Here is a 72,089-nt window from a genome sequence, read left to right as displayed (position 1 = left end):
TATTTACAACTTGTAATTTAAATAACTTAACTTTGTAATTTAAAAAAAATAAGTAAAAATAAGGATAAAACAATGACACAAATGACAAATTTAAAAAAATATCAATCCAATTTATTTAAATTTGTATTACAAATTACAATTTACAACTATTAGTAGAGTGCATAATTTACGCAGCCACCTTCTAGGAAGGGTTCTGTTTCAATTAAGCCTCGACTGTAATACTAATAGTTGTATAGTCCCGTAAAGCCTTTCTCTAACTCAGCTATAGTCCCATAAAGGGTTCTGGTTTAATATATAAATTTTGATAAATTCATTCAACTAAAGTTTTTGCACCATATTCCTTATATTCAGGGTTGAAAAGAATTGCAGTTAAATAAATTTGAGGGATAGGAAAAAATATTTCTTAAATTTTGTAATCATAACTTCAATAGCACTAGTAAATAATTTATTTGTTTATATTCAGAAAAGAGAGATGAAATCTCACATATATGTATTAAAATTTAGGAAATAGTAGGATAATACATTCCAGAATTTTTTTTAGTAGCATCATAAAATGATTTCGAAAATATTCTAAGTTCATTTACTTCATCCCAATAACTATCATTAAGTTTTAATTCAGGATAAACATTATGACTATTAAATTGCATAGTAGTAGGTTCTCTATATGTATAAGCAACTTCAAGCATATCATTAAAGGAATTCCATCTAGTTTTTACATATTTCGGAAGTTTACATGCATTACAAAACTCTTTAAATTGATTAATTCTACTACTACTATGCATATGAAAAATATAAAAACAAGCATTATCAACTTTATCACAACTATTTTCAAATAATTTCACACCGTCACTAACAACCAAATTTAATACATGCGCAACACATCTAACATGAAAAACATATTTACTAATAGGACAAATTCTAGGTTCTAGCATATTAATATCATTTAAATTAGCAGAAGCATTATCTAAAGTAATACTAATGACTTTAACACAAAGACCAAAAAAATCTAAAATTTTCAACACAGTAGTAACAATATACATTCCAGTTTTTTTCTGCTGACAAATATTATAACCGATAATTCTTTTTTGTAAATTCCAATTATAATCAATCCAATGCGCAGTAACAGTTAAATAATCAAAACCATTAGGACTACGACCCATATCAGTGGTAATAGCAACTCTACAATCCATTATTTTAAAATAGACACGCAAATATTGACAATGTTTTTCTTGAAATTCAAAAATATCTCTTTTTACCATTCTTCTTGATAAACCTTTAAAACTAGGATTATATGTATCACGAATATATGCAATAAAACCCGGATGTTCTCCAAAACTAAAAGGTAAACCACAAACAACAACCATTATAGTAAAATTTTCACGATCAAGATCCTTATTATAAGTTCGATGTGTAAGAGCACCACTTGGGTTCGAAGTATTTAATTCACCTTGAACCATATTTGACCCTCTAGCCAATGCTACAACGCTAGAATCTTCACAAACGTCAAGAGAAGATATATATGCAAACCACTCTTTACTATGATTTTTAATCAAATATTTTTTTAATCCCCCCGTTGAACCTCCACTCCCACCAAATTTATATTTAAAATGTTGTTTACAAATATTACATATACTAGAAGTTTTTTCTTCATTCAAATAACAAAATTTCCACACATTTGATTTTAAAGTACGTTGTACCTTGGTCTTACCTCTAGTTGGAACAATAGGGGGACGACTAGTTCTAACCGGAGGATTGTCCTCCTGAGATGGAACTTCAGTACTATTGAGGTCGGGACTAGTCGGTGTATCATCTAAATCTACTTCTTCATCAATTTCTACTTCTTCATTTTCTTGATAATTACCATAATGTCTTTCATAAACCTCTTCAGAAATTATAGGAGTATCTGAATTAATTTCTATAGGACCGGGACGGGAAAAACTAGTTTCATTCACATGCGTAAATTCATCCGTATTCATTCTAATAAGAGGAAATTTAGATTTAGAAGAACTAGAACCTTTATTATTTTTTGTAACCATATTTTTTACTGTTTTTACCTCCACTGTTTTTAGAAGACTCCATCATATAAAATTATAAATTATAAAATACTTAATTTAACAAGAACAAATAATATATAATAAAAACAACTTACAAATAACAAATACAAAAAATAAATATAAGATTAGAGAGTGGAACGAAGTTACCAAACATTTGTGTAAAGAACAAACGATTATAACCGTAAATTAAAACATTGATGTCGAAACTTGAAGTTTGAAGAAGATTCCTCCTCCAAAATTCACCAAATGATTTTTAAAATCTTCACAATTACAAAATAATATGATTGAAATTTAGAACTTGAAACTTTGAGAAAGATTGAAAATTGAGAAAAAATTAATATTTGTTATTGTAAATCTGTAGTTAAAAATATAAAGAGAGGGAGTATTTATAGGATTTATATTTTAGAAATAAAAGGGGAGTAAGGAATTTGAGAATTTTTTTTTCTTTCACCCTACCGTGTGGAAATATCAACGGTTGAAATATTAACGTTTGGAATTATTAACATTTGAAAAAAAAGACTGTTGGGACTTGAGGCATTGGGGGTCGGGAAGGCTGGCAAAGTGGCATACTTTTGACTAAGTCATTTACCTTTTCAAGACAGCCCCTACCAATGGCAGGCGGCGGCAGGCACAAATACACACTGTCCTATTATATAGGGCCTCAATATATTATATATTTAATAAATTAAAAAAATATCGAAATTGGAACGGAACCGCAATGAACTGGAATGAACCGGTACTGGAATACTAGTATCAAATCGTGATACCGTTCCGTTTTGAGTACCGGTTCAAAATATCCCATCCCGTCTCAAAGATGACCGGACCGGAACAGACCGGAATGGACCAAAACGGTACCGGACCGGTATCGTTACGACCCGGTCCGACGCTCAACCTTACATAAAATATGTTTACTATAATTGTCTATCTTTATGTTTCAATTAACTAGATCTAATACAATTATAAAGGTCTAAGTTTAAGGAGGTTAGTAACTAATGTACAACCGCATTACGTTTCACACTCAAATTGATTGATGTTTCATTTATCTTTGTATTTTGAATTTGTGATTGTACAATCGAGAGTTTTTTAATGTAATCACAATTAATTTTAATAGTAATAACTGAAAATAGCATGTAGGCTTTGGAGAAATTGAAGAAATATGGCATATAAATAGGAAAAGGATCTTATGATGTTGGTATGATTTTGTAGAAAAAAATATAGGACAACGAAACTGTTGATGGTGAGAAGAGGGATGAATTTATTCAAGAAGAAAAAACTAAAGCATGGGAGAAGAAGAAGGGAGTTGTATGGTCAAAAGTTCTTTAAAGTATTATCCTATTGTAGTAAAACATATTAAACTTCAACAAAATTTGAAAAAGAAGGGTTAGTCTGTTTTAGAGCTTTACGTAGTTAATGTTGTTTTTGTTAGAAGAATGTGCATCATGAAGAAAAAATAAAATTTGATGTTGAAAGCTACTACTATGGATTATAAGGTTGGTAATTTCTCCGTTGCTTGAAGTTATGTTGTGTCCTTTGAAAACTATTATACATTAACTTCAGCCCAAATGTCATCTTAGAGTCCAAAATAAAATTATCGTCCCTTCCTGAGATCTCTAATTTCTTCAGCAACAACGTCATTCCTTCAAATACAAGGATGAAATTTTCTATTCTAGAAAAAATCCTCTGAGATTTAGGGTGTGTTTGATATGAAGGAAAATGTTTTCCTAGAAAACAAGTAGATTTTTGACTTATTTTCTCATATTTGGTTGGTGAGTAAAAAATATTTTTCGAAAAATATTTTTAGTGTTTAATTTATGAATGAAAAATATTTTTGAGAAAATATCTTTTATTTTTACTAAAGAGTAGAAAATAATTATTGAAATTGAAATTGAAAATATTTTTTAAAAATAAACTTAAATTATTTTTGGAGGGGTGGGGGGCTGATGGGGGGGGGGGCATCGCGGGTAGGCATGGTGTGGGGTGAAAAAATAAAAATTTATTTTTTCAACAAAAAAAATTTAATATGAAGTTGGAGGAGAGTTTTAGAAAAAAGTTTCCTTAATTTTTGAAGGGAAGTCATTCTCCTTAAATTTGAGGAAAATGAGTTGATTTGGAAAATATTTCCCAAAACATTTTACCCAACCAAACATGAGATTATTGGAAAATATTTTCCTTCATACCAAACACACCCTTAATTACTTTGCATGTCCATATTTTTATTTTTATTTTTAAATAATCCTTGTTTATTTGTACTAAATTTAATCTCTGCATATGTCACGCCCCAGATTCAAGGGGCACAATTGGCTCCTAATGCCAAAACTGAGGCTCAAGCCGACCTTGCTAAACCCTTTGCTACTAGCGCATGTCAGCCACACGTAATCAAGAAAACAAACAAGTATATCTCGGCTTAAAATTAAGCCCTAGGCAGGCAAGGCCCCTGCCAACAGATCTATAAAAGAAACAGCTACTCCCAAGAGTTCATATAAAGAAATAGCCAACTAGCACAGAAGTCCTGATTGGGCCGTCGAGGCCACCATGATCTCTATACCGAAACTAAAAACAGGTATATATCAAGACAATACATCAAACAACTAACAAGCTTCAACAAACAAACAAACTAGGCCATCATGGCCATAACATATCTATAAACCACACACACTAGTCTTCAAGCCTCTAAGAGTAGTAAAGATTGGTGGGACAGGGCCCCAACATACCCATAAAAATATATACAACAAAAGCTAACAAACCTCCCAACTCTGGCAGCTCTGGAGGAAAGGGTCTAGCCAATCGGATAGAAGTCAATCCTGCTGCTGAGGAGGTCTACTGGGTCGTTTGTTGGGACCTGCATGTATGAATGCAGTACCCCCAGACAATGGGGCATCAGTACGAAATAATATACCGAGTATGAAAGGCAATAGACTATGAGCAGGTATTATAATATACTGGGAGTAATCCAATAAATAAATCAAGGATAAGATAAGTGTACTGACTTGCTCCTAAATCTAAACATATCAAAAATAATAAAACAACAACCTAACCAAGGCCCCATAAGCTCGGCAGGTACAAACATCACACAAGACCACCTACTAGGGCCCCATAAACCCAGAAGGTGCCAATCAGTCTATATACCCCAATCGGTAGTCCCCTAGCCCCGTAGGCAGTCACATAGCCCTCTTAGGCAATAATATAGCCTCGTAGGCAGCACATAACTCTCTTAGGCCTCAATATAGCTTCTAGACAACTCATAGCCCTCTTAGGCAACAACATGACCTTGTAGGCAACACATAGCCTTCTTAGGCCTCAATATATCCCCGTAGGCTCCTCATAGCCCTTCTAGGCATCAATATAGCCCCGTAGGCAACTTATAGCCCTTCTAGTCATCGATATAGCCCCATGGGCAGAACATAGACCTTCTAGGCATAGATCACATTCCTGCAGCTAACCACAATAGCCCCAAGGGAAATAATAACAATCCAATAGGCTAAAAGTATGCAATTTTAGCTATAAGCAATCTATGTGAATAACCTCTAAGTCGTGTCCAACGTAGGGACGCTTCTAACTGAATAAGAATCCCGACAAGGGAGGATTATATCCACTCAAGCAGCCAACAATCAACAATAATGCCGACACGTATAACAATGATAACAACCCAATTGCATTGCTCCTAAGCTTTAAGGAAACATGATGTAAGAAGGGAATAACCTTAACATACCTTTTCCACTGAATTCACGTGGCCTAATGACTTTTACTCTTAAACCCTTCGATACTACAACAGGGCAGGACCATAATCAACACACAAAAAAAGAAGATACCACAATAATCCGATAAAAGATATGTATTTCCGTCGCAAATTGCTATTTGCGGCTTATCAAAGCTAGAGTCCATGAAAGAAAGGTCTTACCTTGATCTTAAGTTCGTAATACACCTCAAAACCTTAAATTATGCCCAAACCCTTACTGTCCTAACACCAAAATATGATATGCTACGAAATTGATAAAACAAATTATATTATGATGACGAGCTCAACGCGTAGAATAACTTCCGTCAAGGACTCAAGTCCAGAAAATCTATAATTTGGTTGATTCTAGAAGTGGGTTTTCTATGTTATCTAGTTCTTCACTAAGAAAAATGGAGAAAAGTTGAAGAAGATGATATATAAAAAGTTCCACCGACCTAGGGCCCACATCACGTGCCTGCTTGCGCAGTCTCGTGAAAACGTAAATATCTCTCTATTCTGAAGTCGTATGAATGAACAATTTGATGTGTTGAAATCTAGACTCGTAGTCCTTCGATTTGATAGATCGTGGGCCCCATAACTCTTTATAGATCGGGAGAAAACCTCCGAGACATTTGATCCAAATTTCAGAGAAATCTTTAAAAAGGAACTTACGATAACTTTTGCCAACTTTTATTTTGCCACTTACCTAACTTCAAAACTTGAGATACAATCCTTGAAAACTTAAAATATGACATACCACATCATTCTTTATTTATTACCTACCCTCCTTGTCTTTCCACGAAGATACCAGTTAATTTAGAAGTTTCAAAAAGTCGGGGTGTTACAACATATTATGAGTACTTTAAAGATTGAAAGTTGATTAAAGTGCTAGTCAATTTTTGAGGTATCTTATTTCAAAACATAGAAACTTTTTTTGTTAGAATGATTTGTTATCATCGTTGGATATCTCATAGTTTACTCCTTTAATGCATGTTTTTTGCTATTTTGTTTTCTCCTTAAAATTGTATTGATGTAACGACATGTTCCCGTCGTTATAAAAAGCCAATGGGGAAAGAATTTGGGCCAGAAAACTTTTGATTAGTGACTTGGAAAATTGTAGCCTAGTCCAGAGTTGGACGAATTCTGAGTCAGGTGAGGCTAGGGAAATCTGGTAATGAATGAAGGATCTAATTATGAATTTGAGCACATGAGTGGATAGCTAAGACGTCAAGGAGCCCATATGACTTAACATAATCGAATTCGAGCAAGTAGAACTCCTGAAACTGATCTTGGTGTGAAAGGGTAGTTTATGAGCGTTAAGGGTTGAATGTGTGTTGTAAAATGAGATCTTAGAACTCAAATTCCAAGTTTTTGTCTCCGTGCAAGCCGCCAAGGCGGGATTATTCCCCTAGGGCGGGGCTGTTGTGGCGGATTGGGTCCCACTGTGGTGGGCAAGTCGCGACTTAAGTCATGGAAAAACCCCAAAATCGTTATTTTCTGCAAAACTTCATTCTTAAGAGCTAGGAGACGACCTGGGGTGATTTCTTGACAGTCTTCCATGACTTTTGGTGCTAAAGGTAAGGAATTTACTCCCCTAATCCATTTTTTGATTCGTAGAACTTAGATTATTAGGTAATTATCGTCGAGGGGGAGGGGGTTTGGCCTGAAGTTAATGGTGGGAAAAAGTCCTAGGTGCACATTAGGATCATGAGTCTGGTCTTGGGTTTGTTATAATCCAGGTAAATTAGACCTTAGCTATTGATCCTTGCATTAAATTACTCGTTTGTAGACCAAGAACAAGCGGAAAAAAGCTAGAAAGGAGAGGCTCAAGTGTCTTAGGAGGATTCAAGCTTGGTTTCGAGGTAGGCGATGGTTTGATTTCCTGTTTGTGTGAAATATGCTGGTTGATTGCTACATTTTATGCATGCGTGTATGTGAATAGGGAAATGTGAATCGAACCTAATGAAATGATTAAGTGCGAACAATACATGCCATAAACCTATTACTTGATTGTTTGATTTAAGTATTGTTAATTATTGGTGATATTGTGATTGTGGTTGTGCTGATTGGATTAGGTTTTACGTTCTGACACATACATTGGATTAAGTGTCACGTTCCGACACATATATTGGATCCGGTGTCACGTTTCAACACATACATTGGATCGGGTGTCACGTGACAACACACTAACAGTTTGGGTGTGGGTTCCATGAGAGAACCATTATGATTGTTATGTTTATGTCTACTTGTCATTGATAATAGACGACGGTATGTTGCTCTAAAATGATGACTGAAATGTATTATGTATATGTATGGTTATTGTGTTGCAATTGCTTGTGTGTATTGTTCTTATGGGAGTGGCTGTGTGATCCTACTAGTACACTGTGGTTGTGTATTGATATTGCACTTGCTCTATCTTTATTGAGTACATGACATCTTCAGGCGGCTATTGACAGACCTCAACTAGGTGACTATTGAGCGTGACCGGATTCAAGGGTGAGCCAATTCTTTCAAGCTACCATGGATCTTTCTTATTTAAGTCCACTCTTTTCGGACTCAGACTATTTGTTTAGGGTGTTTTGTTTAGTTTTCGGGGTTGCGCCCCTTTTTATTAGACTAGTTAGTTAATCAGAGTTTTGGTACAATGACTTTCAGTTTCTAGGGGTTGTTTTCCGCAAATATTTTAGTAGTTGTTTTGTTAAACTCATGGAGTTTATGGGAACTCCATATTTTCTTAGACATTTAAACTTGCTTTCGTATTTTAAAATGTGCTAGTTTCCGTTAAGTTGCTTAGTTGGGTTGTAGTAATGGTTCTCCCACCAGATGGTTAGTGTGGGTGTCAATCACAACGATTTGGATCGTGAAAAAGTTGGTATCAGAGCCCTAGGTTCGTTGATCTTATTGAACCAAAATGAGTCTAGTAGAGTCTTGCAGAACGGTACGAAGACGTTTGCATTTTTCTTCGAGAGGCTATAAGACTTTAGGAAATCTCTCTGTCATTTATTTTCTCCTTTCGTGTTATGACTTGATTCCAATTGGTATCTGGTGATCCAAATTGGTATTTTATTTCCTTCACTCTTCTGTCCACAGATGGTTAACACTAAATTCAATGGCATCAGGCCCGTAGCCCCCACTAATGAGCCAGTAGAGGAGTCCGCAGCCAGAGGCCATGGTCGAGGCAGGGGTAGGGTAAGAGCAAGGGGAAAGGCAGAGAAAAAGTAGCACCCCCCAGGGGTGGAGCCCTAGCTGAGAATGTTTCAAGGGAAGAGGCCCTTCCTACACCTCAAGAAGAGGTAGAAGCAAATGTGAAGATTGAGGAAGAGGGGGATGTTGGATAGGAAAAGGATGCACCAGCTAGGAATATTGGCATTCCTCCCTTAGACCCAGTGTTAGCTAAGCAAATTATCTCTTTTCTGAAGGAGTTGTTTGACCCTAGAGTCCTTCCCATAATGCAAGTTGTTTAATCTCCGATCAACCGCCCTGTTACTGCTACTATTCCCAGGGCGGATGGAGCATTAGGCACTGATTCTTTCTTCTGTCCCTTGTTGGGTCCCGTGATTACTAGTAATGAACATGAGATGTTGACTAAGTTTTTGATGTTGAAGTCGCCTGTGTTCCATGGTTCTGAAAGTGAGGACGCCTATGAGTTCATTTTGGATTGTTATGAGAGGCTTCATAAGTTGGGTATTGTACATCAACATGGAGTAGAGTTTGTGACCTTTCAGCTTCAAAGTGAGGCTAAGTAGTGGTGGAGGGCCTATGTGGAATGCAGATCGTCAATTTTTCCCCCACTCACTTAGATGCAGTTCCGTGCTCTGTTTCTGGAAAAGTATGTGCCCCGGACTTTGTGGGATCATAAGAAGGATAAGTTTATGGCTTTGGAGAAGGGTGGTATGATTGTAGCTGCCCATGAGGCAAAGTTCCATGTCTTGTCTAGATATGCTACTCAGTTGGTAACTTTAGAGAAGGAGAGGATTCGTCTATTCGTCAAGGGATTAAACTTTGAGATATAGGTATTGTTTGTTCACATGACCTCTACAGGTAAAAGTTTTAATGAAGTGACTGACTTTGTGAAGAAAGTAAAAGGAGTTAGACGTGATGGCAAGGCCAAGGCCTTGGCTAAGAAGCCCAAGAGCACAGGTAACTTTCATGGTTCTTACTCCAGAGGTTCAGGTAGGCAGACACTTGCAGCTCGGCCAATTCAGTCAGCCTTACCTACTTCTACAGGTAGTTACTCAGGAATTCCACAACAAAATTTTATTCAGGATAGCCAGAAAGTCGCACCTTCGGTGGGCAGCAAGTCATCTTTTGACCGCACTTGTTATAATTGTGGGTAACCTGGGCATATGAGAAGAGATTGTCCCTATTCGCGCATGTCTGACCCCATACAACATCAGACTAGAGTAGTGGTACCAGTGGTTAGTGGTAATATGGTAGAGGACGTCTACAAGGTGGGCGAAAAGGAAATCAACGAGGCTGTAGAGGCCGGGGAAATGGTAATGCAGGTAGATGACCAGTGCAACCAAATAAGGAGGTCACCCATCATGATGACAGGGCTTAGTGTTATGCCTTTCCGGGCAAGACCGAAGCTGAGACGTCTGATGTAGTGATCACATGTACTATTCTTGTCTGTGACTGCATGGCTATTGTCTTGTTTGATCCGGGTTCTACTTATTCATATGTGTCAGTTCAGTTTGCCTTGGGATTTGATATGGTTTGTAATGTACTTGATGCCCCCATCTATGTTTCTACCCCAATTGGAGAGTCAGTTATAGTCACCCATGTGTATCGCTCTTGTCCTATCTTATTTATGGGTTTTTAGACTTGGGTTGATCTGGTTATTTTGGATGTGATTGACTTTGATATAAATCTTAGGCATGACTTGGTTTTCCCCCTATTATGTTGTGCTTAATGGTAATGCTAAGTCTGTCCCGGGTAGGGAAAAGTTAGAGTGAGAAGGGATGTACAAGCCTAAGGTCATATCCTCCATTCGGGCTAGGAAACTGTAAGGCAGGGGTGTTTGGCATATTTGGCTCATATTCGGGATGTTGAGGTTGAGTCTCCTACTATTGAGTCTATTTCTGTAGTGTCTGAATTTACGGAAGTGTTCCTTACCAATTTGCCTGGTATGCCTCCGGATAGAGACATAGATTTCTAGATTGACTTGGAACCGGGCACACGCCATGTTTCCATCCTTCCATATCGCATGGTTCCGGTAGAATTGAGAGAGCTTAAGGCTCAAATCCAGGAGCTTATTGATAAAGGGTTCATTCGTCCTAGTGCTTCCCTGTGGGGTGCTCCTGTCTTGTTTGTTAAGAAAAATGATGGTAGTATGAGGATGTACATAGACTATCGGCAATTGAATAGGGTCATTATTCGAAAGAAGTATTCGTTGCCTCGGATAGATGATCTTTTTGACCAGTTACAAGGTGCGTCAGTTTTCTCTAAGATTGATCTAAGGTCTGGTTACCATAAGTTAAAGATTAGGCTTGACGATGTACCCAAAACGGCATTCAGGACCCGCTGTGGGCACTATGAGTTTTTAGTGATGTCGTTTGGATTGCCAATGCGCCTGCAACTTTCATGAGTTTGATGAATGATGTGTTCAAACTATTTTTGGATTATTTTGTTATTGTCTTCATTGATGACATTTTGGTGTATTCAAAGAGTAAGGAAGAGCATGCTGGCCATCTTCGCATTGTTTTGGGTGTCCTTGGGAAACAAAAGTTCTATGCCAAATTTTCCATGTGTGAGTTCTTGTTGGATTGGCCTTTTTGGGGCATGTAGTTTCAAGGGAAGGGGTAATGGTAGATCCCAAAATATTAAAGCGATTAAGAATTGGGTCGAGCCTACCTCTTTGACTGAAGTTAGGAGTTTTATGGGGCTCGCTAGCTACTATTGTTGGTTTGTGAAAAACTTTGCTTCTATTGACACACATTTTGTCAAGGCTGACCAAAAAGGAGGTGCCTTTCAAATGTACTGAAAAATGTGAAGAGTGCTTTCAAAAGCTCAAGACTCTCTTGACCACATCACCTATTCTGGCACTACTGGTGGAAGGTAACGATTTCTCTGTTTATTGTGATGCTACACATTCAGGTTTGGGTGTTGTATTGATGCAAGATAAGAATGTCATAAATAATACATCGCGGCAGTTGAAGGTGCATGAGAGAAACTACCTAACGCATGATTTGGAGTTGGCAGCGGTAGTGTTTACTCTTAAGATCTGGAGGCATTACCTTTATGGTGTTAAGTGTGAGGTGTTTACTGATCATCGTAGTCTGCATCATGTATTTACCCAAAAGGACCTAAACCTGAGACATCAAAGGTGGATGGAATTACTTAAGGATTATGATGTCACCATCCAATATCATCCGGTAAGGCTAATGTGGTGGCAGACGCTTTGAGCCGAAAGGCGGTAAATATGGGTAGTTTATCTTTTTTGGCTGTATCCAAGCGACCTCTGGCCAAGGAGATTCAAACCTTGGAGTCTAAGTTCATGCAATTGGGCATCTAAGAGAAAGGTGGGGTGTTAGCTAGCGTTGAGGTTAGACCCACATTCATTGAGGAGATCAAGGCCAAACAGTTTGAGGATGAGAATTTGAATGAGTTGAGAAAGAAGACAGTGTCTGGCAAGGCACAAGGTGCGACTCTTGATACGGGGGGGAGGGGGTGCTTAGTTTTAAAGAGAAATTTTGTGTTCCCCGAGTAGATGACTTGATTCAGAAAATATTGACAGAATCCCATGGTTCACGGTATTCCATTCATCCGGGTGTGACCAAGATGTACCGAGATTTGAAACGCCTTTATTTGTGGCCTAATATGAAGAAAGATATAGTTGAGTTTGTGGCTAAGTGCTAAAATTGTCAGCATGTTAAGTATGAGCATCGAAGGCCTACATGTTTGATTCAGCAAATGCCAATTCCAAAATGGAAGGGGGAGAGGATAGATATGGATTTCGTAGTTGGTCTTCCTAAGACCTTGGGAAAGTTTGATTCCATATGGGTAGTGGTTGACCGACTGACTAAGTCAGCCTATTTTATTCTAGTTAGAGTAGACTATAATGCTAATCAGTTGGCTAAAGTTTATGTGAAAGAGGTAGTGAGACTGCATGGGGTGCCTCTTTCTATCATCTCAGACCGTGGTACGCAGTTCACATCCAAGTTTTGGGGAAAATTACATGATGAGTTGGGCACTCAACTCACTTTTAGAACAACCTTCGATCCACAGACGGACGGGAAGTCAGAGAGGACTATTCAAGTGTTAGAGGACATGTTGAGGGCATGCGTGATTGACTTAAGAGGGCATTGGGATAAGTTCCTACCTTTATCTAAGTTCTCCTATAATAACAGTTACCACCCCAACATTGACATGGCACCGTTCGAGGCACTTTATGGGAGGGGATGTAGATCACCCATATAGTGGTTTGAGACTGGAGATGTGAAACCTTTGGGGGTTGATTTAGTGAAAGATTCTCAAGATAAGGTAAGAATCATTCAAGCTAAGCTTCTAGCAGACCAGAGTAGACAGAAAATGTATGTGGACCGCAAGGTAAGGGACATGACATTTCAGACTGGTAAGCAAGTCCTTCTAAAAGTGTCACCCATGAAAGGGGTGATGAGATTTGGCAAGAAGGGTAAGCTTAGTCCTCAATACATTGGACCATTTGAGATCCTTGACTGTGTAGGGCCAATGGCTTATAGATTGGCCTTTCCCCTAGCTTATCTAGAGTTCATTCAGTGTTTCATGTGTCCATGTTGAAGAAGTATTATGGCGACGAAGATTACATCATCAAGTGGGATTCAATTCTATTAGAAATGACCTTCAGTATAAGGAGGAACTGGTTGCAATTCTTGATCGCGATGACCAGAAGCTGAGGACCAAGGAGATAAATTATGTGAAATTTCAATGGAAGCATCGTCCGGTTGAGGAAGCTACTTGGGAAACCGAGAATGACATGCGAGACAAATATCCCAGTTATTCGACGATTTAGGTACTACTCTACCCTTACTTTAGCCAATTTTTCCTAGTTTATCACTCGGGGATGAGTGATGGGTAAATTGTTATCTATTGTTACGACATGTTTCCGTCGTTATAGAAAATCCAATGGGGAAAGAATTTGGGCCAGAAAACTTTTGAGTAATGACTTGGAAAATTGTAGCCTAGTCATGATTTGGATGAATTCTGAGTCAGGTGAGGTCTAGGGAAATCTGGTAATAAATGGGGGATCTAATTGTGAATTTGATCACATGAGTTGATAGCTAAGACGTTAAGGAGCCCGTACGACCTAACATAATCGAATTTAGGTGAGTAGAACTGCCGAAATTGATCTTGGCGTGAAATGGTAGTTTCTGAACGTCAAGGGTTGAAGGTGTGTTATGAAATGGGAGCTTGGAACTCAAATTCCGTGCTTCTGTCTCCGTGTAAGCTGCCGGTGTAGGATAATTCCCGCCAGGGTGGGGCCGCTGTGCCGGATTGGGTCTCGCTATAGCAGGCCAATCGCGACTTAAGTTGGGGAAAAACCCCAAAATCATTATTTTCTGTAGAACTTTGTTCTTAAGAGCTAGGATATGACCCATGGCAATATCTTGACAGTTTTCCATGACTTTTAGTGCTAAAGGTAAGGATTTTACTCCCCTAATCCATTTTTTGATCTGTAAAACTTAGATTCTTGGGTAATTATCGTTGGGGAGGGTTTTGGCCTGAAGTTAATGGTGGGAAAAAGCTCTAGCTTCACATTAGGATCATGGATATGGTCTTGGGTTATTGGGTTTGTTATAATCCGGGTAAATTAGACCTTAATTATTGATCCTTGCGTTAAATTACTCGTTTGTATACCAAGAACAAGCAGAAAGAATCTGGAAAGGAAAGGTTCAAGTGTCTTAGGAGGATTCAAGCTTTGTTTCAAGGTAGGTGATGGTTTGATTTCTTGTTTGTGTGAGATATGCCAGTTGATTGCTACATTGTATGCATGTGTGTATGTGAATAGGGAAATGTGAATCGAACCTAATGAAATGATTATGTGTGAACAATACATGCTGTGAACCTATTACTTGATTGTATGATTTGAGTATTGTTCATTATGGGTGTGATTGTGGTTGTTGTTGTGCTGATTGGATCGGGTGTCACGTTCCGACACATATATTGGATTGAGTCTCACGTTTCAACACATACATTGGATTGGGTGTCACGTTCTGACACATATATTGGATCGGGTGTCACGTTCCGACACATACATTAGATCGGGTGTCACATTCGGACACACTAACAGTTAGGGTGTTGGTTCCTTGAGACCATTATGATTGTTATGTTTATGTCTACTCGTCATTGAAAATGGAAGACGGTATGTTGCTCTAAAATGATGACTAAACTGTATTCTCTATATGCATGCTTATTGTGTTGTAATTGCTTGTGTGTATTGTGCTTATGGGAGTGGCCGCGTGATCCTACCAGTACACTGTGGTTGTGTATTAATACTACACTTGCTCTATATTTGTTGAGTACAAGACATCTTCAGGCGGCTATTGACGGACCTCAGTTAGGTGACTATTGAGCGTGACCGAATTCAAGGGTGAGCCAGTTCTTTTAGGCTACCATGGATCTTTCTTGCTTAAGTCCACTCTTTTCGGACTCAGACTATTTGTTTAGGGTGTTTTGTTTACCTTTCGGGGTTGCACCCCCTTTTTTAGACTTGTTAGTTAATCAGTGTTTTGGTACAATGACTTTCAGTTTCTAGGGGTTGTTTTCCGCAAATGTTTTGGTAGTTGTTTTATTAAACTTTCGGAGTTTATGGAAACTCCATATTTTCTTAGACATTTAAACCTGCTTCCGTATTTTTAAATGTACTAGTTTCCATTAAGTTGCTTAGTTGGGCTGTAGTAATTGATAGAGAGAAGCAGCATGAAGAAGGACTCCATCGACAACAACACACCAATCCTAAACCCGTAGGAATTATAGTTTAACTTAACTTAGGATTTAGGTAGTTTGATATATTTAGAATTAGGAAAAGTATGAATCCTATTCCAATTAGATTAGTGCAGTAGGTCTATATTTAGACCCTCTGCATATGCGTATGATTCATCAGGAAAATTATACAAATAGAGCATCTTTTCTTGCAAACTCTGCTCTCTAATTCTCTTCATGGTATTAGGGCTTTGGGTTTAAACTAAGTTATTTTGTATCCTGAATCATGTTCCACATTTTATAATGGCCAATTCATCTTCCTCCTCTCTATCTCTTTCACTTGCGTCTCTCCATCAATTCATAACTATATGTCCTGTAAAATTGAAATCCTCAAACTATCTTGTTTGGAAAACTCAACTAATTCAGTTAATGCAGACCTTAAAGATTGGTGACATTATTGTAAAAGAACCACCATCTATGGTTGTAGTAAACGAAAAGGATGAAGAAGTCATAAACCCCAAGTTCTTAGAATGGGAAGAAAAAGATGTCTTGGTGAGAAGTTGGCTAACAGGAACCATGACTAAAGAGTCAATGTTTCTTATCATTGGTTGCATTTTTTGCTAAACAGATTTGGGAGAATCTTAAGGATAATTACCTACAAGCTAGCAAAGATAAGGAATTTCAATTGAAGCAACAAATTCAGAGTATCAAGATGGGATCAAAATCTATAGACGAATACATTAAAGATTTCAAGGGAATTTGTGATAGTCTCACTGCTATACACAAACCTTTAGATGAAGATAGCAAGGTTATAAACTTTGCTAAAGGCTTAGGACACAAATACAAAACTTTCAGAACAGTTATGTTAGGCAAGCATCCATATCCAACCTTCACTCAGTTTGTTAATGGATTGAGAGGTTATGACATGAGAGAAGAAGATAGTGAAAAAGATCATGTTGATCAAGCCATGGCCTTTCAAGTTTAAAATACGCCTGGATCGTTTTGTAGAGGTAGAAGTAGAGGAAATTCTTTCCGAGGAAGAGGACAAGTACGAGGAAGATGACGGTTTGGACCTAATTCCAACACTTATACTACTGGTGGACAATCTGATTTTCAAAATAATCAAAAGAACTCTCAATCACAGGCAGGTCCATGTCAAATTTGTGGAAGAAACAATCACACCGTTATCTCTTGTTTTTATAGATGGGATTACTCCTATCAATCTCAACAGGATACTCCACAAGGTCTCTCTGCATTAACAATCAATGAGCAATCAGACAACAATCTTTACATGGACTCTGGAGCAACTCATCATATGGTTCATACAACAGGTAATCTCGATAATCCTACTCTGTTCAAAGGTTCAGATTCAGTCATGGTAGGTGATGGAAAACGACTCCAAATTACTCATGTTGGTAATAAGGAGATAGGTACAAATCTATGACTGAAAGATGTTTTAGTCGTACCTAAATTAAAGAAAAATTTGTTGTCTGTAAGCAAGCTAGCAAGTGATAATAAATGTCTTTTGGAATTTACTGACTCTGAGTTTGTTGTTAAGGACAAGAAAACCCGGAATCTATTGGCAAAAGGAAGTAGGAAAGGAGATATGTATGCCTTAGACGCAAAGAGTGCATATGGGAAGGTGCATCAAGCTTTAGCTACTATACGCTCAAGTAAAGCATCAGATGAAGTCTGGCATCAACGACTAGGGTATCCAACCTTTAAGACATTATGTTTTTTACATTCTCATAGACTTCTTAGATTTAGTAGTTGGAATAAAATATTTTCTATTTGTACTTTTTGTCAAATGGGAAAAAGTTGTAAGCAACCTTTTACGAATTCTAATAAAGGCGAGATTGAGCCTCTTGTCAAAATTCATTGTGATTTATGGAGCCCTTCGCCTGTTAACTCTCCTCAGGGTTCAAAATACTATGTAATTTTTGTGGACGATCATACAAAATACACTTGGTTTTATCCGTTGAAAAGAAAATCCAATTTCTTTAACACCTTTATTAACTTTCAGAGATTGATCAAAAATCAATTTGATAGGAAAATCAAAATTTTCCAGAGTGATGGAGGCGGTGAATTAGCTAAGTGTTTATTGATCATATCACCACATGTGGAATTCAATGACAAGTTTCCTGTCCGCATACACCTGAGCAGAATGGGGTTGCTGAACGCAAGCACATACATCTAGTTGAAACTGGTTTAACACTATTATTCAATGCTTGTGTTCCCCTATATTTGTGGGTTGAAGCATTCATGACATCATTATATCTTATCAATAGACTTCCCACCAAGGGCGGCTCAACATGATTAGTGGCCTAAAGCGAAATTTTAATTCGGGGCCTAAAATATAATCAAACTTCATATACATATTTATTCAAAATTTATTTTTCTTACACTATTTAGATGAAAATTATTAGTATTTTGATATTGTTTTTTTAGTTATTAGTTTTAGGTAAGATTTTATCAACTCAACATTGAAAAACATCCTTTTAGTGAGACAATTATTATATGAATTGTTAACATAATTATACAAGTAATAAGTTGATAAATATTAAATAGAGATAAGATTTAGAACCATAGAATTTGACGCAAGAAGTTGATGACTTGGTATACCCCATTTTAATAGGATTGTAGTAATGCTTGAAACTAAAATTTAAAACGAAATAAAAAAGAATTTGTAATTCACTTTGCTCAACACTTTTCACTATTAATTCTTATTTTTAACAAAGTACAAAAGATGTTAAAGTGGGTAAAATAATATATTTTTAAAAAAATTACTTTTTATCATAAATAATCAATTTTTTCTATAAAAATTTTAACACATAATTTATTCTTGATTTTGGGGCCCCCGAAATTTGGGAGCCTAAGGCAAAAGCCTTATTTCCCAAAGCATAGAGCCGGCACTGCTTCCCACACCTCTCTTGAATATGGTCTCGCCACTTCAGAGGCTCCATCAGAGGAAACCCAATTACAATAGCCTGAAAATTTTTGGTTGTCGATGCTTACCACATCTTAAGGGTTATAACAACAATAAGTTTCAGTCGAAGACCTTTCCCTACATTTTCATAGGATATAGTTCTTTACATAAAGGATATCAGTGTTATCATCCGCAAACAAAAATGGTATTTATATCAAGACACGTGATATTTGATGAACATTGCTTACCTTTGTCCTAAAGTCACGCAGGTTATAAAGGAACCAATTTATTCAATGTCTACTTATAAGGAATTTATTGACGCTAAGCCTATTGTAGGAGAGGACGATACTTCAGAAGCTATTGCTCCACCAATACAAGCAACAAATAGTGATCGCCATGATTCCTTACCCATAACTGATACTCACGATCTTGCAGCAACTGCATATGATCATAGTGCTGTTTCAACACATGCAACACATCAAGATCCCTTATCCACTATCGATGCTAAAGAAGTTGCAGCAACTATAAATGATAATTGTGATGCTTCACCTAGCTCGTTACGCACAATTACTGCAAAAAAAATTGCAGCAGGTCCATGCAATGATACCGAACATGCTAAGCTTCAATCGCCTTCATATGAACACACACCCAGTGCTGCCTGGGAAGACCCTCCGGGAATTGATTTGTGTGTCGACTCCAGCAAATACCAGTGCCTTCCCACTACATCCTCAAGCTCACCTGATAATACCTATCATATGATTACCAGAACAAAATCTAAAAACATGTAGCAGCCTCCGACATTCCAAACTCTTATGGCCACTACCTCGTCATTGAACATTCATGAACCTAAAAATCTCAAGGAAGCTCTTCTTCCACTTCACTGGGAAAAAGCTATGGAAGAAGAGATGCAAGCTCTACATGTGAATAAAACATGGCGACTTGTACCTCATGAGCCTAACATGAATGCTGTTGGTTCGAAATGGGTGTTCAAGACTAAGCTAAGAGCTGATGGAACAATCGATAAGCATAAAGCTCATCTTGTCGCCAAAGGGTATAATCAAATTGAAGGACTCGACTTTGAAGACACATTTAGTACCGTTGTTAAAGCTACTACTATCCGCATGGTTCTTACCTTGGCAACAGTTCGAAAATGGCCACTTCAACAACTAGATGTGAAAAATGCTTTCCTCCATGGACGACTTAAAGAAGTAGTATATATGGAACAAACTCTCGGATTAAAAAACAACACTACTCCAAACTATGTTTGCCTACTCCAACTTGCCATATATGGATTGAAACAAGCCCCAAAGGCTTGGTTTCAATGTTTTAGTGAAGCTTTTTTTCACCTAGGGTTCCAAGGGAGACATGACCATTCTTCACTCTTCGTTCTGCGCAAATCCTCTGATATAATAGTGCTCCTGTTTTATGTCGATGACATAGTTGTTACCGGAAACAACCCAAGCTTTATTCATTCTATTATATCTCAACTAAGTAACCAGTTTGCTCTAAAGGATTTGGGAACTCTCCATTTCTTCCTAGGGATCGAAGTACAACCTTACAAAGATGGTCTTTATCTAAGTCAAGCCAAATATGCAAAGGACATTCTTAATAAGACAATGATGATGTGTGCATGCGCCATTCACACTCCTACATCACAGAAAAATGATTTTCATACCTGCACAGGTTCACCGATAGATCCCTTCAACTATAGGAGCACTGTTAGAGCACTCCAATATCTCACTTTGACACGTCATGATCTAACACATGATGTCAACCAAGTGTGTCAATTTATGCAGACTCCAACGACTATACATTGGCAAGGAGTAAAACGTATATTACGATACCTATTTGGAACCATCAATTTTGGCATGCGCATTACATCCAACTCTTCCTTGAATGCTGTTAGATTCTCTGATGCAGATTGGGAAGGATGTTCTATTACTCGGAGGTCCACTACAGGTCTGTGTGTTTCATTGGGAGTTAATTGTATCTCGTGGTCATCTAAGAAACAACATACAGTAGCTCGATCAAGTGCCGAAGCAGAGTATCGTGCTCTAGCCTCTCTTGCAGCTGAAGTAACATGGACTCTTCATTTGTTGCAACACCTTGGTGTATATATCAATTCTCCTCCTGTGCTTTATTCTGACAATATTAGTGCATTACACCTCACATGCAATCCGATTCTTCATGCTCGAACAAAACATGTTGAACTGGACTACCACTTTGCTCGTGAGAAGATCTCCACTGGAGCAATGATTAACAGATATGTCCCATCCTTGGCACAAGTAGCCGACATTTTTATAAAGTCCATATCTAAGCATCAATTTCAGTTTTTACGGAGCAAGCTTCGAGTTGTGTCAGTACCAACGTCCAGCTTGAGGGGGGATGATAGAGAGAAACATCATGAAGAAGGACTCCATCGACAGCAACACACCAATCCTAAACCCGTAGGAATTATAGTTTAACTTAACTTAGGATTTAGATAGTTTGATATATTTATAATTAGGAAAAGTACGAATTTTATTCTAATTAGATTAGTGCAGTAGGTCTATATTTAGACCCTCTGCATATGCGTATGAACCATCAGGAAAATTATACAAATAGAGCATCTTTTCTTGCAAACTTTGCTCTCTAATTCTCTTCAGTAATGGTTCTCCTACAGGAGGAGGGTTAGTGTGGGTGTCAATCACGACGGTTTGGATCGTGACAATTAATTATTCCATTTAACATGTATATGATCTCACTATGACAAGACACTTTTTAATATTTTTTCTTTTTTCCTTCTTATTTGGTCCTTCTAAATATTTTTGGGGTGAGTTATGACAATTTTTGGCAAGCTTAATTTGAAGAATATGAATCAAAATCTACTCTAAATAAAAGTAATAACTTAAGCTATGAAAGTTTTGTCTATTAACATGGATTTGTTGTCCTTCCTATCCCAAATCATTATTGAGCGTTTGAGTTTTCTAGGTTAGACTCATTTTTTATTTTTTCATATTCAAGAATATCTTTTTTAGCATGAGCCTAGAATCCAACATTTTGATCTACTTGTACTTTCATAATACAACAAGTATATATACATATTTCTGAAAAAGGTGTAAAGTTGTACAAATGAAGCATCTAGAAGGGCATTGAGAGCAACAGTTTAATGAAGAATGAATTTCTAAAAGGGATCAAAAATATTATTTTGTTGTTATTTCAAATTTGTTTTTCTCCTTTTATCAATTTTGTTTGAGTAACAAAGTAAACTAACGAAAAGTGGTGAACAATTGGCCTAAGACAAGTAGATTGTCTCTAAAAAAATTATTTATGTTGTTGTGGTGTAAATTTTTAACGGTCTTAACTTATTTTAACTTATATATTGATTTTCGAAAATTTTCACATAAAATAATTTCACAAGGAAATATTATAACCATCAATTTATCAGATACTATATTTTTTATATACAAAAAAAATAAAAGAAAAGTGATGTTTCATCGCTTCATTAAAATATCACTCAATATTAACAAGAAAATTGTATCACCAAACATATATTATGTAATATAAAAGTTATTAGTTATCAAGATATTCTTAATCATTCATTATATATTTACAATTCTTGAGATATGTGATAATGTCAAATCATTTAATTTCTGTTGAAATGTTCTTAAAACCTACTGAAATTTACTCTCTTTTTCCTTATAATAGTCGAATATTGAAAAAGACGTTCAAAAGCTTAATGAGATTATTTATGCCCGCGCGAAGCGCGAGTAAATAACTTAGTTAATAAAAATAGTCATGTCAATTCTTATATATATATATATATATATATATAATAGGAGAGGTGATAGTGCTTAGGTGTCAGCGCCACAACTAATCTCACATTTTTTGCTTTTAAAAATCAATTAACAATTAATTATATACACAACAATCCGTGAAAAAAATTCAAATCAGTTTTAAATATACACGTGTCATCTTCTTAGTTAATCACTATTTTTAAAATAATAATTAAGTAAAACAAATATTAACATTTGTCAGCATTTGGAAATATGTACGTGTCAACTTCTTAATTTTTTAAATATCTTACATATTTACAGCAATCAATAAAATAAATTCAAGCCAGTTTTACATATACACGTGCCACTTTTAAAATTTAATTATACACGTGTCAATTTTAAAAATTATTTATATTACTATATATAATATAATAAGTGGGAATATCTACTACTTATCACATGACAAGTATTGGATGATATGTGCTTAGATAGTGTTGTACATTCTGCTTTTATGGTTGTACCTTTAAAATTTATATTATTGGACAATTTAACACCATTAATTACCTACCTCATTTGGGCCCATTTTTGTATATATATATATATATATATATATTACTATATATAATAAGTGGGAATATCTACTACTTAGCACATGACAAGTGTTGGATGATATGTGCTTAGATAGTGTTGTATATTCTGCTTTATGGTTGTACCTTTAAAATTTATATTATTGGGCAATTTAACACCATTAATTACCTACCTCATTTGGGCCCATTTTTGTATATATATATATATATATATATATTACTATATATAATAAGTGGGAANATGTCATTGTATGAGCTATTTATTACTCATTCCTTTTGAATTTGTTAATCTGATTTTGATCTGACACATAGTTTACGAAAGTAAATTAGATTTTGAGAAAAAACATTAAGTGATACTTGAAGTTGTCCCAAATTTTCAAAAAGACACATTAACTTTGCGTGCGTCCTATTACCCCACAAAACATTCAAAATCACAATAAATACACATTTTTTACACAATATTTCCACTTTGGACAAAATATCCTTCGAATGTGCAATTTCTTAAAAACAAAAAGTCGGACCCATTATTGATGTATTGAAGGATGCTTTGGTAATTTCCTATGATGAATTTATTTTGTTTGTTTCTTTTAAATTTATTTTACTATTCTAAATAATTGTAAAAAATATTATGAATCACGATAATTATTTACTTAAATATTCAAAAGATATAAAAATATGTAAAAGATCTGATTAACTCTTCAAATTTTATCGGTGACACATAAATTGGACAAATGAAATAATATATATTATTTGAAAATTACTTAGAAAGTACAATAATTTACAGTAATTAACAATAGAATATTTTAAAGACAAAAAAAATTGATTGAATCTCGAAATTTTATTAGTACCACATAAATTGAGAAAGAAGAAATAACCTTTATTATTTGAAAATTGCGTAAAAGATATTAAAAATCATACAACAATAATTAGCAATTTAGATAATGATAAGGGGTAAACTATCCATTGATTTCATAAAGTGTACAAGTATTGTAGGACATTCCAAAATAGTATAATAGACAATAATTATTGGACGGATGGAGTAGGATTATGTCTTTCTTTCAGTACTTTTCTCACATTAATTAATTTCTCTCAACATTCAATTAGTGAATCTTTAGTAGAATTAATTAGAATACTTTTTACTTAATACAATAAAAGTTCAAATAAGATTAACATAAAGAAAAATTAAAAAAATCCTAAAAGTCTATCAATTTATTAAACAACATACAACATATATAACAAAAAGGAAAAAAAAAAACAAAATTCTTAAAAATCATCAACAAACTACATACAAAATAAAAAGAAAGCTATTCCAACAAAAGAATACATAAAGTTAAAATGAACTTTAAGAATTCTAGCATCTTAAGCATATTGAGGCAAACATTTTAATTTAATGTCATTTCTCTCCAAAGAAAGAAAGGCATTGAGTATTTTAATTTAATGTAAAATTGAATTTTTTGGGGTTATGAATATAAAAGGTTTGAAAGTTATGAATATTATTAATACTAATTAAAAGTATAATTTATAAAGATGAAGAAGTGTGAGTTATGAAAATAACTTTTAAAAATAATATAATTGAGAAAAATTCAAAAAAGGAGAAAAGGAAAAATGACAATGAAGGTCATAGAGAGCACCACATCACTGTTTAAGGTAGCTCTACTGATAATTGTGAAGAAAACATATTAATGGATTAAAAATCAAAAAGAGGTAATTAAACCCTAAAATATTATAAAGACATCTATAAAATTTGGTTGAAGCTCAAAATCTATTAGTGCCATATAAATTAGGATAGAGGAAATAACATATATTACTTGAAATAACATGAAACGTACTACAAATCACACAATAGTTAGCAACTTCAAAATTTAAAGGACATACAAAAAATTTGATCAACTCTCAAAATTCTACTAATGTCACATAGTTTGGGATAGAAAAAGTAACATATACCTAAAATGTACTATAACTCATAATAATTAAATTACTTCAAAATCTAAAAGACATGTACAAAATTTGCTTGACTTTCGAAATTCTATCAATGACACATAAATTGGGACAAAGAGAATATTGAAAATTACATATAAAGTATTATTAACCACAATAATCAACAACTTAAAATATAAAGAACATACAAAAAAATTGTTTGACCGTTAAAAATTTATTAATATCACATAAATTAAAATAAAAAATAAAAATATATGTTGGGCCCGTGCTAGCACGGACTACTGTAACTAATATATATATAGATTATTACAATTAATACCGTTCAGTTGCGTTCTATAGAATTACATGTCAGCTTCTCAAGTACCAAATAGCAATTATGTCACCATCTGAATTAACCTGTAACTATGTAATAAAAATAAATCAAAAGCAATTTTAATTAAGAGCAGTTTTTAGTAAAGAGGTTCCATAACTCCCTCACTATCTTATCCACAATTCATAAACTTCCGGATAAACTGCTTCTCAACTCACTTACAATGTACATATATGAAGACACCATTTGTGTCAAACTAAACATGTTTCTGTCGAGTTTCACAATACAAAATATGGCTTTACAATATAACACAATATCTTAAATTACCAATAACTCAATGAACTGAAATTTAAAAGTTCGCGTTGTTCGTTTCTGTACAACGCCCGATAAATACAAGCTAGATATTTCGTATTCTATGGAGTTGATTTTGCAAGACGAAAAGGTATGATTTAAATCAACTTTCTGAATTTAATTTTATTCTCTAATTTTATTATTATATATTAATGATAATGATTAATGCTTAACAAAATTTTGTTTGCATATAGGGTGATCGAATTCACGCATCTATTGACCAGTACACAATTAAGTATTTCAGAGAAAAGATTTATGATCATAATTTATATCGGATGAAATATTTTGTCATAGCCTCTTATCACCCTAAATTTAAATCTAATCCTCATAAACACAAGCTTATATTCACTCAGAATACTATTGTGACTAAACTTGAAGATTCCTCTTTTCATATGGATGTTTTTAAGCTACGCACTTTCGATGAAGTGACAATTCAGCACAACACCGACGAAAATCAACTAATTGGTAAATAATAATCTATATTATATACTTCATTTCATTTTATTGTAAATATTATTACTAAAAATTCAATTATTTTTCAAGATGTTGTTGGATACGTTGTCTCATATGAACCAATTCAATTGTCAAAGCAAGGAGACACCATTAGTTCTTTCATGAATATTGTTGTAGAAGATGAAAAGTAAGTTTTATTAAACAATTTTCATTTAATAGGGTATAGACCATTATTTCATATTTTCATAACATTGTTCACGCAGGAAAAACAATCTTCTTGCCACTTTATGGGGTGATCTCGCCTTTCAAATGCAATCACATTTATCTGGATCAACAGATGAACCATTAATTGTTGTTCTTCAATTAATGAAGACACACAAATTTAGAGGTATGAATTCTAAATTATTTTTTTTACGTAGTTGTTTATCATTATTCCAAATATATTTGTCTAACTTAATAAATCTTATAAATTATTTTACATATACCTATTCTATTCGTAGTTATTGGTACCAAACCAAACTATGGATTAATACAGATCTACCACAATCTTCTGATTTTAAAAACAAGTTAATTGCATCAAGCGAATATGAGAAGGTTTCACAAATAAGTTCACAATAACATATTTCAATTTTGAGGAGTTATCTACAGGAATGGTGTCTTTTAAATTTATTAAAGATTTACTTCAATGCACCGAGTGAGTTGTATATTATATTATTATTATTTATAATATTATTTTTTTGTAGTACATATAACTGTCTAACCATCTATATTAACTCACAGGAGTCTAGCTATTGGATTGCTGTAAAGATTGTTTGTTTGGAACTTTGTCACAAATGGTCATACTTGGCTTGCAAGAAGTGTATCACAAAGGTTGATCCATTGGGAATAAATATTATTGCTTAAAATGCAATGCTGAAGTTATATCAGTTATTCACAGGTTGGAGCAAACAATATAAATATTTAAAATTTAATTAAAATTATATAACACTTTATGTTATACATTTTAGGTATCGACTTCAAATTCATGTTACTGATGAAACTGGATTTATATCATTATTGTTGTGGAATAAGAGGTGCTACAACTAATTGGAAAGACTGCCAAGGAATTGAAGGAAGGATTAATAGGAGATGCTCACAATGGTTATCCCACAGAACTTGATACTTTGATTGAGAAAAAGCTCATGTTTAAAGTCCAGATTAAGGATTCAAACATTAACAAGAATGATAATGTCTACAAAGTAGTTAAGTTCATTGATGATGAAGCATTACTAAAGGAATATTGTCATCCTTCTCTTATACACAGTTTGACTGTAAGTGTCAAAATCATTAAAATTTAACTATAACTTTCATATAAATTAATTAACTATAATTTTTGAAACACGAGGCATCATTTGATTATGAACAGAGCATTGATGAAGATAAACTAATTGAGGTATATAATTTAATTCAACCTATATTTCGTATTTTTAACTTTTCAGATTTTAAAACATAGTATGTTATTTTACATTATGTGATTTACTAGGCAACACACATAATTTTTTTTATTATGTATGTATTTAAATTATTTACAGACACCTATCAAGACTAGCATTTCAGATTGTGGTTCTTCACAAATAGAAGATGTGATTGATTTGACTGAAAAGTTATATCCCAATAATGGCAAACATGTTGGAGTTCGGCCATCACATGCAGATGATGAGGGATTAAATGTCAAACTACCATCTAACAAGTTACGCAAAGTTATAAAGAAGGAGAAGAAGGCATAAGTTTGTCAGAATGGGAGATAGGCTTTAATTATTTAAGTTAGTTTATTTTAGAATATTAAACTATCCATTTATGTTTTAAGAATGTATTTCATTGTGTTAGTACTGATTGTTGTTATTTTACTTTCTATATATTCATATGATGTTTTTTCACTTTTTAACATGTGTCATTCTTTGTGTGATAAATAATTAAGTGTCAACTTCTCAAGTTTCAAATAGCAAAATATGTCAGATAACTTCAAATAACAATGTGTTGAATACAGATAATAATATGAATGATGCTAAAAATAGTAACTACATACTAACCTTAAGTATTTCATATAAATCAATTATCTTTGCCAACAATATACTTGCAGGAAATATTTCTTCCATTAAACAACCTCTAAGCAATCTACAAAACATAAGAGACAATTGATTAAATACTGAAGTTCAAAATAATTGTTCTCACTTAGAATGAATTAAGTCAGAAAGTGTAGTATGAAAAATGTACAAAATAGTTTCATATATCCATCAACATCATAAACTTTGCAAATTAATATATTTAATATTAATATAATATTTTTAAACTTCGAGAAAGCTGCAACATTTTCAGATAAATAGGTAGCAATTAATTGTAGTTGTCAATGAACCGCTCACAAGCTATAGTATAATAGGTATTCATAAATATCATACATTGAATCTATACTATCCACAAAAAAATAACCATCTTCATAGCTAATCTATAAAAAGGCATTATTCAAATATGAAAAATTATGATAAGTCAAAATAGAACCTCCTTAACATGTTAACTAACATAATAGCCATAGCTTCCCTCATAAAACCAAAATATGACTGCCATAGGTAATCAATAAAAAGGCTTTCACTAACTTTATGTATTAGAATTATTCAAGCACGGCAGGGAGTAATATTAGAGTTAAACTTTGATTGGATAATACGAGGGGAAAAAAGAGGATTACCTCAATCTATTATATGTAGATACATGTGTATATAATAATCAAGTATAAACTAATTGAAAGAATAGATCTTAGTATAATGAAAATATAAAATATTGCCAAGGAGTTAGTTATATCTACATTCTAAAACATATTAAACTCAATGAACAGAAGCACAACTCAGTTCATCCCATACCTCTCTACAACTTAATCACACTGTTGAATCAGAAAAAATATATAGTTATGAATAGATTTTACATAATTAGAACAAGTATTACAACAATCATATATAGTAAACTATATAATTATGAATAGCTTTCTCATAATTAGAACAAGAAGGCTTGAACTAAACAAATACTAATCTAATATAGTAAACTTTATTGTGCATTTCTTATTTCCACTTATATAATACTGTTTTACTTATTTTCTGTAGAGAATCAATGCTTGCATAAGTAGATTGATTTGATACTCCATTGAAAGTACATTAGTTAATGCATATTCCTTTATGCTAGATTTACCAAGTAGTTCTTCTTCAAATTCAAGGCAGTCTAAAGGTAAACATATAATGGTGGATGAGAATACATTTTTGGTGGAACATTCTAACGCTCAATCAAATGAGCAAAATATTTATGAAAATGAATATGAAGATAAGTTGGAAGTTATGAATCTATACTTAAACGCATTTTATGTTCTTATAATTTATAAATGTTCGAAATTTTGTAATAATTTTTTTACATTTTTTTATATTTATAGGGGATGAAATTGAAGGTGGTAGAATTTACAATCAAGGTATTTGTTTCAATATTACATTTCATCAACAAATCGATTTATGTTTTTTCTACAATAAATAATTAAACTCTAACTTTTAAATTTTAAATGAAAAACTATTAGATTATTGGGATATGGGAGATCCTACTTATGAGTGTGAACATTGCGGTGCGTACTTCTAGTATGAAGAAAGAATTGAGAAGAGATACAAAAAAATAGAACCTGTTTTCACTTTGTGTTGCGGTAAGGGAAAGAAAAAGCTTCCAAATCCAAAGGATCCTCCTACACTGCTAAATGAATTATTAGTTGGATCAGGTAATTGAAATTATTTATTAAATTACTACATTATTATTAGAATATATTCTTTTAAATATTTGAATAACATAAAATTAATTTAGGTGACAAAAGTCGTCATTTCAGAGAGAATATAAGAACTTATAATTCTATATTTTCATTTACATCAATCAGAGGAAAAATTGATGCATCTGTCAATCAAACAAAAGGGCCAAGAACATTCAGATTATCTGGACAGAATTATCATAAAATTGGAAGCTTATTACCTAACAAGGGATCTACTACAAAATTTGCACAATTTTTTTTTTTATATATATATATATATATATATATTACAGAAAATGAGGTGCAAAATAGAATTAATGCTATCAGGTAAGTATTTATAGTATATATAAATTTTACAACGTTCAATATAATTGTAATTATTAATCACTATTATCTATATAACGATTTTTTTAGTCGTAGTGAAAGCAATAGTCAAATTCATGCTCAAATTGTTAATGATCTCAAGGAAATGCTAGATCAACACAATGTACTTACAAAATCTTTTCGGATGGTAAGAGATAGATTTCAAATTGATCAAAGTGCAGATGTTAAACTAAGACTGATAGGAAAAAAAGGATCAGATGAAAGAAGGTACAATTTGCCAACAGTTTCTGAAGTAGCAGCTTTGGTGATTGGTGATTTTGAACCAACCAGTTCTGACAGAGATATAATAATTGAAAGTCATTCTGGACAACTTAGGAGAATAAGTTAATTGAATGCAGCATACTTAGGTTTGCAATATCCATTACTTTTTTCATTTGGTGAAGATGGATATAGAGAAGATATTCCTTTAAATGGAATTGATGAATCATCTGATGGAAGGAAATATGTTAGCTCTCTTGAATACTTTTCATACAAAATTCAAGAAAGGAAGAATGAAGTACCAACAATTGTATCGGCTAAAAGATTATTTCAATAATTTTTGGTAGATGGATATAAATTGATAGAATCTTCTCGATTGCTATTTTATAGGCTCCATCAAACACATTTGAGAGCAGACTTCTATAAGGGATTACAAGAAGCTATTTTGCAGGGAGACACTCAACCTTCTTCTAAAGGACAAAGAGTAATATTATCTTCTGAGGTACACGTTACATGTTGCAAAATTATCAAGATGCAATATCAATATGTAAATGGGCCGGATGTCCTGATCTATTTATTACATTTACTTGCAATTCTAAATGGCCTGAGATCACTAGATTTGTGAACAGTAGGGGATTGGCTCCAGAAGATTGGCCAGGCATTATAACGAGAGTCTTTAAAGTCAAATTAGATCACCTGATAAAGAATTTGCGAGACAACAAAATTTTTGGACAAGTAAAAGCAGGTATATTATTGCCTTATTATTATACCACAATTCTTATTTTTAATTTGAAATAATAATAAAAAATAATATCATATTTATCCTTTGATTCAGTGATTTATACTATATTTTTCTATTTCTACATAATAAATCTCCAAATATTGGTGATATTATTTCAGCTGAATTACCAAATATATTACTTGATCCGAATTATTATGTGGCTGTTGCAAACTTTATGATGTATGGCCCATGTGGTTCAGTTAGAAAATCATCTCCTTGCATACAAAATGAAAAATATTCAAAACACTTTCCAAAAAGGTTTATTTCTTCTACCTCAATTGATGAGGAGGGATATCCTGTATATAGAAGAAGAGATGATGTCAGATCTATAAAGAGATCAGGTATTGATTTGGATAATAGATATGTTGTACCACAATAGATTTTTATTGTTCAAATATGGGGCACATATTAATGTTGAATGGTGTAATCAATCAAGGTCAATTAAATACTTATTTAAGTATGTTAATAAAGGTCATGACCATGTTACAACTGCCTTTTGTGATAGTGCGAATTCTTCAAATTCAAGAGGGGTTGATGAAATAAATACGTATTGTTATTGTCGATATATATCACCATGTGAAGCAGCTTGGAGAATCTTTAAATTTCCAATCCACCATAGAGAACCTTTTGTAGAAAGGTTATCTTTTCATTTACCAGGCAATCAGAATATCATATTTTCAGATGATGATCCCATTGATGTTGTCATCAAGAAACCAACCATAAAGGAATCCAAGTTTTTAAGTTGGTTTGAAGCAAACAAGAAATTTTCTGAAGCAAGAGATTTAACCTGTGCAGAATTTCATTTAAAGTTTGTTTGGAAGCAACAATCTAAGAGATGGGATAAAAGAAAAACTTCTGCATTTTCGATTGGAAGAATTTTCTTTGTTCCACTGGGATCTGGTGATCAATATTATCTTAGATTGTTATTGAATATTGTTAGAGGTCCCACTTCATATGAGGATATCAAAAGAATAAATGATATTGATCATTAGACTTTTAGAGATGCATGTTATGCTTTAGGATTATTAGATGATGACAAAGAATATGTTAATGCTATAGTAGAAGCAAGTCATTGGGGAATGCCATCATATCTAAGACAATTATTTGCTATGCTACTTATATCAAATTCAATGTCATGTTCGGAGGTTGTTTGGAAATCAACATGGCATTTACTATCTGAAGATATTCTTCATGAACAAAGAAGAGTATTAGATAACCCAGGTACCCAATACTGTTTTAAATTTAAATTAATCTTATTATTATCATGAATTCTATATTATGTTTGTTTGATTAATTAGTTTATTATATTTACGTTTAAATATTCATGTATTATATATTTATATTATTTTTTCAGAAGCTTATCTATCAGATGTTGATTTGAAGAATTGTTGCTTGCAAAAGATAGAAAGCTTTTTAAAAAGTTGTGAAAGAAGTTTTTCAGATTTTCCTACAATGCCAATACCTGTTTACACTGAGGATGATGTTGACATCACCAATAGATTAATTTGTGATGAAATGCATTACAATAAACGTGCTTTAGCTGATGAAGATCAACAATTGGTATTAAATTTAATGGATGAGCTGAAATCAGTGTATAAAAAAATTATGGCAGCAGTTAATGAAAATATGGGTGGATTTTTCTTTTTATACGAATTTGGAGGAACATGTAAAACTTATATTTGGAAGACTCTATCAGCTGCCATAAGGTCTAAAGGAGATGTTGTTTTAACAGTTGCATCTAGCGGGATTGCATCTCTTTTATTACCAGGTGGCCGAACAACACATTCAAGATTTGTTATCCCGCTAAATATAACTGAAAATTCAACATGCAATTTAAAACAAGGTACTCCTTTAGCACATTTGCTAATCAAGACTAAGTTGATTATTTGGGATGAGGCTCCAATGATGCATAAACACTGTTTTGAAGCTCTTGATAAGACTTTAAGAGATATTATTGGCTACAAAGACACAACTAAACTTTACCATTTGATGGTAAAACAATTGTTCTTGGAGGTGACTTCAGACATATTCTTCCGGTGATCCCAAAAGGTAGTCGACAAGATATAGTTAATGCAACTCTCAACTCTTCATATTTATGGCCCCATTGTGAATTATTAACACTGACAAAGAATATGAGGTTGCAAAACAGTGACGCTGATACTAATCTAAAAGAGTTGAAAGAGTTTTCTGATTGGATATTGGTTGTTGGGGATGGTAGTATTGGTAATTCATTTGATGTAATTGATAAAGTTTTAATACCAAAGGATCTTCTAATAACTAAATATACTGATCCAATAGCAGCTATTGTGGAGAGTACGTATCCAGATTTTAGTACTAATTGTAATGATGTTGGATACCTACAACAAAGAGTCATTCTTACTCCGACTCTTGATATGGTGGAATAAATCAATCAATATATGATCTCCTTGAATCATAATCCTGAGAAATCATTTTTGAGTTCTGACAAAATATGCAAGTCTGATCATACTTATTTAGTTTTGGAACATGTACACACCCCAAATTTTTTGAACACTATTAAATGTTCTGGAGTTTCAAATCATTCAATCACTTTAAAAGTTGTAGTTCCAGTGATGTTACTAAGAAATATTGATCAGGCAGTAGGATTATGTAACGGAACTAGGTTGATTGTTACTAAATTTGGAAATCAAGTAATTGAAACAAAGGTTTTATCTGGACAGATGGCTGGACAGAAGGTATTTATTCCAAGAATGACTTTAACACCTTCAGATGCTAGAATCCCATTTAAGTTTCAAAGAAGACAGTTTCCTATAACTGTATCATTTGCCATGACAATCAACAAGAGCCAAGGACAGTCTTTATCTCATGTTGGATTATTTTTGAAGAAACCAGTGTTTACCCATGGACAACTTTATGTAGCTGTTTCTAGAGTAACAAGTAGAAATGGATTAAAAATACTGAGTTACAATGATGACGGACAATTAACTGATGAGGCTATAAATGTAGTATATAAAGAAGTGTTCCAAAATCTATTGTGATATGCAGATTCTTTGGGATGTTTTATATATACTGTAATTGTTGATGATTATTATAAAACAATTCTGATGAAGTTGTTGTTATAATTATGGAATCATTTAGAGGTATGCTATTTTAACTCACTAAATAATTTTTTATAATATTGTTTTCTGTGTAGTACACCTAAAGATAACATTATATGATCTAAAATGTTATGCGATTATTTTAATTAATATAGAAATTTATTAATTTTAAATTTTTTACCATGTAAATTTATTGATTTACCTTTTTTTGCATTATTTTTTCAAGCATATGACAATCAAGAAAAATTAGAAAGTGTTTTATGCGATCAGAAGAAATAAGAGCTCTTCTAAAAGGCACAAATACTGATAATGAATGTTCAGGTACAATTTTAATCTTTAGTATTTGCATTATACATTTTCAGGTATAATTTTAATCTCAAATTTTTTCATTATACTTCTCTAATATTTCCTTTAGTCTTCTCTAATATTTCCATTTTTCTTTTATCATTACTTTGTTTTATAAAGATTTATAATAGTTAAAATATTTTAAAATACTTTAAATATATTAATATTGTTAACTCTTTTATTGATAGTGGCAGATAATACAACTGATATTTTGAGTTCTTGAATTTGAATAATTGGTATCAAGAGTTTGAAAAAACAGAGGGGAAGAATACACTTATGCATATAGTGAACAATTTCACACTTAAGTAATTGAGTATGCTTTGAAGATAGTATCAGACTCTTTCATTATATCAAATGGAACCGCATGTTGACATTAATTTTTTATAAACTAAACTATATATATGCAATGGAGGGCTTGGTTCTAGATACTTTTTAAACTTTAGATTTAATCTTGCTATCATGTAACAAGTATTTAAAGGAGTTCATATATGATTTTAGATATTTCAAAGAAGCAGCACATTAAAAATAGACTCCAATAAGTTTTAACAAATAAAAACACAATTATTTACGTTATTAATTTTAGTAAACTGAATTATAATCTATCAAGCATATGAATTAGATAATTAAGCTCTTCATCTGAACCATGAATCATAATATAGGTATAAGCACATTGAAACTACATAAAATATCAACATAAATCAGATTAAAATATAGAGACTGTTGTAATGACTTGAAAAGTTGACTTTGGTCAACCTTCTTGGAAGTCGTGCTCAGATGAAAATTCTGACAGCTAGGTTAGCTTCGAAATATCGATTTTGGTCTAGAACGACCCTTTGTTCACTTCCCGAGGCTTTAGATGGCAGTTGTGGAATCTGGCTCAAAACGATACTGGGTGTGGGACCCACTTTTCATCGAAGCGAGCTCCAAATGGAAATTCCGCCTTCACCGTTGAGTCCGAAATATCATTTCCAATCAGATTCCATATAAGGTTTGTATTTTTCCGACTCCGAACGAGTCCGAAACATCGAAATTTAAGTTTGAAGGGTTGTAGAATTTTGACGCGGCGGTGACGTGGCATAGCCACGTGACGCCACGTGGCAGCAGAGTGGAAATATGGAAATTTCCAGAATTTAGGACGAAATTCGTCCATTTTTTTTTCCTTAACTTCAACTTAAGATTGCTCCTTCATTTTGAGTCCAAATTAAGTGATTCAAAAGGCAAACTTCAAGAGAATTTCGAGGGGAATCTAGCGGTGATCTCAGAAACGCGAGGGGAGGCTTCGTTTGAGGTAAGAAATCAATTTTAGCCACTGCCAGGGTGATTTTCCGGATTGAATTGTTGTTGAATTTTGAATTGTGAGATCTTGATCATCTTAGGTCCGTTTTGAGTCATTCTTGTGGCTAACTTGTAGAGTTTTTCGCAAGGATCGTCGTGGTATAATCTGTTTGGGTTGAAAGGGTCTCGTTTTTCCGAAAATTGGTGATCAAGGGGCTGCCCTTTTTAATTATTGTGGCTGATTTGCGGTGTTGTAGGCATCTGTTTGTGCTAAAATTTTGGGGTATTAGTTTAGTAAGGTATTTGGGACGTTTCCACGGATTCGATTTTGAGATTCTAATTGTGGGCCCCACAATCCCGTTTTAGACCCGATTTTGGGTCCGTCTCCGAAAAATATAATTTTAGTGTCAATATATTCGTAATGACGAGGTGATTAACCTTTTGTTAGTGGGGAAGCATTTGGAGACCGTTCGGAGAGGAAAAGATCCGGTACCGTGAGTTGGAGCACGCGTGATCGGCTTTCAGGTAGGCTATGGTTTTCTCTCGTGAGATTGAGCATGTTTAGGCAATTGTTTATTGATTTGCTTGAGTATGGAGGGGTTCGGGTGTCGAGCATGCTAAATTTCTATAATTCCTGCCTTAGACCTTATTTCGGGAAAGTGTTGGATTATGACAGCATGTCTCTTGATATTATTGAATAGCCATATCTGGTGGTGTATATGATAATATTGATTTGAAGTATGTTTGGCCTTAGTCTAGGCTTAGACTAGTGTTGCCATAGACTTGCGAGATTTCGGATGTCGTTGGGCAGTAGAACTTTTTCCGACGTCGTTTCGGACGGTTAGCTCCTTGTAGACTGATATAGCAGACTTGAGTCTGATAGTCGGTAACTCAGCTTATGACCTTGTATCCATAATGCCCTGCTTTTATATCGGCTACAAATACCCGGTTAAAGTCCGTGGTCTAGCTTACTCATTATTGGATACTTCCTCGGCGATTTGGGGTATATGAGGGTCGGACTAAAAGGATTATTTATGGTAATCGGTTTGGTGATATTTCCCGCGACGGATGGTTGGATATTGATTCTTAGCTACAGTACCCGGTTAGAGTCCGTGGTCCAGCTTACTTATTCCAGGTTTAGCTACAGTACCCGGTTCGAGTCCGTGGTCCAGCTTACCTGTGATCTGGTTTCAGCTACAGTACCCGGTTAGAGTCCGTGGTCCAGCTCATTTATGTCCAGGCTTAGCTACAGTACCCGGTTCGAGTCCGTGGTCCAGCTTACCTGTGATCTGGTTTCAGCTACAGTACCCGGTTAGAGTCCGTGGTCCAGCTCATTTATGTCCAGGCTTAGCTACAGTACCCGGTTCGAGTCCGTGGTCCAGCTTACCTGTGATCTGGTTTCAGCTACAGTACCCGGTTAGAGTCCGTGGTCCAGCTCATTTATGTCCAGGCTTAGCTACAGTACCCGGTTCGAGTCCGTGGTCCAGCTTACCTGTGATCTGGTTTCAGCTACAGTACCCGGTTAGAGTCCGTGGTCCAGCTCATTTATGTCCAGGCTTAGCTACAGTACCCGGTTCGAGTCCGTGGTCCAGCTTACCTGTGATCTGGTTTCAGCTACAGTACCCGGTTAGAGTCCGTGGTCCAGCTCATTTATGTCCAGGCTTAGCTACAGTACCCGGTTCGAGTCCGTGGTCCAGCTTACCTGTGATCTGGTTTCAGCTACAGTACCCGGTTAGAGTCCGTGGTCCAGCTCATTTATGTCCAGGCTTAGCTACAGTACCCGGTTCGAGTCCGTGGTCCAGCTTACCTGTGATCTGGTTTCAGCTACAGTACCCGGTTAGAGTCCGTGGTCCAGCTCATTTATGTCCAGGCTTAGCTACAGTACCCGGTTCGAGTCCGTGGTCCAGCTTACCTGTGATCTGGTTTTAGCTACAGCACCCGGTTAGAGTCCGTGGTCCAGCTCACTTATGTCCAGGCTTAGCTACAGTACCCGGTTCGAGTCCGTGGTCCAGCTTACCTGTGATCTGATTTCAGCTACAGCACCCGGTTCGAGTCCGTGGTCCAGCCCACCCGTGCCCGACCTTTGGCTACAGCACCCGGTTCGAGTCCGTGGTCCAGCCCATATAGGTTGACTCATTAGCTATAGTACCCGGTTCGAGTCCGTGGTCCAGCTTGCACGTGGTGTATTCCCAATTCCTCACTAAAGCTTCAGTTTATTCTTGATTACTCTCATCTGTAGGTTGAGGTTTTGGAGGTTGGAGAGATTCCGATTAAAGTCCGGGACGTAATGAGATCTTGGAATATAATTGGGAATGGTTCAGTTAAAAGTTCGGAAATTGGTAATATTGTGATAGACCTTTTAGCTCCATTATTTTACTTCAACTGCCGGTGCATCTGCCGGGCTTATGGGGGTCCGTGCAGGTGGTTTCTTTTATTGTGCACGAGCGTACCCGTCGGGTTTATGGGAGCCCGACGGAGTTAGTTAGGTTGCTTGTCTTTGTTGCCTGTACGCTCGTGTACATACCCCCCATTTACTACTCTTTGCACTTGACGTGACCCTTTATTTGCATTTCAGTTCACTTTTGCTTATCTTGCTCAGTCGGCCGATGATGCCTACTGGGTACCTGTTGTTTTGGTACTCATGCTACGCTCTGCATCTATTTTGTGATGCAGGTCCGAGCACTAGTAGCCAGCGTTGATCGAGCTTAGAGTAGACTTATCTGGAGACGGGGGTGAGCACACGACGTTTTGTACTATTTCAGTCTCCATCTGTATATATAGACTTGTCTTTTTCCTTTCGAGACAATCCAGTCTCTGTTATCCAGTTTTGGGACTTGAACTCATTTTGTAGTAGCTCTGTACTAGTGACTTCCAGGTTCTGGGGGGATCTTTATTTGTATATATGTTTTTGGTTTGCTTCCGCCTGTTTATATTGTTATTTTCCTACTCTTGTTTAAATTCTACCCTCAGACCTATTACTTGTTGTTCCGGGTTACGGGTTGGCTTACTTACTGGTGGGTTATAGTAGGTGTCATCATGACTTGATAAATCGGGTCGTGACAACTGTTGTAAAAAGAACCAAATTAAGAGGAAAATAAAATAGCTTAACTACATATTTTTAGATGTAAGACATCTTTTTGAATTTTTAAAAATAAATAATCAGTTCCCTGCTCCTTCAAGAAGCAATAATTCATCACGATCTACTCTAACAACATGGTTAAGCATAAAAATAAAAATAAAAACAAAGATAGAGATCTAACCTGACATTGCAAAGAACATAAAAACTGATACGACCACATCATAAAATCTCAATCACCAAACAAAATAACAAAATTTGCATCAACATAAGCTTATTACAACTATGTTATAGCAACTAATTAAATTAAATTTAAAGTATAATACCTTAGTTGACCATCCCAAATAGAGTAACATCGAGGCAAAATAGAGCTGAAGAAGACATCACCTGATAAATTTTGTAAAATTAACTCCACGACAAGAAGCTGATGCATGCTAATACTCTTTAATTGAAGTTCTTATTAAACAAGGTCAATTCAAAAAAATAAAGAAAAAATGAACTCACCATTTCACGAAACATACGATTGTTGACGGAGCGACTCTAGAGCTAAATACAATTTCGATCAAAATCTTTTTTCCAGTGTGATACTTGCTTGAAATAAAGTTTTTCTTAGGCTTTGTTTTAATTGGAATGTTCAAATGTTGAAATGAGATTTTTTTTACCAAAGTTATGGTGATGAGATTCAAATTAGAGATTTCGTTCTTCCAATAAACTTTTTACAAGGAAGCATCTGAAAAAAATAACAATTAGAAAGAACCCAATTGATAAAGGGTAAGAGAAGAATATAAAGAACACAAAGGAAGAACACTTACAGTGAGATGGAAAAGCACACATGAGCTAATAGATGACGGAGTAGCTCTGACCGGCGACGATCTAAAGAGGAAGCTCACTTTCCTAATCTCAAAAATCAAATTCCATCGGTGCAACTTTGGTCTCCTTCCACAATCTAGATATATCCAATTTTTTTAAGTTTTCATTTTGTTTTTTCTTATTTTCTACTACCTGACGTTTTCCTCCAACTTTTTGTTTACATGTTTTTGTTATTCAATAAATTGGCCCATTGCCATTTTGTTTAATTAAAAATAAAGAAATAAAGATGGAAATATTGAAATGTGTGCATACATTGAAGTCTACTATACAATCAAGGCACACTAATCAATATACCTAAAATGTTGTATTCTTTTATATTACTTCCTTCATTTTATACCTCCTTTGTTAACTTTTAATTGTCATATTTAGCTTTTTAAAAATTTATTTAATCAATTTTTAAAATAAAATATGATTATATTAATTTGATAGTTTAAGAAAAATATTTATATATTTCAAAACTATACGAAAAGTACTACAAATAGCCATTATTTGCATATTAATATGATGAAAAAATATATCGTAAATTGTTAGTCAAAGTTCTTATGTTTTACTCTAAAAAAAAACATGATATTTAAAAGTGAACTGATGGAATATTAGTTTATTATTATATTAAATATAATTGTTGCATATTAATTTATCATTATAATAAATATAATTAATTTATATTAGTTGATCACCTTACTAAATCAATAAAACTTTAATAGTAACTTTTTTTACTACTCTTGCAATTAATTTTATTTTTGAAAGTATTCATATGTATAATTCACAAGAAGTATTTTAAGGCGTGAACTTCAAAAATAATCTTCTTATTTATGTTTTTTAAGCACCGTAAAAAATTAATAGTTATCAACTAATATGAGACGAAGGGAGTATTTCACATACACAATACTTTATTATATTATATATTACTATAAGTGGCTTATGTTTATTATTAAAATTATAAAAACATTACTATTGGGACCACAAAACAACTTTATATTGTGATTGAAATAATTTAAAAATATTATATATTGTATTTTCATTTAATTTATAGTTTATTTACTTTCTTTGGATATTTATATTCCATATAAACTATAACTCAATATATGTTTTTTTTTAAATTTTATTATATTCGCACAACGCACGGGTACGTATACTCGTTTTCTTAATGGGTGTGTCAACTTTTGTCTCTTCTTCCCCGATATTTTCTTCCCCTGTGTATCTTTCTTCTAGTTAAATGTAAGTATTGGACGTGTGTATAACATCGGTTAATAACAAAAGTACATAAAAAGAATAAATTATTGAATGTACATTTTATTATTAAGGGCAATTTCTTTTTTAAAAAAATTAAAATTTAAGATAATTAGTGTACTTAAAATTGTATTACTCTAAGAAAAACATAAAAGCGTACTTTAAAAATATTATAAATTTTATTTATAATTAATTGAAATTATATACTTTAAAAGATATATAAGAGAACTACACAATAATCAATGTATGGTATAAATAATATTACCTTCGGCCCATATTAGTTGATCATTATACTAAAAATAGTTGTCTCATATTAGTTGTCCACCTTACTAATTCATTTTTTTCTATATTACCCTTGCAACTAATTTTTTGTGGAAGTTTTCACATTTGTTTGTAGAATGAAGTATTAATATATAAGAACTACACACCCAATAACAAAACACAAGAAATGGAAGAAGAAGAACCTACCATAGATGAGAAGACAATTTTTTTCTTTTTTTACCTATTGCATAACTCACTATAATCATTAAAAATTTATCAAACATAAATTTATAAAATGATTTGGATTAGATTAAATTAATGAATGTATTGGTCTAATAAAATATTATTGGTTAATATAATTGAGTTAATTATTTAAGTCCAATAAATATAAATTTAATTAAAGTCCAAACTAAGCCCAATGTCATCTCACCCTAAAGGTCCAGTTTGATGACAAGTGTCAAAGGACGTGACATGCCAAGTCACTCAAAGAATCCAATAGGATCATGTCATGTGCCATGTGTCAAAATGACATGTCATTCCTATCCCAATCATGCTTATGAATTAAACTATGGGATGAGATCGTAGTGATTGAGATATTAGAAATGGTTGGATATATATATATATATATATATATATATATATATATATATATATATCGCCTGTGTGAGGACTTATTGTTGTTATTTTGCCATGTGGAGGCTTATTATTGTTATTTCGCCCATGTGGGGCCTTATTTGCTTCCTTTTCCTGTGTGTGGGCTTATTTGTGTGTTTGCTCATTGAGGAGGACTTTTATGATATTATTTTCTTTCAGAACATCCTTCTCATGAGATTGCCCGAGTTAGGGGTTTGAGTTGATATTATCATTTCTCTAAATGACTTGAAAACATTTCAAATGATAAATGTATCTTTCAAATGATCTTCCTCACTATTTTTGCCATGTGGGCTTATACCATGATTTACCAAGTTTTGGGGATTTTGAGCTCTTTTATGCATTCCATTGAATTGATATTATATCTTCATTGTTAGTTTTGTTACGAGTATTCATCCTCATTATTATATATTGTTGTAACCATTTGAGCATAAAGTGTTTGTTGACAACCTCGTTGAAACCTCTTTAGCTAAATTGTCCCTAACTTCTTACCCATAAATCCTTTTTCTAAGCATTGGTTTGTTTGAATAGCCAAGGAGGATAGAAAGTCAAGTGGAAGGTAACGAAAGATAAAGTGAGACTCAATTTTGGAGTGTGTACAAAAAGAAGGAACACCTCCTTATAAAAAAAGGAGCAAAAAATTTGAAATTTGAAATGAAAAAGAAAAGTTCGAGGAAATAAAAGGGGTGTCCAATAAATAGACTAAAAAATTGAAGTTTGAGACTCCAAGCGAAAGAATGGAAAGAACGTGAGAAGAGGTGAAGATGTGTACAACAATGCTTTGAAAATTTAAAGTCACTAAGTCAAATTGACGATACCGGGTACTGTCTCATTTGATGAGCATGTCATAGTAGCTCACCAAACCAACTCGACAAATTGTCAAGTTGGAGTAGGCATCACCCTTTTGCCTATTCCTTTTTGGTTGAGCAGTATCACTGTCGGTGGACTCATTGTAACGACCCTAAAAACAAACTAGTGAAACTAGAGCCTCACATGTGAGTTTGAAGTTGAGAACTTGATGAAATAATGAGGGTTGGCTTTGGAAGTTTAGTTTAAAGAGATATGAGGTCAAACGTCAAGAAATGACTATAACGTCCGGAAACTAGTCATTTGAGCTAGTGTGTTGTAGTGTCTTGTCGTTGAAGTTTGGAGTGTTGTATGAGGATGAAAACTTGTAGAAGTGACTCCTACACTTAGAACATCATGTTTAGGGGTTAAACATTCGGGTACAACCCCTCAAGGACCACCCAAGGGGTCCTCCTTGAGGACCCCAACATTGGCCAAAAAGCTGTCAAAACAGCTTGACCTACGGAGGCAATTGACGCCCCTTAGACCAATCCACGCCCCGTAGGTCATGGGCGTGGGTCAAGACATAGCCTGGGGAGGCTTGGCCTCCATTTTTGAGCACCAGCCCCAATCTACGAAGGAACAGTACGCCCCTTAGACACATCCATGGTCCGTGGATGGGCAACCGTAGATGATGCCAGTTTTGGCAGTTTTTATTTTTAGTTAGAGGTCTTAGTTTTAGTTAGTTATTTAATGAGGGGTTAGGAGGGACAATTAGGTAATTAATTAACTTCCTATATAAACTATTTATAAGTCATAAAACTCTTCATTAACTCAATAGAACCCTAGACCCTAAATCAAAACCCTTCCCTCCCAAAAAGGTTCTCTCAAGAAACTCCACTGGAGCTCAAGGTGAAGATCAAGCTAGGGTCGGGATTTCAAGGAGATTTCACTTCAATTTCGTGGGTTTCTTCAAGTATAAGGTATGGTGATCCTTCATCTAGGGTTAGCTTTAACCCTAGAGTCAATTTCAAAGAGGTTTTCAAGTTTCTCCAAAACCCTAGATTTCACTCAAGCTCAAGTGTTCTTGCATCAAACATTTTCAAATAATAAATGATGATTATGTTGATGTTTAATTGATGATTTTAAGATGAAAAACTCTACGAACCCATGATTTCTCTAAATTCTTAAACGGTGACTTATAAAGTGGGTTTGATGATTATGAATGAATGATAATGGATTTATGTGTAGATTGATTTAGATTGTTGATTTGTATCATTATCTATGTCTAATTATGGTGAGAAGTTGGTGAATTGAGGATTTGTGGTCATAGCCTTGAAAGGGCAAGTTTGACCTAATTTCATGTTAGAGTAGAATTGAATTTAATTGTTGATCCACTTGAAAGGTGGAGGTGCTTACTTACTAAGTATATTATGATCATGGCCTTGAAGGCATAGTTTGATGAATTGAAGTAGTATCATGTTATTGTATATGTGAATGTATAAGGTGAAGGATTTACATGCGATTCAAGGATAGAATGATGAACATGTATTCAATGTATTTGTGTTAGTATTGAAAGGCTATTTCTCAATTTGACACTCTTGAATGTTGATGATGCAATGTGAAGGGTTTCTATGATGTAATGTTGTAACTTGGTTTGGTAGACTTAGGTGACCTCTCCTTGATAAATGAAAGCTATATTGAATGTGATCTCTTGACTTGGTAGGCTTAGGCATCCTCCTCTTGAGTAATGAATGTATCTTGACTTGATGTATTAATGTCTAGAATTGGTAGACCTTATCGATAGCCTCTTCATAAATGCATGAATGAATGAATGTTTTGATTGGTAGACCTAATGTTGGTAGCCCTTCATAGTGAGTCTAGAGCCCTATGTGAATGTGAAACCTTGAAGCGGTAGACCTAATGGTGATGGCCTCCTTCTTGTGTGAAATGATGAACCTAGAGACGGTATACCTAATGGTGGTGGCTCTCTCTAGGAAGATCAATGAGCTATCCTTCATATACCTTGAACGGTAGACCTATTGGTGGTGGCCCTTCTTGGTAAAAGTACTTAGGGTCGGTAGGCCTAATGTTGGTGGCCCTCTCTAGTACACTGATGTGAATGAAACTAGTCTATGGGAATTAAGGTTAAGCACCGAGTGGATATGGTTAAGATGGTGGCTCTATCCAATGTTAGGCTATAGTCCAATGAACATCTTTGGATATCCCATAAACTATGTGCCTACATAGGAAGTGTATTAGTTCTACCCTTGGCAAGTAGAACACCTTCCATGGTGTGGGGTTTATGACACCGGATTCCATGATTAGCTCTCATGGTCTATGTCGGTTAATGCTTATTCCCATCATGTGAGATGTGCACTCTAGTTACTTGATAGGTACTACAAAGTGTAGGTAGTAGTATGAGATGCTATCTATACATTGCACGAGTAGGCTTTGAATGTGCTATAGTGAGTTCTTTAAGTCCCAAGGACTAAATGTGTGAAAGTCCTCTAAATGCATGAAGGTGTCCTAAATGAATCTAATGAAGATGATTGACTTCTTGTCTAAATGAAATGATGAATGAGTAGCTTAAATTGATGAAATGAGTTACTTAAAATTTTGTGTTGGATTGTAAAGGTTCTTATTTATTGTGGCCTTGAGGAACACCTAGGTGTATATGAAGAGGTAGTATGGGCTGCCACTTTATATCTTACTTAGGTGTATCTTAGGGTAACTTTAGATATAAGTCCTAAGTTGATGAAATGACTTACTTGACTCATGTTCTTACGTGTTGTATGTTGGTATTAGTGGAGCATGATTACTTGTAATATGAAGCATGATTAATGGTAAGTTCACTTTTGGTGATGCTTAGGTGTGGATAGTGGTATGGGGCGCTATCCATACATTGCACAAACCGTTACTTAAGGGTTGCTTGGGGTGAAGGTGAAAAGGTAAAGGTAATGGGTTTATATGTTGAACATGTCTATAATATGGATAAAGTCTTGTATGTTGGTTTTGACTTGTATTATGCCTCTTATAGTTGTACTCATGAGGTTTTTTTAATAAAAAATGGCATACTAGCATGACTTTCAACAAAAGGTCCCTTTTAAAGCATGTTTTTGCATGGTTATCATACTTAGTACATTTTTGTGTGCTAACCCATATTCTCTTATTTTTACTACAAGTGTAGGTTCCAGCAAATGATCGTTTCTAGCTAGAAGTTGAAGTGCTTGGATAGAGTTTTCCTCCAAGACTTGGTATGTTCTCATAGATCGATGACAAAGACTCTTATTGTTCTAGTTCCTTTATGTTTAAGACTTTGTAATAGACATTCTAGTATTTTTGATTGTAAAGGGCCATGTCCCTATCTTGTTAAAGTTTGTCTTAAGATGGCCATGTGAGACTTAGTATTTCCGCTGCTTAATGAAAGAGTTTTTATTAGCTTGGTTTTAAATAATTTTTTTTTAATTCCGCACTATTTTCTATTGTCTATGCAATGAATGAGCTAAGAGGCTTGTATTAGAGCCCTTCGGGGTTGAGTATGCCTTGTTACGACTAGAGGGTTCTCTCGGGTCGTGACACTTATCTTAGCCACCAAAGCCAAGTCGGCGAATCACCAAGTTTAAGATGACTCTGCCCTTCATGCCTAAGTGAATTTAATTGGTAATCTTGCAAATTCCGCAAACTCGCCTAACCTGTTAGGAGAATCTCTTTCCCAGTCGGCAGCCTCAATATTTGTTTTGAACTGTGTTTGTGTTTGAACTTGTTTCAACTAAACTTCAACCAATTTGTGTTTTGAAGTTTATGCTTTGCGGGAAATGGGTAAAGCAAGAGGAAAGAGAGTTGTTACCTCTTACTTCGAGTCTGAAAGAGAATCTCCTCCTCCTCCTCCTCTTAAAAGAAGTCGGGGGATAACCATCAACGAGCCCTCTGAGGCTCCCAACAACAAACCAATCCACGATCTCCTACGCATGTGGGTGAGAAGCCAAGAAGGGAATAGCCAAGAAAATGATGGATATTAGTTCCATGTTGGTGCTAAATCTGGTCTCAAATGTTAGTGTATTCTGATTTCTCCCGATAATGGCTCCAAGAACCCTCAATAGGTTCAAGGCGGCTGTAGACGAACCATTCTTGAGGAGAGATGACTCTCTACAGATAGACTGGTGAATGAATACCCGACCATTTGGGACACTATCAAGTTTCAAGGGTTTGAGAGGTTTACAAGAACTTGACCCCCTTCTGTCCCGGCTTAGGTGCGGGAGTTCTATACAACCTATGCAAAGGCCTTGCCCAAGAAGAGAAAGGGCATAGTTTGGAAGCATTTGGAAGAGATTGAGGTCCATGGCAGGATGGTGCAGTGTCACACATGCGTCATTAACAATATTTTGGGCACCAAGGGCACTATACTAGGCTCTGGATGAAACAGGGCCTAGACACACTCAAGGGGTGGCTGGCACCCCTTATTTCAGACATTACTCCTCTATGGATGGTTGATGGAGCAAGGATAGAAAATAAAGACATGGACATCAACTCCCAGTATGGGTTTGACTTTATTAGCAACAACCTCATGTCGTCCCAAAATGAGTCCATTCTCTGAAATTCGAATGTCGTATTAGTCGATATCATTATTGATCAAACAGAGATCAGTGTTGGTGCCATTATTGAGGAAGATATGTTGATAAGAGCTCGTGAGGAGCGAACCTCTCTCCCCTTCCAAGACTTAATCACAAAGCTGTGTGAGGCTGTGAAAGTTCCGTTTTGGGAGATGATAGATGTTAGAGTTACCTCCACTTCTTGTAGTGATATTCAGAGGATTGAGGCGGACTACTTGAGAGATGATGCGGCTCGGAGGAAGCCGCCACCACATAACATTACCCATGTGGTAGACCCTGATGGCCTTGAGGCCGAGACTGTTCTGTGTAGCCATCAGGTACCCCTCAACCTTCATATGCACCTAGTAGTTCAATTACTCCTTCCACATCTATTGCATATACCCCCATATCCTAACCTCTCTTGACCTAGTCCTTGATATATAAAATGGGAAACTTTCCCGGTCTGTGGATGCTAGAGCATCGAGGGTAGAGAGGGAGATGCCTAAGTTTGTTCAAAGGGCCATTGAGAATAAATTACTCCCGATTAGAGACCAGATGGTGTAGTATCAGAACACATTGGCATCAGATGGAGAGAGGTTAGATAACCTCAACGCTAGGATGAAAGGTAGGGAGAAAATTAAGAATAACTCAGTCAAGTTAACTGCGATGAGGGGAAAGATGACTACTCTTACGATTGATGTGGACCATCTGAGGTCCATCGATATTTCTATGGTTAAGGGTGAAGTTACCTTACCTAATATGCCTGAGGTAGTACCTCTTTTTGAGCCTAAAGCTGATGCTCCCCGTAGAAAAGTTGAGCATTCAATTAGTGATGCTAAGGATGAGGATGAGGCTGGTCCAAATTTAGCCAAAGAGACTAATGAAGAGTAGTCTAAGAGGGAGGATGAGCAATAGATAGCTCAGACATTGAAATAGCTGAAGGTTTTAGAGGAGTCGATGGTGCAGGACACATTAGAGAGATCTCTTTGGAAACTTCCACAGGACACTAGTGGAGTTTCTTCAGACTCCACTATTCCTCCTCCCAATGTGTTGGGCACTAATTCCCCGTTTAATGCTACTATGTTGCCTCATGTGCTAGATGTGTCGGGCACTGATGCCCAAAAAGAAGCTATCCCCTCTAAGACTCCAGATTCGAGCATTTCACAGACATTATATCACTCTTATCCCATACTTACTTGCTATCGCATTGAGGACACTGCTATATTATTTTGGTGGGATGAGGGTACTTGTGTTTATTTCTCCTTTATATTGCATTTTGTTATTTTTAGCTTAATTTTAAGATGTTTGTAGTATTTTTTTATTATGATTTAGCTTATTTGGTCTCTCTCTCCTTATCACCCCAAAAGTTTGAAAGTTTTTGAAATGCTTGGTTTTTATTGTTGATGTTCGAGGATTGATTTTGTTCAATATAGATATCTTGGATAGTACTTATGATGAAAAAGGTGTTTTCTACTTATTTTGCAAGAAGAAATCAATGTGGCTTCAATTTTGAATGATATTTTTAATTCGTATGTTGACTAACTGCGTTTTGACGTGAGCCTTGCAATGATCATTGCACGTAAGCTTTTGATCTTGTAGGGTTGTGCTAAATGATTGTGTTTGAAGTGTCATGTGTGGTAAGGTTTTACTTGAAATCATGCTTGTTGAATCTTAGAATTTTCCTTGTTAGTCATATTATTTAGCTTTGGTGAATGCAAGAAAAGATCTTGGACATAAATTTTGAGTGAAAACCCAAATGTTCATACCCTTTGTGATTATCTTGTGAGGGTGTGCAACCATCTTGACAGATTTTGAGTCAAAACCATTTGTTGTCAATCTTGTTGAAACCTCTTGAACTAAAATGTCCCTAACTTCTCACTCATAAATCTTTTTCTAAGCATTGGTTTGTTTGAATAGCAAACTTAGGCCAAAAACCTAAGTTGGGGAGTGAAAAAGGAGGAAAGAAAGACAAGTGAAAGGAAAAGAAAGAAAAAGTAAGACTCTACTTTGAAGCTTGTTGCAAAAAGAAGGAACCCCTCCTTATAGAAAAAATGATGAGCAAAAGTTTGAAAATTGAAATGAAAAACAAAGTTTAAGGAGATAAAAAGGGGTGTCCAATAAACTAAATGATAAGTTGAAGTTTGAGTCTCCAAGTTAAAAGAATGGAAAGAACTTTGGAAGGGGTAAATATGAGTACAACAATGCTTTGAAAAGATGAAAGTCGCTGAGCCAAATTGACCATACATTCACCCTCAGCCTCATTACAAGCCTAAAAGACCTTTGAGATCTTGCATGAACTAGGTTGTGTGATGATTGAAAAATATGGGCAAACGTATGGGCTAAAGCTTGTATGTATTTCTCTTTTAGAGAGTGAGAGTTGTACTGATTCTTAACTTGTTTATTGATGTACTTTATGAGAGCACAAAATCATTCTTGATGTGAGGGTACTTAAATGTAGTTGTTGAACCATGGTTTTGCATTAGAAAGAAAGCACGAGTGTGCTTAAGCTTGAGTTGATCTGGTTAGTCATCGTTCGAAACTTTTTGAGCATGATTGAGTATTGCATTTGCTTGATAGTAGTCTTGTAGTGGCCCTTGCATGTTAGCTCTCATTGACAACTTTTGTAGACACCCTTGTTGAACTAATTTTATTCTTGATTTACTTAAGGACAAGAAAATTTTTAAGTTGAGGGTGTTGATGAGTGACATTTGTACTCATTTGAGGCGTTTTAGTTCAACAATTAGTGTCCTCAATCCCTAATTATGTCCTATTTCAATGATATTCTGATAATTTCCAGCTATGAAGACTAAAGGATAAGGAGATGATGAATATATGAAAAAGAGGTCAAAAATATTGAAAAGAGTAAAAATTCCTAACTGAAAGTCGCCTAACCAAAAAGGTGGATTGCCCAAGTAGCCTGACTTTGCCCAAAGTGACAGTACTCACAATTGAAGATGTTCAAGGTAGACCGACGAACTAAAAGTGAAACAGAGACTCACCAAAATTGAAGGGAAAACAAGAAGACCATCGTCGAAGGTGAAGAGACATTGATGTGAAATGAAGGCTTAAAAGACGAACAAAGATAGTAATCGGTGATCCGCCAAATGTGAAAGGCAGACTCAATTGAGTTCGCCAACTGAGGTTCACACACCTGAAGCCTGAAGCAAAAAAAGCTCTAGCTGAGGAACAAACAACGATCCGTTGATCTTGTTTGGCGAACCCGACTAATGTTTCGAGTTGGTCGCGCAATGAATTTCGAGGAACTATAAATAGCCTAAAGAAGAGAGAAAATAAGAGTTTTTTTGCACTCTAGTTTTTGTCATTGAGTGTAACGACCTGATTTCATCATTAGGGAAAAGTCAATGGGGAAAGAATTGGAGCCAAAAAACATTTTTGGTAGTAACTTGGAATTTCCTAACCTAGTCCAAATTTGGATGAAATCGAAGTCAGTGAGGTGTAGGGAAATCTGGTAATAAATGAGAGATCTATTAATGAATTTGAATACATGAGTGAATAGCTAATACGTTAAGGAACCCGTACAACTTAACGAAATTGAATTCGGGTGAGTAGAACTCCCAAATTTAATCTTAGTGTGAGTGGGTATTTTCTAAAAGACATGTGATGATGGTGTGTTGTGAAATTGGGGTTTGGAATTCTTAAATTTGCTCATTGTTTCCATGCAAGTCGCTGTGGCGGGATTATTCCAGCTGTGGTGGGTTGGGGCCGTGATATACCGTGAGTTTACGGTATTTCTAATACATTTCACTTACAAGTTGGGTGTGTCTAGCTCCTTTTTGTATTGGTTTTTATGTGTTTTTATTGCATTTTGCAGGAAAGATGTTCAGGCATATAAGTATAGAGACAGCTGAGAAAAATGCAGAAAAAGGGCATTCACGGAGGGGATCTACGGACCGTAGGTCTATTGACGGTCCGTAGGGGATGATCGTAGATCAGCAGGCAAGGTATGGATGACAAATCAGGGAAATCTGACTAAGTGTGGAACCACGGTGGCCATTGACGGTCCGTAGATCGATCTACGGACCGTACTGATCGATCTGTAGAATGAGACTGCGAGGGTTCCAGTACCTGATTTTTAAAGAATCTAAGTGTGGAGGTACGAAGGGGATTGACAGACCGTAGATAGATCTACAGTCCGTACTACAAGTCCGTCATTTGCTTCAGAGAAGCTGATTTTTGGGAGCTGAAATATTTTCTAAGTCCTGGCTGACGGAAGGGACTTACGAACCATAGATCCATCGACGGTCCGTAACTCAGTCTCGTGGAATGAAGACGCGTGCCTGAACAAACTTTTCTTAATTTGTTTCCCTTTTAATTTGGGATTTGTTTTCTATAAATAGGGCATGAAAACCTCGTTTTTGGGGGTTAGACATTATTGTTCTAGTTTTACTTTGTGCTTTTGGAGATTAATTTGCAACTCTAGCAATTATTGATTTCCTAAGTTCGTTTTGAAGATTTTGGCTTTGCAATTCAAGTTAAATTTCTGGGTTTATTATTCTCTTTACGTAAGTTCATGATTCCTTCATCTAAAACTATGAATTGTGTTCTTGCTAATATGGGTAACTAAATCCGCAACTAGGGTTGTGGGAACCATGAGCGATTAACAAAGTATGAATAGTAAATAAACAATTCTGGAATAGTGTTTTGCNAACAAGAAAAGAATTATCAACATAGATTTAGTGTGATACTATCTAATAGGCTAGTGTCGATTGGTGCGAAGTAATAACTAAGCCAAACATCGATTATGATGTCTAATATGAGGTAAAGGTAAGGGTTAGTAAATTATACACACGTAGCCGGACCAAGGTGCGGGGTGAAATTCTCTAGATGCCGGACCAAGGATTTAGAGATACCTAACTTATCACTTTGCATGTAATACACTAGGAAAAGATTGCTGTTACTAGGATTACTGCGTTATGAGCTTGTGGGGGACACGTATACCCTAGTTATTTCTCATAACTTGATAACAACCAAAGTTGAGTTTTGATTACTGATTACTTATTAAATTCTTATTATTTGTTTCACACAAACAAAACCCCTTTTTTTATTACCTGTTTCTGGAAGTAATTTGATTAATTGAATATAATTATTGGTTAAAGTAAAGTTGAAACCATTTTCCTCGTGGGATCGACTCCAACCTACAAGTTGGGTTCTTTACTTGATAATGATCGCTTATACTTCTGTAGAGAGGTGTAATTTGAGCGTATCAAATTTTGGCGCCGCTGCCGGGGAATTTGGCTTTTAGATTTATTTTAACTACATTATTGAACATTGGTCAAATATTTCCTAATTCTACTTTTTTTCTTTGTTTTTGTCCCTCTCAGGTTCTGACTCTAGTGTAAGCCACGTACACGGAGCCAGGGTGAACCACTTACTCCTTACGATCCAGAGCTGAATCGCACGAATCGCACCTTGCGAAGAATGAACAATCAAAGAGATCCAATTGATCCTATCGGATGGAATCTAGATGATGCAGTTGAGTTACAACATCAGAGGGTAGTTGGTGGGGACAACCAGGTTCCAGCTGAAAATCGATTGGGAGATGCGCTGAGGGCGCAAGATCCACTAGGCCCACGACAACATGACAACTATCGGGGCAACATGAATATTGAAAACTCTGATGGACCTATTGTCTTACCCCCTTTACCTCCAGGGCACACATTTGTGGTGACTAGTAGTTTGATGCAGATGCTTACAGCAAGAGGCTTATTCTCAGGATCGCCATCAGAGGATCCACATGCTCACTTAGCCAAGCTAAGGGTGGTTTGCAAAAGGTGTGTAGGTAGACCAGACCTGGATTTGGATGTCATTGGATTACGAGTGTTTCCTCTGTCACTGACAGGCGATGTTGCAGTATGGTTCACTCAGCTTTCTTATAACTCAGTATTTACATGGGACCAACTGGCAGACGTATTCCGAGCGAAGTACTATCCAGTGTCCAAGAAGCTTGTAGCATTACCTAGAGAGTCTGTGAGCAGCTCTTGGGACAGATTCACTGCATTGGTAAGAGGTGTTCCAAATCACCGCATTGATGATGAGTCGCTCAAGGAATATTTCTATCGAGGACAGGATGATAACAATAAAGCAGTTTTTGACACTATTGCTGGAGGTTCATATGGTGATTGTACATATGCACAAATTGCTAAAAAATTGGAGAGGATCTCTTGCAACAACAAAACATGGAGCACTAGGAGGTCAGATACTGGCAGAAACACATTTACCGTTCATAATACACCCGTCAACTCTGAAGATGATATTCTTGAGGAGATGGCTCAGATGAGGACAAAGTTGGGATTGGTATTGAAGCATGTGAGCGAAGGAGCAGAAAAGGTAAATGCAGTGAACTACTTAACTAGAACTCCACCACCAGTTGATGAGTGTTACTATGAAGAGGATACTTATGCTGTGAATGATTAAACGGGGGGTTTCTGACCAAATACCCAAGGATCCAACACGGAAAATTGGCGCCAAGGTCAAGGGAACCAAGGTCGGAACTATGGAAATTACAACTGAGAGGGTCACTATGTCTGGGATGGGAACTTCAATCGCAACAACAACTACAACAGGAACAACTATGGCAACAGAAACGATCGGGTTGGACCCTATGTTCCCCCTCAAAATGGGGAATGTGGTGCTAGGGAAGCTGGATGTAATATGGCACGTATTAAAGAATGATGTAGAAGATGATAAGAAGGTTTGATGCAACTGATGAGAATGTGAAGGAGATGAGAAACGACTTGTCTGGTATTGGTCAAAAGGTTGATGCCCATGCAGTGTCAATAAAGCATCTAGAGCAGCAGATGACTCAGTTTTCTACTACAGTGAACCCGCGTCAACCTGGGACTCTTCCTAGCAACACCATCCAGAATCCAAAGAATGATGGTCATTGTATGGTAGTTACTACTCGAGGATTGATCCACCTATGCCGTCTGTGGTGGATACCGAGATTAGAAAAGAAGATGACGTGGTGGAAGTTAGAAAAGATTCTGAGACTGCGACAGATCAAGAAGCAGAGATATCTCAGAAAGTGGTCCCCATACCTAGACCTCCACCACCTTTCCCACAGAGGCTAGTGAAGAAAGCTGAAGATGGTAAATATCGCAGGTTTATTACTATGTTGAAGCAACTTTCTATCGATGTCCCTTTGATAGAAGCCTTGGAGCAAATGCCTGGTTATACCAAGTTTATGAAAGATATGGTGACAAAGAGAAGGTCTGTGGGTTTTGAAGATGATGATAAATTGCTGCATTGTAGCGCTATTGCTACAAGATCTCTGGTGCAGTAGAAGGAAGACCCTGGTGCTTTCACGATCCCATGTACTATAGGGATGTTACACTTTACTAAGGCATTATGTGATTTGGGTGCTAGCATCAACCTCATGCCCTTGTCTATTTACAATAAGTTGGGGCTAGGGGACCCAAAGCCCATTGCAATGCGGTTACTAATGGCCGATTGAACTGTGAAAAGGCCCATAGGTGTACTCCATGACGTGCTAGTGAAAGTAGAGTCTTTCATCTTTCCGGTGGATTTTGTGATTCTTGACTGTGAGGTTGATTTTGAGGTTCCCATCATCCTTGGGAGACCATTTCTTGCCACAGGGCGTGCGTTGGTTGATATGGAAAAGGGGCAGATAAAGTTCAGACTAAATAATGAAGAAGCAACTGTCAATATTTGTAGGTCCATGAAGCAGAATGGTGAGCTCCAAACAGTATCTGCTATGTCTTACAGAGTGGAGAGTGGGTTAGAAGTGCAAATTGAAGAGCGACTAGGTATTGAGGCACTAGCAGCAGTTATGATGAATTTCGATAGTGATGGTATTGAAGAGTATGATGAGTTGGTAGCCGCACTCGACAAGTGTGAATACCGGTCCAAACCAAAGAAGTATGAGTTATACATGAAGAATCACGAGTCCCCACCCACAAGACCATCTATTGTGGAGGCACCGAAATTGGAGCTTAAGGCTATACCACCACACTTGAGGTATGTATACTTGGGAGAAGAGAATACTTTGCCGGTCATCATTGCAGCAGATTTGAATGCAAGGCAAGTAGAGTGCTTGGTGGCGGTGTTAAAGAGGTTCAAGCGAGCTATTGGGTGGACTATTGCAGATATTATTGGGATTCCCTCCGGTATTTGTTCTCACAAAATCCAACTCATGCCAGATCATAAGCCCAATATTGAGCACCAGAGAAGATTAAATCCACCTATGCAAGAAGTAGTTAAAAAGGAGATCATCAAGTGGCTAGATGCAGGAGTTATTTATCCCATTGCAGATAGTAGTTGGGTATGTCCTGTGTAGTGTGTGCCTAAAAAGGGAGGTATGACTGTGGTTCCAAATGAAAAAAATGAGCTTGTTCCAATGAGGCCCATTATTGGATGGAGAGTTTGTATGGATTATCGGAAGTTGAATGCATGGACTGAAAAAGACCACTTTCCCATGCCATTCATGGACCAGATGTTGGATAGACTTGTAGGAAAGGGTTGGTATTGTTTTCTTGACGGGTATTCGGGCTACAATAAAATTTCTATAGCTCCAGAAGACCAAGAGAAGACCACCTTCACTTGCCCATATGGGACTTTTGCTTTCAAACGGATGTCATTCGGGTTGTGCAATGCTCCAACAACCTTCCAGCGGTGTATGATGTCAATATTTTCTGATATTGTGGAGGATACTATTGAAGTTTTTATGGATGATTTTTCAGTGGTAGGTGATTCTTTTGATCGTTGCCTAGATCATCTGACTGAGGTGCTTAAAAGGTGTGAAGATTGCAACTTGGTGCTGAATTGGGAGAAGTGTCATTTCATGGTGAAAGAAGGTATAGTGTTGGGTCATCAAATTTCAGAGAAAGGTATTAAGGTTGATAGAGCTAAAGTTGAGGTAATAGAAAAGCTTCCACCACCCATCTCTGTAAAAGGTGTTGGAAGTTTTCTTGGGCATGTAGGTTTTTATAGGAGGTTCATCAAAGATTTTTCCAAAATTGCACATCGTTTATGCAAACTGCTCGAGAAGGAGTGTAAATTCTATTTTGATGATGATTGTCTTAGAGCATTTGGAGAGTTGAAGAAGAAGTTGGTCACAACACCAATCATTATTTCACCGGATTGGGGACAACCGTTTGAGGTAATGTGCGATGCGAGTGGATTGGCCTTGGTGTAGTATTGGGACAAAGGCTAGAGAAAATTCTTCACCCTATTTACTATGCTAGCAAAGCTCTAAATGTGGCACATAAAAACTATACTGTGACCAATCAAGAACTTCTTGCGGTGGTTTTCACATTCGAGAAATTTCGATCCTACTTGCTTGGTACTAAGGTCATAGTGCATACTGACCATTCTGCATTAAGGTACTTGATGGCGAAAAAAGATGCAAAACCGAGATTGATTAGATGAGTATTGTTGCTGCAAGAGTTTGATTTTGTAGTAAAAAATAGAAAGGGGACCGAAAATCAAGTTGCCGATCACTTGTCCAGATTAGAGGAAGAGGCTATGCTGAAGCTTGGAGATAGGGCTGAAATTAATGATACTTTTCCAGATGAACAGGTATTGGCTGCTTCTCATGATTTGATTCCTTGGTTCGCAGACTTTGCTAATTATTTGGCAAGCGATATTGTGCCCCCCGAATTGTCTTTTCACCAAAGGAAGAGGTTTATGCATGATGTGGAGAGATTCTTTTGGGATGAACCTTACTTGTATCGTAGTTGTGCTGATGGGATTATTCGTCGATGTGTGCCCGAGGTTGAGATGTTGAGTGTACTTGAAGCATGCCATTCATCATCCGTTGGTGGGCATCATAGTGGTATCCGAACTGCACATAAGAGTTTGCAATGTGGGTACTACTGGCCTACCATCCACCAAGATGCTCATGATTTTGCCAAGTCTTGTGATCGTTGCCAAAGAGAAGGAGGGATTTCAAAGTGGCAAGAGCTCCCAATGAATCCTATATTGGTGATAGAGTTGTTTGATGTATGGGGAATTGATTTTATGGGTCCATTTGTGAGCTCATATGGGATGAAGTATATTCTTGTTGCGGTTGATTATGTATCGAAGTGGGTAGAAGCAGTTGCGCTCTCCAACAATGAAGGTAAAAGTGTCACCGCATTCTTGAAAAAGAATATCTTCTCCAGATTTGGTACACTGAGGGCTATTATTAGCAATGAAGGTTCTCACTTTTGTAATAAATTGTTTAAGGTACTACTTGAGAAATATGGTGTCCGTCACAATGTAGCCACTCCTTACCATTCACAGACTAGCGGTCAAGTTGAAGTATCCAATAGAGAAATCAAATAGATATTGGCAAAGACTGTGAATGCTAATTGTCACGACCCAAGCCTAGGGCCTAGACGTGACATGGCGAATGAGGAACCAAGCCTCTCAAACTTGTCATCACACTTCATTGGTCGCGGAAGTACATTCAACATTTATTTAACGGGAAATAGGGACTAAGGCAAACCATTTCAAAATGACATCATAGAACAAGAGTCAAGCTCATTTACAAAATACTTGTCCAACGCACACCTCTACATACATAGATAGGACGGGGCCATGACATACTATCGGCTCCCCTCATAGTCAAAATACAATTGCAAGCTAAAGTCTCAAAACATAGGAGTTGGAAACATAACATAGCCCTCGAATCATTGAGGACTCACCAACAACTCGGATAAGCACTGTACTAGCCACGTGAATGGAGAGAAGGATCAAGAGTAGCTCCGGTCCCTACATGGTGACATCATGTAGGAAAAATATGCATTAGTACTCGGAATGTACTAAGTATGCGGGGTGCAACACAACAATAGACAAGGACACAATCGAAATACAAGAAATAGTTTCATAGGCATTATGAATAACAATATGAGGATGCATGATCAAAGTGAAGTCAAAACATGTTTAAGTATATCTATACTAATAGTAGATATCATATGTGTATGCATGATCCAACCAATCTATAACCCCAACTTAGGATGGGGGATGCCGTTCACACCCGGACACCCTGGTGGCAAGGTATAAACCCCTCACATGGTTGATGTTGGTCACACCCCAAGCATCCTAGGGGGTGAGATATAAACCTCTCACATGGTTGATGTTGGTCACACCCCAAGCATCCTAGGTGGTGAGATATAAACCTCTCACATGGTTGATGTTGGTCACACCCCAAGCACCCTAGGTGGTGAGATATAAACCTCTCACATGGTTGTCCGGTTCTTTTCCCCCGGACCGTGCATGGTCATGCAAAACTTTATATAGGAAATTCCCATTAGGCTCTAATGCAATCTCACGTATGGAATGAACATATACACAAGCTTAGTTTGTCATCAACACATCTCTGGATTTCCATACATCTCATAACTCAAGCTTTAAAGCATCGATTCATCAATTCTCCGTAGTTGGACATTTTGTCAAACACCTTGTAGGCATGTAATGGAATCAAGGAGCATGGAAAATAGGGTAGTAATTATGCAGCCAAACCAGTGAACAACCTACAACAACACCTTTTTAACACCCACAATACCACATGAAAATCTCCACATCCATTCCAAATTTATGTTCAAGTTCTAGAGTCACAACATGCTTAAAACAATCACTTTTCATGTTTAAAATTCAATGTGCAGGAAATTATTACAAAGAACAAGACTAATTTATGAATCTTAACTTAACCATGAATTAGTGAGTAGAATAGTCTAGGCACTATGGGTGGAAGGACCCATGAGTTCAACACCACATACCTTGAGTTTTTATGAAGGTCTTGAGAGTGTCTTCAATGGAAGCTTGGAACTTGGAGCAAAAGTCTCTTCAATCTTGAGGAAGGTTTTGGATTAGGGTTCTTGAGAGAACTTGAGAGAAAATGTGTCTAAGTATGGGAGAGGTGTTTTGGGAAATGTTTTAGAGATGGGAATTGAACTAATGGTATATAGGAAATAACATATGCCCTTTGGAAAAATGGTCCAACACTTAGAAAAAAAAATGACGCGGGTGAACAGTAAAAACGCTCACTGGAAATTGCCTTTCCTGCCGGATAGATTGTACGAAAATGGGCATAACTTCTTCGTCCGAACTCCGAATGAGGTGAAACGAAGTCAGTTAGGTAGCTAACTCAAAGGGATTTCCATGGATATGTTATTGGCCACCCAACAATTTGTCTGCTAGGAGATATGACCCTCCAAAGTAGACCCTCGAAAAAGGCTTCACTTGGAAATTTTGGATTTTGATACGGTTGCTCTAAAATTTGGGTTAGACCCATTTCCCACTCAATTTGATCCTCTAAACAAGAATATGAAGTCAGATTTTCGAAAAACGAAACGAATTTTTTTATATATAGCTAAACAAGTTTCCAGTAACTTCCGAATCACATTTTTAAGAACTTTTTGGGTCATTTCACTAATCGAACGGATTGGTCAAGGAATCTTGATGATGCTCTATGGGCATATTGCACTGCATATAAGACCCCATAGGTATGTCTCCTTACCAACTTGTATATGGGAAGTCTTGTCATTTACCAGTAGAGCTAGAGCATAAGGCTATGTGGGCAATGAAGAGGTTAAATTTAGATTGGGGCACCGCATCTAGTCAAAGGATGAATGACTTGAATACGCTTGATGAGTTTAGCCTAAAAGCGTATGAAAGTTCAGCCTTGTATAAAGAGAAGATGAAGAGGTATCATGATCAAAGAATTGAAAAGCAAGAATTTGTGGTTGGTGATTTTGTGCTGCTATTCAACTCTAGGTTGCGCCTGTTTCCAGGAAAACTCAAGTCCAAATGGACCGGGCCATTTTTGCTCACAAAAGTGCTCCCTTATGGAGCGGTTGAGCTTGAAAATAGGGATGGAACAAGGTTCGTGGTAAACGGGCAAAGGATCAAGGTCTATCTAGGAAATGCTGAAACTGTGCAAGAAGTGATTGAGGCCTACAATCTTGATGAAGTCTGAGTAATCAAGGCACTTGCGTCGTGCCGTGACGTTAAATGAAGTGCTGCTTGGGAGGCAACCCAAGATGTACAATCTAGCCAACGACAAGGTTCTGTTTTCCATTTAGTAGTTTAGCTTTCTCTGTCTAAATTGCGTCTTTTGTCTAAATTTAGATAGGTGTTTTAGTGTTTTAGTTCTTAGTGTCGGCTAGAATTAGTATAGGGTCCGTGTCTAAAAAGTGTCCAAAAATAAAATAAAATAGTAGCCTATTAGTTGCTACATGTGCAGGTACACCACTAAATAAATCTGCAGAAGATGGTCTGGCACAAAGGTCTACGGACTCCATCGACGGTCTGTCGATTCATCCACGAACCGTAAATGGTGTCCGTAAATCCCAGGTAAGTCTATATTTTTCTAAGTGTGATAGTGATCTATGGTCCTGATCTACGGACCGTAGATGGACTCACAGACCGTAGATGGGGTCTCATGAGTCCAAACCCTAATGCTAACTGACCCGACCCGAATCCCCCATTTAAAAACCCCATGTTTTAAACCATTTCAAATTCCCTCCATTACTCCCAAAACCGTTTCCCCCATCCCATAAACTCCCTAAATCACTCCATGATTCCCCCATACCATCATCCGTTCCATAAATTCCCAAATTCCCTTCCATTTCAATTACAACCCATTCCATATTCCACAAGAAGGGTCCGGTGCTTGGTCAGTAGTGAAGAGGTGATTCCTTGGTCTTGCTAAGTTTCGTGTCATCACGCCATCACCCCACTCTTCGTTGCTTGTAAGGTAATAGACTTTCCCCTCACTTTGAATTTCGATTCATAGATTGAATTTCGAAAGTCGGGAGTGGGATCTTGACCTTGGGTAATAGTAGATGAAATTGCATGATAAACTTGAAAATTACAATACCCATGGAACGATAAATAGTGATTGTGTAACCTTATTGTATGTGATTGTAAGTCTATATGTAAGTTTTGACTTAGGGTTCCAAAACTTGTCTAAATTGTTTGGTAAACTGATTAGTCGGAATCTTAAGAATGAAGAACTAGCATAATTGAATGTTGAAATGCATAATGAGGCTTCGTTAATGTTGACACATGAGGCAAAATATAATTGATCAGAAAAAAAATATGGCTGAAATCTGGCACAAGTTGGCATCCACGATACCTCGTCTACAGAACGTAGATCCATCTACGGACCGTAGATGAGGTTCATCACTGGATGCACACACAAATATTACCAAGTGCAAAACCACGGACGTGCGTAGATTAATCTACAGACCATTCTACACATCCGTGGTTTTCATCTGCAACCTATGTTGTTGGTCCCCTGATCCACGGAAGAGTCCTATGGATCGTAGATCAGTCTATGGACAGTAGGTACCCTCCGTGGATGAATACTGTAGCCTGTGTCTGCAATTTTTTTGGGACTTTGTTACTGTTCGTTTATAGTTTTTCCATTTTTTCTTAGTATAGTTTTGGTTAGTCTTGGGCACTAATATCGCTCCCGCATGTACAATGGCACCCAAGAAGCTGGTCACCTACTCAAAAAGGGGCAAGTCAAAATCTGTTGCCCCTAGTTTCCGGTTAATTGATGAGGACACAGACACCGACACAGATCCAACATATGTGCCTCTCAACACTAGGATTTCTTGCACTGTACCTCGAGGCACCAGAGGCACTCCCCGGAAGGTGCTTCCCGACGTAGTCACTGTCTTCCAGTCTGATGAAGAGCACACACTGATCGGGTCACCAATTGGGGCTGCTTCCAGTTCAGAGGGGTTTATTTCCAGGTCTGAATTTGCCCATGCTTCAAGCTCTGAGTCTGCCCACTCTTCACGATCCGAGTCTGCCCATGCTGCAGGGTCCAATGCCAAATCATCCACAGGGTCTGGAGAGAATGACCAAGCAGCCTCGTCTGATGAGGCAACTAGCTCAGAGTCCATACCTACACCACGGAATGATGACCCCACTCCTGTAGCCGGCGAGCTAAATAGGTGGTGTGTAGAGGGCCAATGGCAAATTTATCGAGATGCTAAGATGGTCAACGACAAACAGAAAATGGCCCGACTAATTACAGAGAAGCGCAGAGTCCTCACGGGGAGCTTGCATACTGTTCCAGACATTCACTGGCTGTTCAACCTTCACAAGTGTGACTGGATGGCTCGAGACCCAGGGACGTATAGCGAGGAGATTGTGCGGGAGTTCTATGCTTTCTATGCTGCCACTCTCCGCAGTTCCATTTCCAAGCGGTCAAAGCCCCTAGCTCAGGATCCGCTCACTTCCACTTTGGTTCGAGGGTGTTCGATGGACATATAACCTGCCACGATCAGACACTTTTTCTATGGTCCTACCACGGGTCACTCTTGGTCTCTCAACACAACTGAGTTTGACTACAGATGGGACATCGTGCTGAGTGGCACTTTCCAGAGGAATGCTGAGCAGTGAGAGGTTGTTCTACTATGGTTAGCCAGGTACATTGCTGCAGATGGCGAGCATGCGGAATGGGTCACCGCTCCACGGTAGGGCATCCAGAAGGCCACATTAAATTTTGTGGCCAAGTTCTTCTGGCAGCTGGTGCGTAACAGAGTGTCGCCGACAAAAGCTGACAATCAAGTCACGTGGGACAGAGCGGTCATGGTTGCAGCATTGGTAGCGGGAGTTGAGATTGACTTTGCCCGCATGTTGCTAGCAGAGATTCACGAGAGGGCATTCAGGACCTCCACTACTTACCCCTTCCCTTGTCTAATTTTTCATTTGTGCATGGACGCTGGAGTGCCGATCTGGCATTGTGACAAGTTAGTCCACCCTTTAGGGGCATTGGACATTGGCCTTATTCGAGATGAGGCAAATGTGGTAGAACCTCGCAGAGAGCCTCAGGTTGAGGTACCTCCTTTGGGTGCCGATCTTGCAGACACAGTGGGGCAGGCACAGGGCAATGACCTCAGCATCCCCGATCACACCGACACTATCCCGGGCTCTTCATCTCAGGCAGCTAGTGTGGCTCCTAGCTTTTCCCGATCCACACCACAGTTAGGAGCTACTGTTGTCCCATTGGCCAGAGTACAGAAGTTAGAAGCTCAGATGGCCACCCTGCTGCATCACATCTAGCCGTGGATGCAAAAGTCGATAGCCGAGTCCGAGGCCAGAATGGAGCGCAGGATGGAAGGGATGATGGACTAGAAGGTCCAGGCCGTTAATAAGCGCCTTGATGCCTTTGAACTGCGAGTTCTCGAGCGATCAGCCCCGGCCATAGATCTCTCTGTCTTGCAGGTTGACTTGGCCAGCCTTCGAACTGACGTTGATGCCATTCTTGCCGCACATTCAGTTGAGCCTCAGGTTGCACCTCTTGCACTGGCTGATGATACAGTGCTAGATGCTCTATTCAGTGGGACCGCCAAGGAGGAGCTTGCCCCTACACATGCCAAAGGCAAGCGGCACCGGTCTCATCGCTCTGAGGAGGAGAAAGCTCTCAAGCGACAGCGTAGGCAGAAGAAGGAGGCAAGGAGGGCCTCGATTGTAGACGAAGAGCTGCACCATCAGAGAGTGCGTGAGAGAGTTGCAGGGGCATCGAGCTCTGCCCCAGTTGTAGCGGCCCAGCCTGTTTTGGGGGGCGTTATGAGCACCACTGATGGTACGGAGAGATTGATAGAGAGCACTACTAAGGGTGCTATGCTTGCTGATGTGGTCACTACTGATGGTGCCCCCACTGTTGTTCCAGTGGGTTCAAGGAAACTGGACCCCCTGCTTGTTGATGGTTTGCCGACGCTTTGCGCCACAGGTTTGCTTCACCCAATCCATTTACTTTTAATGTTTCTGTATGCATTGGGGACAACTGCATCGATTTTTGTTGGGGGTGGGGTAAATGGATTGTGAGTGATAGGGTGAAGTCTGAATAACCCAACTCATGAATCCTCTCTTGGGGTTTTCTTGCCTGTGTTCTTTTCCCCCAAAAGACTGTTTAATTCTTGATGAACCGACATGTCTTAAGATTGTATGTGTAGAAGCATGATACAGAAAGAAGCATGATGGCTTATAAAAAATAATACTCGTCAGATTTTGGGATGTATGCTAGAAGTTGTAGGCTACGATTAGTTGAATGTGTTGGCTCTGAGTATGACATAATACCGAATCAACTCGATGGCATGACTTGAGCTGAAACTTGAACTGGGTAATCTGATAATATGATAATGGAACTATGTGCCAAGAGTGGGCGAGAATCGTTGAGTGTTCAAACAGTTTTTGTGCAAAACTAGAACTTGCCCAGTTAGTCTTGCGAAGACAATTCAATCTAGAGGTTAGAAAGTGATCATAGGCCATTGTTCTGAAAAGTCCACAAACTGCCTAAAAGAAGGATCCAACCAAATGAAATAACTGCTCCCTTTGATCCAATTTTGAGCCTAAAAGTGAACCATTTCTTTCTAAACCCCGAACTCACCTTCCCATAATCTACTATGTTGTCCCCGATCCCTCCTTGGACATGTGCACTTCGACTTAGGCCAAAAGCCTAAGTTGAGGGTGGCTAATGTAAAAAGTAACTTCAATCTTGTCCTTGACCCAACATCGGGTATTGTGCACCTCAACTAACGGAAAATCCATAAGTTGAGGGTGGCTATGAAAGAGGAAATTGGAAGAAAAATGGGTATAAAAAAGAGTGATGTAAAAAAAAAGAAGAGAAAACGGGAGGAAAGGTTGTGACTTGTTGAAAGCCAAAATAAAATTAAATAAAAGTAAAAAGAGCTACAAAGTCTAAAGTCACTTCCGTGGTTGAAGAAAATGAAGGGAAAGAAGGTAAGGCAATAGTAATGACAGAAATAGGGCAAAAAGAAGTTAAAAGCCTAGTGTAATGTCAAGGAGGGCAGAAAGTCACTAAGCAACATCCAAATGTACCACACCTAACCTTGAGCCTACGTTACAAGCCAATAAAGTCCTATAGTGATCCTAGAGTCTAGTTTGGAGAGTCTAAGCAGTGAATATAAGAGCAAGCTTATGGCATTAATCACTAACTGTACTTGAAATTACTTCTGAGTGTGAGTGCTGAATAAATCCTTATACCATGAATGACATGCATTTTTTTTGAAAAAGGGATTTCGTTTGAAGTAAGGGCACTAGTTACATTGTCGGAAAGTTGGTGTCTTGGTGACAGTGGGAAGGTGTATGTTGTGTGTCAGTTGGTCGATCTGTGTCATGGTTTGATCTGCATAGATTAGCTTGTCAAGTCCAAGAGAACGAAGTTGCATCTGAAAAGTGAGGGGGGTAGCGAGCCATGTGATTGCTTGGGCCTGAAATGCTTGCTTCTATACAAGTGTCGTTTAGAGTTGTAGTGCATCGCTTGAGGACAAACAACGAATTTAAGTTGAGGGTGTTGATATACCGTGAGTTTACGATATTTCTAATACATTTCACCTACAAGTTGTGTTTGTCTAGGGCCTTTTTATATTGGTTTTTATGTGTTTTTATTGCATTTTGCAGGAAAGATGTTCAGGCACAGAAGTATAGAGACAACTGAGAAAAATGCAGAAAAAGGGCATTCACGGAGGCGATCTATGGACCGTAGGTCCATTGATGGTCCGTAGGTGATGATCGTAGATCAGCAGGCAATGTATGGATGACAATTCAAGGAAATCTGACTAAGTGTGGAACCATGGTGGCCATTGACGGTCCGTAGATCGATCTACGGACCGTACTAATCGATCCGTAGAATGAGACTGCGAGGGTTCCCGTGCTTGATTTTTGAAGAATCTAAGTGTTGAGCTACGGAGGGGATTGACAGACCATAGATAGATCTACGGTCCGTACTGCAAGTCCGTCGTTTGCTTCATAGAAGCTGATTTTTGGGAGCTGAAATATTTTCTAAGTCCTGGCTGACGGAAGGGACTTACGGACCGTAGATCCATCGACGGTCCGTAACTCAGTCTCATGGAATGAAGACGCGTGCCTGAACAAACTTTCCTTAATTTGTTTCCCTTTTAATTTGGGATTTGTTTTCTATAAATAGGGCATGTAAACCTCGTTTTTAGGGGTTAGACATTATTATTCTAGTTTTACTTTATGCTTTTGGAGATTAATTTGCAACTCTAGCAATTATTGATTTCCTAAGTTCGTTTTGAAGATTTTGGCTTTGCAATTCAGGTTAAATTTCTGGGTTTATTATTCTCTTTACGTAAGTTCATGCTTCCTTCATCTAAAACTATGAATTGTGTTCTTGCTAATATGGGTAACTAAATCCACAACTAGGATTGTGGGAACCATGAGCGATTAACAAAGTATGAATAGTAAATAAGCAATTCTGGAATAGTGTTTCGTATGCATTGATAATTCTTTAGTTTAGAAGTCTTTTTAACGAGTGCACGCGTTAGAACTCGCCTTGTTGCTACTTGCCGGACCAAGGAGGTAATCAACAAGAAAAGAATTATCAACATAGATTTAGTGTGATACTATCTAATAGGCTAGTGTCGATTGGTGCGAAGTAATAACTAAGCCAAACATCGATTATGATGTCTAATATGAGGTAAAGGTAAGGGTTAGTAAATTATACACACGTAGCCGGACCAAGGTGCGGGGTGAAATTCTCTAGATGCCGGACCAAGGATTTCTAGATACCTAACTTATCACTTTGCATGTAATACACTAGGAAATGATTGCTGTTACTAGCATTACTGCGTTATGAGCTTGTGGGGAACATGTATACCCTAGTTATTTCTCTTATATTGATAACAACCAAAGTTGAGTTTTGATTACTGATTACTTATTAAATTCTTACTATTTGTTTCACACAAACAAAACCCCTTTTTTATTACCTGTTTCTGGAAGTAATTTGACTAATTGAATATAATTGTTGGTTAAAGTAAAGTCTAAACCATTTTCCTCGTGGGATCAACCCCAACCTACAAGTTGGGTTCTTTACTTGATAACGATCTCTTATACTTCTGTAGAGAGGTGTAATTTGAGCGTATCAGGCCGCTATAGCGGGACAGACGCCATAAGTCAAAAATAAAACCACAATTACATTTTATTCTGCACTTTTCGCCTTTGAGAGCTAGGAGACGACCCCAGGCGAGTTCTTGACCGTTTTTCACCATTCTTGAGACTAAAGGCAAGGTTTTAACTCCCCGAATCTATTTTTTGATCCGTACATCTTAGTTTCTTGGGTAATTAACGATAGGGAGGGTTTTGATATGAATTTTATGGTGGAAAAATCCCTAACCTGGGTATGGGGATCAAGGGTTTGGTCTAGGGTTATTGGGTTGTTATAATTCGGATAATTATACCTTTGATTGTTGATCCTTGCGTATAAATTGTTGTTTGTAGACCTAGAAAAAGCGGAAAGAATCTGGAAAGTGAAGATTCAAGTGCCTTAGGGGATTCAAGCTTGGATTCGAGGTAGGTGATAGTTGTGATTTCATATTTTGCGTGATGTATGTTAGAAATTGCTTCATTGTAATTCATGTATGTAAATGAAGCCTATTGATCAAACCTAATGTAATTGAGTATGTACGAATGATTGTATGCCATGAACAACACTTAAAGTATGATTATGAGAATGTACATTATGAATGTTATTGTGGCTTGTTGAATGGAGCGGGTATCACGTTCCGACACACTAACTAGGATTGGTTGCCACGTATCGGCATAAACATTGGAATGGGTGTCACGTTCTGACATACTAACTGTGATCGATTGCCACGTACCAGCATAAACATTGGAACGGGTGTCACGATCTGGCACACTAACAATTTGGGTATGGGTTCCATGAGAGAACTATTGACTTGAAATAATTGTATATCTTTAGAATTGTGAAATTGTACGTTGTTCATATGTGATAATCGATGTGTATATCTATTTTGTGTATGTATGTGTTTACTTTGTTGTAATTCTGATATATGTTGTGCTTACTGGAATAGCCGCGTGATCCTATCTGTACACTGTGATTGTGTACTAATACTGCACTTGCTTGTTCTTTGTTGACTACATGGCATCTTCAGGTGGCTATTGATAGACCTCAGCTAGGTGACTATCGAGTGTGATTGGATTCAAGGGTGAGCCAGTTCTTTCAGGATGCCAAGGATCTTTCTTGTCTAAGTCTACTCTTTTCGGACTCAGACTATTTGTTTAAGGTGTTTGTTTAGCTTCGGGGTTGTACCCCTTTTTCTTAGACTTGTCGTTAGTAGAGTTTTGGTATAATGACTTTCAGGTTCTAGGGGTTGTTCTTCCGCATTAGTCTGGTTAGTTATTGTTAAAACCTTTGGAGTTTATGGGGACTTCATTTTTATTGTCATTTAAACCTGCTTCCGTAACTTTAAATGCATTAATTTTCATAAAATTTGTTAGTTTGGGTTGAAGTAATGGATTTCCTACCGGAGGGTTAGTGTGGTGCCAATACGACGGTCTGGGTCGTGACAAAGTTTGTATCAGAGCCCTAGGTTCGTTGATCTCATTGTATCAAAACAAGTCTAGTAGAGTCTTGCGGAACAGTACAAATACATCTGTACTTTTCTTCGAGAGGCTATAGGAATTTAGTAAAAACTCACTTCTTTCTACTCCTTAATGCTATGACATGAATCCAATTTGTATCTGGGTAATACAAATTGATATTTTTCCTCATTTTCTCTATGGTCCGAACTAGAGAAACAACGTAGTAACACCATCACTAGTAAGAGAGGATGTGTATAGACTACTGACAATTGAATAGGGTCACTGATATACCGTGAGTTTACAATATTTTTAATACATTTCACTTAAGAGTTGTGTGTGTCTAGGGACATTGTGTATTAGAATTAGTGTTTATTGTGTTATATTTGTAGGAAATAGGCTTAGACAAGGTCGAGAGAGATGACAGGTAAAATTCTACAGAAGGAGCCACCCACGGAGGTGACCTACGGACCGTAGGTCCAGTCACAGTCCGTCGTGGGTAGGCGTGGAATGATCATCAGGGAAGTCTGACTAAGTGTGGAACCACGGAGGCCAGTGACGGAGCATAGGTCGACCCACGGGCCATCCTGCTCATCCTTCGATGAGGTCAGAGATTTGGAGTTCCAGTACTTGATGAAAAGTTCCAAGTGTGGAGCCACAGAAGGGGACCCACAAACCGTAGGTCAACCTACAGTCTGTACTGCACACCCGTTGTTTGTATCTGAAAGTTGAAGGTTCCAGCCTCTGGAGAAAAGTTCTAAGTATCAAGCTACAGATCACTGAGTTTCTCGGGAATCGAGGGGTCAAGAGCCTAATCAGGTCCCCTCACCATACCTTGTTAATAAGAGGTTAAGTGTTTACCATTGGTTGCGTTTAACCAGATCCAAAAGGGGAGAGGACACACACCGTTCGGTGAGTGAAAGACGAGGAAATGCCGATTCCAGTGTCTCCTAGGAGGCGCCACCTACGGACCGTAGGTCTAACCATGGTCCGTAGGTCAGTCTCGTCTATTGAAGCCACGTCGAGAAGTTTTATTTCCTTATTTCGTTTCCTTTTTATTTAGGACAAGTTCTTCTAAAAATAGGGTATGTAAACCTCAATTTTGGGGGTTAGACACCATTGTATACTTTTAGCTCTTGGTATTTTGTTAGGAATAAACTTGCAAACTTTGGCAATTTGATTTCCTAATTTCGGTTTATACGATTTTTTCTTTCAATTTTAATAGGAGATTACATGTTTCTTCTACTCAATACGTAAGTTCATGAATTCTTCTTCTAAAAATATGAATTGTGTTCTTTCAAGCATGAGTAGCTAAATACACAACTAGGGTTGTGGGAACCATGAGTGATTAACAATGGATGAATAATAACTAAGTAATCCTTGAATAGTGTTGATGCATGCATTGATAATTCTTTCCTTTAGAAGTCTTTTTAACGAGTACACGCGTTAGAACTCGCCTTGTTGCTACTTGCCGGACCAAGGAGGTAGTTAATAAGAAAAGAATTATAAACAGAGATTTAGTGATACTATCTAATAGTCTATTGTCAATTAGTGCGAGGGTAAAAACTAAGCCATACCCTTGATGTGATGTCTAATCTCAGGTAAATGTAAGGGTTAGTAAATTATACACACGTAGCCGAACCAAGGTGCGGAGTGAAATTCCCTATTTGGAGGACCAATCACTTAGGGATACATATCTTACCACTTTGCATGTGATACACTAGGAAATGATTACTATTATTCGGATTACCGCGTTAAGAGCTTATGGGGAACACATACACCCTTGTTTCTCTCTCTCATTGATAACAACAAAGTTCGAATCTTGCTCACTTGTTACGTAACAACAATAATTTATTTGTTTCACAAATCCCCCCCCCCCTCCCTCTTTACTTACTTATCTTGGAAATAACTTGACTAAGCGGATATAATAGTGAGTTAAGTTTAGGTCTAAACCATATTCCTCGTAGGATTGACCCTAACCTACAAGTTGGGTTCTTTACTTGATAACGATCGCTTATACTTCTTTAGGGAAGTGTAATTTGAGTGTATCAAATTTTGGCGCCACTGCCGGGGAATAAGGCTTTTAGATTAAGTTTGACTACATTATTGAACTTAGTCAACTATTTCCTAATGTTACATTTTCTTTTGTTTTTGTTTTCTTCAGGTTTCCACTCTAGTGTATGCCAAGTAGATAGAGTCGAGGCAAACCATTGACCCCATACAATCCAGAGTTGAGCAAAACTTTGAGAAGGATGAATAATCAAGGGGTTCAGAATAATCCAGTCATAGATGAGCATGAGAAGCAAGTGAATAATTAGAATGTTCAGGTTCAGGGTGATATTCTACTTGGAGATTTATTGAGGGTGCAGGATCCACAAGAACCAAGACTGCGTGGTAATTACAAGGTCAAATTCAACGCTGTCTAATCTGAAGGACCCATTGTTCTCCCTTCTCTACCTCCTGGGCATACATTCGTAGTGACTAGCAGTTTGATGCAAATGCTTACAACGAGGGGTTTGTTTTTTGGTATGGCTTCTGAAGATCCGCATGGGCACATGGCCAAGTTAAGGAGTGTTTGCAAGAGTTGTGTGGGGCAACTGGAGTTGGATATGAATGTCATAGGGTTGAGAGTCTTCCCTCTATCATTGACCGGTGATGCTACAGTGTGATTTTCTGAACTTCCATATTACTCAATCCATAAAGGGGACCAATTGCACAAGGTGTTCATTGCCAAGTACTTTCCGTTGTCAAAGAAGCTGAACCACAAAGATAAACTCAACAACTTTATGGCACTACCTTGAGAGTCTGTCAGTAGTTCGTGGGACAGGTTCATTGCATTCATAAGAAGTGTTCCGAACCACCGTATTGATGATAAGTCACTAAAGGAGTATTTCTATATAAGTCAAGATGACAATGGTAAGGCTGTGCTTGATACTATCGATGGAGGATCATATGGTGAGTGCACTTTTGAGGAGATCGCTAAAAAACTAGAGAAGATTTCCTAAAATAGTAAAGCACGGAGCACTCAAAAGTCAGACATCGAAAGAAGCACATTTGCAGTTCAAGCTGCACCTAGTCAATCTGCCTATGACATTCGTGAGGAGATGGCTTAGATAAGGACAAAACTTGGGTTGGTATTGAAACATGTAAGGGAAGGTCCAAAAAAGGTAAATGCGGTGAATTATTTGACTAGGACTCCACCACCACCGGTTGAGGAATGTTATTATAAAGAGGATGCTTACTTGGTGAATGATCAGACGGGGGTTTTCCGAGCCAACTTCCAAGGTTCCAACTCGGATAATTGACGCCAAAGGCAAGGAAACCAAGGTCGGAACTATGGAAACTACAACCGAGAGGGTCAGTATGTCTGGGATGAGAACTACAATCATGATAACAACTACAACCAGAACAACTATGGCAACAGAAG

At 36.9% G+C, this 72,089-nt stretch overlaps 2 long non-coding RNA genes across 4 annotated transcripts; one reads left to right on the top strand and one right to left on the bottom strand.

Moving 5' to 3' along the window:
• Positions 1-25,222: 25,222 nt before the first annotated feature.
• Positions 25,223-39,947, bottom strand: LOC125871942 (uncharacterized). Of its 3 annotated transcripts, XR_007447066.1 has the most exons (4): positions 39,432-39,515; positions 39,254-39,314; positions 28,059-28,143; positions 25,223-25,271 (listed from the first exon to the last, which is right to left on the bottom strand). It is a non-coding gene; the product is annotated as an uncharacterized LOC125871942 (long non-coding RNA). The 3 variants fall into 3 exon arrangements; XR_007447065.1 differs by lacking the exons at positions 39,254-39,314; positions 39,432-39,515 and adding an exon at positions 39,740-39,947; XR_007447064.1 differs by lacking the exon at positions 25,223-25,271 and having other exon boundaries at positions 27,990-28,143.
• LOC125871941 (uncharacterized) lies at positions 35,727-38,653 on the top strand. Its single transcript, XR_007447063.1, has 3 exons — positions 35,727-35,864; positions 36,300-36,376; positions 38,525-38,653. It is a non-coding gene; the product is annotated as an uncharacterized LOC125871941 (long non-coding RNA).
• Positions 39,948-72,089: the final 32,142 nt, after the last annotated feature.

Source organism: Solanum stenotomum, chromosome 7 (assembly GCF_019186545.1).
Source record: "Solanum stenotomum isolate F172 chromosome 7, ASM1918654v1, whole genome shotgun sequence".
NCBI classification, from domain to species: domain Eukaryota; kingdom Viridiplantae; phylum Streptophyta; class Magnoliopsida; order Solanales; family Solanaceae; genus Solanum; species Solanum stenotomum.
This window is presented reverse-complemented; position numbering and strand designations above follow the sequence as displayed.